This window comes from Carya illinoinensis, chromosome 2 (assembly GCF_018687715.1).
Source record: "Carya illinoinensis cultivar Pawnee chromosome 2, C.illinoinensisPawnee_v1, whole genome shotgun sequence".
Classification (NCBI taxonomy): Eukaryota; Viridiplantae; Streptophyta; class Magnoliopsida; order Fagales; family Juglandaceae; genus Carya; species Carya illinoinensis.
In genome coordinates, this window is record NC_056753.1 from 4,132,523 (window position 1) to 4,204,611 (window position 72,089).

Genomic DNA, 72,089 nt, shown 5'->3' on the forward strand with positions numbered 1-72,089 from the left:
ATACATTAATCGCAAAACAGCCGTCATGCTAAATAGGATTAGAGTCCAGAGAAACCAACGCAAACACCAAAAAGACTTCCTTAGTAGGATTTCCTATTCTCTGTCCTGGGAAGCAAAGTCAACACGACCAACCTACCACCTTTCTTGAAGGGGCTAATAGCGAAGACAAACCCAATTACCCACATACAAAACAAAGTCCAAAACGATGTTTGTACGAAACAAAACACAAAAATCAAGAAACCCAGAGAGCCGACACGAAATACAGAAAACTTGACTACCGTAAAGGACGTCAACGCAGAATGCGCTCATGACCAAAGACCAGCAGACAAGTCAAGCATGGACTACCTAAAAGTAAGAACAAGAACCAAAGCCAATAGGAAGAGAGGCAGCCGCAGGCATTGTTTGTACCTGAAGACGCAAAGAAGGCGGCGGTTGAGGGAGCCGGAGGAGAATCGAAGAGGTGGTTGGTGAGCAATCAGTGGCAAAGGGATTTAGGATTTAGGAAGGAAAGGTGGTGAGTGTGCAAGAGAGGGGAGGGAGAGAGAGAGAGATTATGTAACTGGGTTTGTGGCTCATGCATCTACCACCTTTTGTTTTTATGTCTCTCTTCTTCTCATTGTATGGAGAGGAGGGTGGTGGTGGGGGTGGTTTAATGGTGTGGAGAGAGGAACTTAATAGTTTTAGAGAGAGAGAGAAGATGAATGAGAGAGTAGGACAACGTATATTAAACGATGTTTGATATTTACCATAATGTACTTGTATTTTGGTTTGGTTTCCTTTGCTGCCCTTTCCAAGCTTCGGGGACTTCATCGTGAGAACATCGGCTTAGTTTAATTTCAGGGACAATTCCGAACTCTACTCCTAAAAAGTATCTAAGTTTCTAACAAAGCGACAGATTTTGGAGTATTTTTTAAAATTATACAGTAGATTTAGAATATATATATATTTATATCAATTTATAAGATCAATTTTTATAATTTTTTTTATTCATCTAGCATTTGAAGTATTTCATTTCATTTCATCTTATCATTGTAATTTTTTTAAATTTTCACATAAAATATAATAAATAATTCAAATTTTTTAAATTTTAAAATAATAATAATATTAAAAAATAGTATTCTAATAATATTTTATTCAACTTTCATCTCAATTCATTATTCAAACTGTATCTTAGGACCTGCTTAGTAAACCCATCTCATCTCAAAAATTCAAATAATTTTATTCTCAAACATCACTTAAATACAAACATTTTTTAATTTCAAGTTTTCAACATTTTCAACTAATCATTATAAATTTCCTAAACTTCTAAATAAAATACCAAAATTAATATAATCTTTTTAAATTTTGGAACAAAAATTATATTATGATAATATTTTAATTTTATAATAATTTTATTCGACTTTTTCTCTATTCTTTTTCAAAACTTAATAATACATCTTAACTCAAACTATTTTATTTTTATTTACAGGATTCTCATCTCATCTTATTTTCTAAATATCCACTTAAATTTGTTAAGATCTGACTTGCAAATATAATTTATTAGCTTAAAATATATATGGATAGAACTTCTACATAAAAGAGCCCTAATGACAACCTGTAATACAAAATTTCAAAGGGTAAACTCAAGTAGTCAGGGTCTCAGACTTGACATGGGAGGTTTAAATATTTAAATGTAGTGGTGGAGTAAGGAATTCATTTTTAGAAGTGCACGTAATCATTTAATTAAGGTGTGTACACTTATTCACCTCTATATATATATATAATGAAAAATTTTATACATCATTTTACTATTTTATTTTTATTTTTTTAAGTAAGATATGACATATTTATCAAAAATTTAATGACCTGATCACATGTGATCCAATTCTCTAAATGAAAAATTTATATTCGAAACTCTCCATTCCTTGTATAAAAAAAAAAAAGATATGACACATTTATCATTATATAATTATTTATTGTATGCTTCTTTATCATTTAATGATGATAAATATATTATATTTTATTTCGTATGATAAAAATAGAATGAAAGTGTAATATATAATATTACTCATATATTAATAGAGAAAATGATTTTTCTGCGTAAACTCTCATATATTTAGACTCCTATGAGACCTTGTTTTAAAATTGAAAAAATATAGTTACAAGTATAATTGCGCACTAATCTATGCACTAATTTGATGTGATTGGTCAAAAAGTAGATTTTATTAAAAATAATGTTAATTTAAATTTTAAGTATGAATGAATCAGTACTGATACATAGATTAGTACACAACTGTATTTATATATAGTAAAACTCTTTAAAATTTACGTGTCAACATGTACCCATAAAAATGACATAATTATCCGTGACACGAGTATTTTTCGTTTAAGAGCTTTTGCATCATTTTCATTAAAATGCATGTTTGGATTTGAGTTTGGAGGATTAAAAAGTGTATTTAATAGTCTAAAAGCTTTTAAAGAAAAAAACAATATATTTGATAGATTTATAAAAGTGCTTTTAAAGAGCTTAAGAAAACTGAAATTTCACTTTCTAAAAAATTACCAAATTGAAGTATTTGTTAAACAGTTCTACTGATAATGCTGCAGGCTAAACAAACCTTCATAACTAACTTTAAATGTGTTTTATATGCATGTTCAGCAGTGAAACAATAATTTTTTTAAGAGGCCAATTTTTCTACCGCGTGACATATTTATATAAAATAAAAAAAAATGAAAAATTATAAAAATATTATTATATATAAAATTAAATCTTGATAATTTACTACATATATTTGAAAATAAAATTTTAAAAACACAATTTAATATATATTTCATATTTTTTACGATAATATTTCATAAAATAATATTCATTCATTATTATTTCTATAATTTCATTTAGAATTTATTTTCTTTATTCATTCATCTTTCTTACTAATAAATAGAAACTGATCTGTGTATATATATCATTGGATTTTCATAAGAATTTAAACAACATATATAATAGTATGAACATGATCTCCTCTTACCTTTTTAATTTTTAAATACATTACATATTATCATTATAAAGTTAACAATAACAAGTACAAAGCTATTTTTGTTTATATAAATTTATACGAGTATGGTTCGAGTTTATATGAGTTATATCGTTTAATAATCGGTTATGGATTTATATATACAAAAAGCCTTATTTAATAGAAGAATAAGGTAGAATATGAGTTTGATCGTGCTACTCCTTTACTTGCCGAGTAATCTTATTTAATCATTTGCAAACTTATTAGCAAATATAACTAAATTCGATTACAAAGTTTGTGTTGGCTCGAAATAACAATAACAATAAGAGTAATAATAATAAAATGTTGTGGTTGGTATATAACTCTAACATGGTCCATTTACATAAAGAAAATGATATAGCCACTGAGAGTTCGATCCCGACATGGGTTTTGATATCTTTTTTTTATTTAATAATTAATGAAGTATTTTTTAATGATGTTATGATTTTTATTCTTTTTAAATATTTAAAATGATTAAAAAAATACATGAAAATAGAAGAAGAGGAATACGGATGGAACTCACCTACCATACTGTCCCTCATATGCAAGAAAGATCATGACCTAATAATGCCTAAGCAATATAAAGTTTTAAGCAAGACAAAAAACTACCTTAAATAAACAAACTCATCATTTGATAAATCTTTTGGTTTTAACTAGAAGCTATTTGAGGACAATATTGCCCTTTCACGAGCGCCACGAGACCTTCTGCAAATGTAATTATGTTTTGTTTGGAAAGGGTGAGGGACAGATTGGGAATTCCAGGAGTTGTGGAGGTTGAGACAAAAGGAGTGGATAAAATGACTTTCTAGTCATTAGTGTGAGTTGGTTGGTAGTAGCAAGCGATGGGGCACCGACGAAAGGGTGATTGGGTGGGGGGCGGCCTTTCATAATCCATATGGGCCAGCCCTAACCCTATTTAACACCCTTTCTCGGAAGGTATATTACATTCATAAATTTACCAATGAGTCCTATCTTCTTGACAAAATTAAAAGACTCTTGATCTTGTAATTTCACTCACTAAATTGATCGAAAGACATGACAAATGTCTAAGATATACTTTGAGTTTAACGTTTGATTTCAAATTTATCATAATAAAAATTGGTGTTTGGATTTTAAAATCACAATATATATACCTCTATTATAAAAGCGGTTATCCAACTATAAATAGTGATTTGTGTTTGATGACTACATTACATTTTTAACCTTGACCTTTATGATGGGTTAAGTTGTGCTTTGGGGGAAAGGTTGGTATCCCTATGATTCATGCATGTCTGCTTTGCTTTGCCTAATTATATCCTTGTCATTGACGCTGGTAGTAGACTTGAAATTGTGTGTTAGCCCTATCAGATGTGGAAAAACAAACTTGTGACTTTTGCTTAAAATATTCCTAGTTGTGCAATAGGATACGTGCCTTTGAGACCCTTTTTTTTTTAATTTTTTATCTTTTTGCTTATGTTGTGTTCAAGGACCTTAGTACCTTTACACTGTTTTTAACATTTTCTTCCAGATTCGTCTGTTCTACTATCCTCTTTCTAATGCTTCTCTTCTTCTTCTAATTTTTTTTTTCCATAAAATTCTCAAATCTCTCAACTATGAGATGCTTCATCTCTACAAGATCCCAAATTTTTCTTTGTGCTTGAAACACGAGCAAAGTCATTATCTACTTTTTCTCTTGTTTCTTTTTTCATTTTTTCACAAGTGTGAGTTTCTTGGTCCTCATGGACCGTGACAACACCACCTCTACAGCACAAAATACTACTAGCTCTAGCTACATCTCTTGCTTCTCAAACTTCAAAGATAGAGATAGTATTGGAAAAGCGACTTTGGCGATTAAAATGTTCTTAAAATCTCTATCATTAGGTTGTTGTAGTTTAGTCAATATGTGTGTTTAACAAGTGCTCACACTAGGGATACCACTGGCACTCTTCAAAGTGCTTGCCTTTGGGCATGCATTGTTGCTCTTCAAGGTGCTCACCTTGGTGAGCACTATTCTCTCGTTTGGTACAAGATGGTGTTGCTAACCCTAGGGCTAGCACTCTTTGCTCTTTAAAGTGCTTGCCTTTATGCTCATCTCAAAAGTGAGTTTCTTCTCTCCTGGGACAAGCACTCTCCCTTTCTACTTTGCTCTCCTAGGGGCGAGTTTCACACTCCTTTGGTGGTGCTCATTTTTGGGCAAGCATTGTTAATCTTCAAATTGCTCGCCCCAAGTTCTAAAGACTCTTCTCTTTCTTATTGCAAGATGATGTTGCTCACTTCGGGTATGAGTTATTCTCTCCATAGGCAAGCACTCCCTTTTTCCACTCTGCTTACACAGGGAGCAAGTTTCATACTCCTGCCATGCTCGCCTTTACATGAGCATTGTTGCTCTTCAGGGTGTTCATCCTAGTACAGAATGGTGTTGCTAGCCCTAGGGCAAGCATTATTTGCTTGATTCTAGTGCCAACACTTATATTCACTTAAGGTCAATCACTCTCCCTTTTTCACTCTGTCAGTCCAGGGGGTGAGGTTCACACTCCTCCGACAGTGCTCACCCCAGGTTGCAAGCACTCTTTGCTCGCCTGGTACCAACTATTGTTGCTCAACCTGAGGTGAGCACTCTTTGCTCATTTTGGGTGCCAATATTTATGCTAGCCTCAAGCAAGATATTTTTCTCTCTCATGAGTGAGCACTTTCTCTTTACTATTTGTTCGCCCATTAGGCAAGCTTCACACTTCTCTTGTAGTGCTCACCCTAGATTGAGCACACTTTGCTTGTAGAGGCGCGAGATGTTGTTGCTAGCCTCAATGCGAGCACCCTATGCACAATAATTCTTTAAAATACTTTTATATTTCTTTTTAGATTTTAGAATATTATGATTATTCCTATGTAATAATATATTGAAGAAAAATAGTAATCATATTCATCTTGTTTTGTGCAATAGTTTGTAAAAATAAGTAACAGTCGTTGGATTAATATCATTTCACAAAATGAAGTTCTTATTTTTAGGTTCAAATTTATGCGTTAATTCATTAATTGGTCTTTAAGTTATCATATCCACTATTTTATTTCTCGTGATAATGCATTTCAGATTGATCTATTTATGATGCATTTATTTTAATTTTTCATCTATAAGAAAATTATTATTATTATTTTGTACATGTCTAACAGGTCTTATAACAAGTGGAGCAATGCATGTTATATTATGATTTCAATATAATGAGTTATAAACATTTAATTTGTTATGCATTCCATAATTTTATATTTTTGTTTCTTTCATCCTGATAAATATAGCAATGCTCTCAATTGAGCATACGTGCCTTCCATGTACTTAGAGTCCTTGATAGTTGTTGGATGAAGGGGTGCCCATGTGGGTAGACCCCTTCCCTCCTGTGCGTTACAAGCAATGTAATGCATGGCATTAAGGCCTTGCGTTACATGGCTTGTAACGTCTAAACGGGTTTTAAGGCCATGCGTTACCACCACTTAAATGGCAAAGTAAAGGTTGGCCATAAAGGCCAGACATGTGGGTGGACTATTTATAGCCCCCTCATTTTGTTTTTAGTAATCATCTAGGAAAAAAAAAAAAAAAAAAAACCTCTTTTTGTTTTCTCTTGAAATAGTATTTAGGCTATGAATTTGTTGAATGTTACTCTAATTTACACTATATACTACACATCACCACTAAAAGGAGACGCTTGAGATTTTTGCTAAACCGGATAAACTTATGGAACAACTTAATAAGTTATGCTTGAGATATTTCCTCCGTGTTTTCTTACAATAGTCTATATATAAATATATATATATATATGTGAGATTCATTATGAAATAATTGTTGTAAGTATTTTTGTGTGCAATACTTAATTACATCTTAGTTCAAGAAAATAGAAACAAATAAACAGCAAGATTATCATATTATAGCAAAGAAAATGAAAGATAAACTTTTGTCTCTTGAATTACGAATTAATATAAAAAAATCAGTTGTTTCTATCCCATGATTAGTTGTGTGAAATATAGAGAGATATAATACTTAGATGAGTCTGACATAAAATTCACTTTGTGTAAGTTTGGGCGAGGTCATTGAACAAATTGAGATGTATAATTTTTTTAAATTCATTTATTTTTTTCAATAAGTTTGGACATCCCAAACTCAGGGAGGCCAGCGGAACTTCGCCCCCCTGCCACCTCGCCCCGCCCCTGCCTGGGTGGGCTAACAGTCTCATCAACCGAATGTGGGAGGTAAGGTACCTGCCTGCATCTGGGTAGACTTGCAGGGGCGAGGAGTAGGATAGGGTTGGGCCTCGTCATATTTTCTCTTGCCCCAAATATATATATATATATATATTTATAGAAAAATTATTTCATTTTGGGGATACCCAGATATCCAATAAGCCTGGGGGCTAGGCGGGTCAAGCCCAAAGCTTCTATATACATATAAAACAAATTGTTATCAAAAAAATAAAAAAAAAGTCATTTTGGTAACGAATTTTTTTTTTTTTTTTAAAAAACAAGTGCCGTAACGGTATCATTTGTGGTGGTGGCGGTGGTGGTGGTTGGTTGGGGGGGTTAAGTTTAGGACTTCCCCTTCTCCTCTAGTCAATTCTCTCTTCCCCCCTCTCTTTTTTCTCTCTGTGCTGTTGCCCTCTCTCATTCTCGTAGTCGTTGCGGCCTACGTCCTCTCTCTCTCTCTCTCTCTCTCTCTCTCTCTCTCTCTCTCTCTCTCTACATGTGAGAATCCAAAGACATTTAGTTTTTTTTTCTTAGAACCTCTAATACCTAAAACAACTTTGTTTTACTATAACACTAAAATCCTCTCCAACTCCTACTCTCCCATAACTCTTTCTCTCTCTGAAACTTGAATCTCGATCCTCTCTCTCTCTCTCAACCAAAATACCCTCACCATCGCACCCCCAACTATCGCACTCTCTCTCTACTTAGTACACTATGTAAGTATCCCCAATCCCTCTTGCGGATTGTGTCTTGATGTTTAGATTTTGAAGATGTGATTGATGAATAGATTTGGAGGATGAGATTGTGATTTTTGTGCTATGGAGATTTATGTATTTTTTCTTGAGTATAATTTGAATCCCTAAATTAATTTAGGGTTTCAGATTGAACCCCTAAATTAGTCTAGAGTTTTCTATCCGACACCCCTAAATAATCTAGGGGTTTCTATTGAAATCTCTAAACTAATTTAGAGGTTCAATCCGAAACCATATTAAAACCCCAAGACTAATGTAGGAGTTCAATACAAAACCCTAAATTAATTTAGGGGTTTCAATTTCCTAGACTCAAAGTTATCTTGCAAGTTTGTTAGATACAATTTTTAATATTGTAATATTGTTCATTTCAATTATTTGATAATTTGTAATATTTTATATTAATCTGTAATAGTTTTAGATTAATTTGTATATTTGTAATTGCTTAGAATACTTAGATTTTTATTTTTTATGCTTTTAACAAACTTTGTTAAACTTTATGTTATATGTAAATTGCAAAATTTAACTTTTAAATTTTTCTAGTCTTTTCTGTTTAAATTTGGGCCTAAAATAGCTTAAAAACAGGTTTCGAGTAATTTTTTGGCCCAAAAACATGTTCTGGCCCAGTGAGCCCTGGGCCCATTTGGGTCTGACAGAGGGCAGATGGACCAGGGGTCCAAATCCATGGATGCAAAGCAGTGTCGAATCCTAGGGGTAGGGTTTTGATGGTAGAGGGGAAACCCTACCCCCTACTAAGGAAAGGGTGGAGTGCAAGAAGAGATCTCGCTTGCCTCAAGGGTTGCAAGTAGCACCCCTATCTCGGACTTGTAACTCATATAAAACGTTTTTGAATTTATGAGACACTTTTGGATCCTTTGGCAATTGATGAGAAGGCTCTCTTAATTGAGCTAGTCGAGAGCTCAAGGTGAAGCAAGTTTTGTTAAGCATTAGGTTTGTTATATATATATATATCAAAACTTTAAAACACCATTTGCTTAATAATCTTGTGAGTCCTGAAAAACTTCACCAAGCAGATTTCTTAAACCTCTTATTATAGTTTTGAATTCTGTCTTGTTCCATAATCAGAATTTTCCATTTCGATGTAGTATTTGGTAAACTATATATCATCATTTCATTTCATTCCAAATTCTGACCCATTCTGGTTAATTCTGGCATTTTCAACTGAGTTTTGCATTTCATATTACATTCCATTCCAAATTATTTTAATAGCATATTTGTAACTTTTTTGAGCTTGGATGAGATTTTTGTAAATATCAAATTTAAATGACACTCATATCATTTTAAAATCTAAAAATTATTTATATAATTTTTTTTTTTTGTAACTTTAAATATGTCTCACCATTCTCTCTTTTTTTAAACCTAGTTAGTTTTAATAATTTCAAGACTCTATTATCTTCTTCTTCTTCTTCTTCTTTTACCCCAAGTTTGTAATTTTTTTTAATATTATCTTTTAAAACTATTATCTCTACTTCTTTTATATATTATTTGTACAGCTACGTTTAAATTGAGAATCCAATTTGGATTTAAACACATGTTATGTTATATGAATTACAAGAAACTTCAGCTCACCAAGTTTGACCCATTGGTTATTAAAAAAAGACAAGAAATTTATTGATAATGACTGTAATATTAAAAAAGTTTTCCATGACCTTAAGTGTTGAGAAAAAAGAAAAAGGTACCAACTTTATAACAGTGAGTCAATTAGGTCAATAAATATATATAAAAATCATAGCTTCTAACCACTCTCCATTTAAAATAGGTTTAAGAACTATTTTAATCCCAATGTTTTGCTCTTTACATAGATTAATTCTTGAACTTTAATTTTATATTTTATAGTCTCCAAACTTTAAACTTTGATAAAATAATCCCCTTCATTAAAAAATAGTTAATGATCCATTAAAATGCCGCACCATCACCAATAAGGGGATGTCGTGTGTCGTATAAAAAATAAGAAATTATCTAACTACTAAAAATTATAAAAAAAAAAAAAAAAGTGACACAGTATACAAAGAGTAACCTAGACTTGGGTCACGTCTAGGTTACCACATCTCCAACATGATCTAAAAAATAACTTTTCAGTTAGCAAAGAACACATTTAGAGTTGCAATGCTGAACCATTGGATCAACACATTGGTCCGTTACATAGGGCCCAAATTGATTCTAAATAGTGTTAAAAATATTTAATATGTCCTAAGTCTAAAACCAACAAAATCATTATAAACCACACATCCCAAACGATGTGGGAGGCAACATAATACTTGAAAGAGATAACGTGCATGTAATCATAGTTAACCAAAATTCCAAAACTCAGTCAGGAATTGGCCGAGCTCTCTATTATACAATATCATCCAAATTTCAAGAGGAGACCAAACAAAGCCTACAAAATGGTACATTGGAGGGGCGCTCTTAATGGGCAAGCCCCTTACCCTTTAGCTTGCCAGGCGTTTACCTGGAATTAGGGACAATGATAGCTGGCCTTTATGGCCGGCCAGCCGAATGTTACCAAGTGGGGATGATTTTTAAACTTGGGGTAACCATTTTTACCACTATTTTTTTTTTTTTTTGGTTTTTGTATTTTTCTCAAAAAGTATCAAGGGTGTGGGCGTTTTGAGTGCGACTCTAGACCATCTACTACCATACTCAACTACTGTGCAGAAACAAACTCAAAAAGATCAGAACTTGATTATAACGACCTGGCCTAATAATTTTCAGGTCGGGATATAGATAATTTTATTGGGCCTACATTAGATGTAATGGGCCATTTCAATTAGATGAGAGGCTATATTTTCATGAGATCCAACAGGCACATAACTCAAATTTCTACATGCACAATAAGCTTGTAAGCCAAGTCGCCTCCAACTTCACTTGAGGATGCATTCCCACCTTGGAGAGTCGGATAATATGCTCCCTAATGGTGTGGAATGTTGCAATATAAAGGATCCCTCCTTTAACGAGCACAAAACGAAATTAAAAAAAAGATTACATATTTGTTATTATGTGAAGTATGTTCTTGCAATTGCAGTCTTCATTTCAAATAGTACAGAATAATCAAAGAAATCAGTGGTGATAGCAAACTTGAGCAGCAGCTTTCAAATTGCCATGATTCTTGATTCCCAAGCCTTGCAATATGTGAATTCAACTTGAAAAGCCTGCAGCTAGTTTTGCCTTCAACTCTTTCCGCAGGATCTTTCCCGATGGTGACTTGGGAATGACATCGATGAAGAACACACGGTTTAATCTTTTATAAAACACCACCTGCATTGTTACCATCGGAATATAAAACTTCCATCCCCGAAAGTCAAGCTTTTAGAAAGATTTAAAACTTCAAAAAAAAAAAGAAAAGAAAAATCACCTGTTTAGACACGAATTGCTTGATTTCATCCTCTGTGATGGTAGAACCATTTAATCTTGCAACAAATGCAACAGGGACTTCTCCAGCCAGATCGTCCTTCATGCTGAAGATGGCAATTAACGTACGTTATTCATGATGTGTATATATACTTAGGAGCCGTTTGTCTTTAAAATTTATATATATATATATATATATGTACGAAAGTATGCATGTGTGCTTTGAATGAGTTAACTTACGGGACTACAGCAGCATCAGAGATGTTGGGATGGGTGAGTAGTAAGGCTTCAAGTTCAGCAGGGGCGACTTGAAACCCTTTGTATTTAATCAGTTCCTTCAACCGATCTACAATGAAGAGCTCATCATCATCATCAATTAAGCCAACATCGCCTGTATGTAACCAACCCTCTTTGTCTATGGTTCCTTTTGTAGCTTCTGGATCATTAATATAACCTGAATATCAACAAATTTGTCAAATATTAACAATACATCAAGTACTTTCAATAATCCGTTCCGTCTTAGTTTGATCGTTAAGATGTCGATCATTAAATAGGTAGCAACGTGACACAATCTTGAGTATCGAATCGTAAAGCATTTATAATAGAAGTTAATAGTCATAACATGACAATAAATGTACCTTTCATGATCTGGTCTCCCCTGATGCATATCTCTCCCGGTTGATTGCGGGGCAAAGAGGCACCAGTTTCTGGGTCGACGATCTTCATTTCAGCATTCCTCACAACAGTGCCACATGCTCCTGATTTCACATCAAATGGTTCTTTGGCAAATGCCAAACACATTGATAGTACTGGACCTGCCTCTGTCATTCCGTATCCCTGTATTTTAAGCAATTTTTCTTGAATCTGAGTCAGTTCTACGTTAAGTTAATGATCAAAAATACTTGTCTAGTGCTAAAGGAAATTTTTGTTTAATTTGTTGTATAATCTCCAATTATGGGCTAATTATACCATGCATCGACCCATCCGAATATTCTTTTATTTTTATTTTTTTCTAGATATAAATATATATATATATATATGGGTAAAATACACAAAACCCCCCTCCCCAATTATCATCTAATTTACAATCATCCCTCTTAATTATGAATTTGGACAAATCTTCTCCAAAAGTACCAAAAATTTCATTTCATTCCTTCCCTAAAAGTCTTACATATATAAATACCCTTGAAGAAATAAGAATTATAAATAATATTTTGTTTTTTGAAAAATAAATATTTAAAGTTTTTTTAATTGACTAAAAGATTTGGCCTTTCTCGAGAAATTTGAGGGGGGTAATTGACTTATCCACTTTTTATTTAAAGGGTTACGTCTTAGGATTATGTAAATCATTTTCTTATTTATTTTAATGATTTTTTTTTTTGTTTCCTTGTTAGGTTTGGATCAGCAGTAGTTCAATGAATGACACTTAGAACCGTCCAAGTTAGACCATCCAGTCAACAAGAGCATGGAATCTTAACTTCTCCATGCAGCCTCCATTATTGAAATCTCTACGGGACCGATGGTCATGTGTTGTGCACCGCCTATATTTTGTGGCGCGTGTTATTTTTTTTAATTAGAAAAATAATATTTATATTCGTGTATTAGTGTTGTATAATTATTTAAAAAAATAATAAATAAAGAATTTATATAAAAAAAATTAATTTTTTAATAATAAATTTTACTTTTTTTTTTTCAAAATAACTGTACTGTGCAGCTTGCGTACTCGTGCACTTAGCATTTCCCTTATTGAATTACTAGCTACCTAGTTGACTATATCGTCAAAGATTCTTCGCATCATCTCTGTTTTCTAAATTAAATTTCAAGGTTTCTAATGAGATTTAAATTACCAGATGCATTGATCACGTTTTAATTTGGAAGGCAAAAAGACATGGTTCTCAAATGATCAGAAAAAAACAACAAAGACCCCAAAAATAGGATAGAATGAGGAATTGGATTTGGATCCATACCTGACCAAATTTAGCATTGGGAAACTTGGCCTTCACAGTTTCTTCAATTTCCTTTCCCAGCGGCGCTCCTCCAGACTTGAGCATTCTTATGGAAGATAGATTGTACTTTTCGAGATCTGGGGACTTAGCTATGGCCAAAACAATCGGCGGGACAACGGGCATGATGCTCACCTTATGTTTCTGTATCAGCTCCAGCAATGAAACAATATCGAACCTGGGCATGATCAGTATAGCAGCACCAGCTCGCAACCCGCAGAGAAAGACCGAGTTCAGGGAGTAGATGTGAAACAATGGCAGCACGCATAGTATCACGTCCTCGCTGTGGAAGTAGAGGTTCGGATTCTCGCCGTCGACCTGTTGCGCCACGCTCGTCACCAGCCCTTTGTGCGTCAACATCACGCCTTTGGGTAACCCCGTCGTCCCCGACGAGTACGGCAGAGCCACCACGTCGTCTGGGCTGATGTCTACTTTCGGGATGCTGTTCTCGTCAGCCTGAGTTAACTCCGAGAAATGCAAGCAGTCCTTCTCCGGTGGCGAGTCGATGCACATGATCTTGACACCGTTTTCGTGAGCCAAGTCCTTCACCCTGTCGTAGTAACAAGCCTGAGTGATGATGAGCTTTGCGTTGGAAGATTTCGCTTGCTTTGAGATCTCTGCAGCTGTGAAAAAAGGGTTGGCAGCCGTGGTTATGGCTCCCAAATGGGACGCGCCGAGGAAAACGAACGCGAATTCCGGCGAGTTGGGCAACAAAAGCATGACAACATCTCCCTGCCGGATGCCGAGCTTGTTGAGGCCGGAAGCGACCTTGCGCGAGGTGAGATCAACATCATTGTACGTGAAAACCTCACCGGTCGAACCGTTGATCAAGCACGGGCGGGAACCGACCTCGGATATGTTCTCAAAGCAATAGGAGTGGAGAGGAAGATGTTTTGGGATGTAAATGTCGGGGAGTTTGGACCGGAAAATGAGTTCTCCTGGCTGCTCTGTTTGGATAGGAGCCATTAGAGCTGGCTGAAAACAAAAGAAATGGGAATTAAGAATCAAAGGAGAATGCTGGATCTTCTTGTTGGTGAGGGCCGGGGGATAGAGGCGAAGATAATGAGAGTATAAAGGTGATCAAAGAGGAGATAACAGTGGTGGTTGGTAGAGCGAGCTAAGGAGGAGGGAGTTGGTGGAGGAGGGAGATATGAGTATGAGACTATAAACGTAGTTGGGTTGGTGAAGGGTATTGGGTAGAGGGGAGTGGGGTCTATTCTAAAGTCTAAAGAAATGGCTGAGGGAGTGCTATTTTTCTAAGCACTCTTCTTTCTTTTACCTACCGTGACATGAACATGAGCTTAATCGATGGCTGCATGACGACGGCCTTCACCTACCACAGCGCACCCAAAAAAATATTTTATAGGGACAAGTGTTTTAAGCATGGTTTTAAATACCGTACCGTACCGGCCGGTACAGTCAGAATATTCCGTACCGGTCATTAGTCCGGTATAGATATTGCACCTGTTTTATACCGGTCTGAATACCGGTCGTACAGGCCGATATTTTGTACCAGTCGGTATTTCGGCCTTCTATTTTTTTTTTCTTTTTTAAACTACAAGTTTATTTTTTAATCCCCAATTTATACCAGACTATTTATAATTTATATATATATATGTATTTATGTATAAATTATTCATATATAAACTATTATTTTAGAATATAATTTATTTATTTATATTTATACATATAATTTATTTATATATCGACTATCCCGAAACGGTACACGAAACGGTACCGGTACCGAAATATTTCGTTTCAATACCTTGACCGATACGCCATCCGGTACGGTATTCAAAACATTGGTTTTAAGCCCACTTACACCAATGCATGCATGCATGAAAGCCCAACCCAAAATTGTCTAAGTCTTATTTTATTTTATTTATCTTTTATGTTCTGAACTGTTACTAACACAATAAATTTCAAGCCCAACCAATAATTTTACATACAATCATAAAATATATAAATACTGCATAATCATTTTGATAAAAAAAAATCTATTATTAAAAAATAAATTAATTTTTTCATATGGGTCATATGTTTTATTCATTTTTTTCAAAATGATTACGTGGTAGTTGCATAATTCACAATTACAAATATCTTTTCTCATATGTAAAACAATACACTCAAAAAGAAAATAATAAATATATATATATATTACAAATGAGTAATTTTACATACAACTGTGAAGTGTATAAACATAACGTCGTTTTAAAAAAGAATAAAATTTACTATTAAAAGATTAATTTTTTTTCGTGTAAGTTTTATATTTTATTCATTTTTTTAAAATAATTACTAATTACACAATTCACGATTGCAAATATTTTTTTTTATTACAATGTGCAAATACATGTCGTAAATTATAATGATGTTGTAGATGCCCTATTATAATTTTTTTTTTTAACGGATGTCCAAATTATTATGACTTTTGTGTGTGCACAAGTTTTAGTTCTTGTCAAACTCAACGAAGAAATTAAAAGAAAACATAGAGTTCACGTGGCATGGGCTAATTGGTCTGGTACGGATTCATTTACTTGTTTGGTAGTCTGTCCTAAATTTGATTCATTCTTTTTGGCAGTATAACCTTCAAGATAGTAAAGTTTGTTATTTACCCAAATTCAAAATATAAGTTACAATTTGTCTCATGTAACATCACTATTTTAATTTCATTTCAATCTTCATTTTAACATAAGGTCAGATCTTAGATTTTTCATCCTCAATCATATTTCTTAATATCAAATATTTTAAGTAGCTTCCTATGTTTATTCTTAAAATTAGCATATATAGTAATGCTACGTAGAGTGTACAAATTCTATGCAGTCGTTTTTAAAAAGAGTACGGTCTAATATTAAAAAATTATTATTTTTTATGTGGGTCTCGTATTTATTTATTTTTTTAAAATAATTACGCAGCACTTACACACTCACGATTGTAACTATTATTTCTCATATATATATATATATAATCTGGATAGTGATCATGCCTTTATATAACCAACAAAAAAATCCCAAATCATCTTACAACAATCAATGGTCATATCTAATATGATATCAAAGCCATGCATTCACGTCATACACCACCAAATTACTATTTTAATTTCGTTACACCAATCATTAATGGAGATTACAAATTTGCTGTTCTATTGATAAATTTGGCTAAGTTTTTTGTTTTGTAAAAAAAGTACAAATTTGTTATTATTGTAAGACATTACATGTATAGTGTCATTTTCCTTTCATGTCTCGTTTGTTCATTGAGATGTGATTAAATTTAAAAGTTGAATAAAATATTATTAGAATATAAATTTTTAATATTATTTTTATTTTAAAATTTTAAAATTTGAAAATTTTAAATTATTTATTATATTTTATATGAAAATTCAAAAAAATTATAATGATTATATGGTATAATTCTTTTTTTAAAACATTATATGAGATAAAATGAATTCTTCTCAATCTTTATAAATAATAAGAATGATGAATGAAATTTATAGGTTCTATAAAAAAATCGTTGCAAGAGAAATATTCCTTTGATTCAGTTCTTAAAAAGCTATCATCCCACATCTTCAAAGGGCACTTTTGCTCATTAGATTTTCTTTTTTCTTTTTCTTTTTCTGTACATCAAATAGAAAAGTTTAAAAGTTGAGGACTGATTTAGAAATAGAGCTTATCTTAAAATTTTTATATCATTTTATTTTATTTTTAAATATAAAAATTTCAAATTTATCATTATAATTTTTTAAATTAATGGTTACAATTTTCTAAAAGTTTTAAATAAAAAATAAAAAATCAATTAAAATTTTTTAAATCTTCAAACAAATATAATATTATAAAATTATATTATATCAATATTTTCAATTTATAATATTTTATATTTAACTTTTTATATTTATTTTTTAAAATTAAAAAATTATTCAACTTAAAATTAATTGTTTATTATAAATAAATTATTTTATTATTATTCGTAAATTTCTCGTATCATTTCGCTCGCCTTAAACTTCCTCGGGGGGTTCCAAATCGTCCAATAAGAGATGACATCTTCACAGCTAAGTCTTTTTCGTTATTTATTTATTTATTTTTATGGGTATGATCTTCTCCGCCAAGTCCTAGTAAATTAACGCCACTTCCATTTTATTAGATGAGACGGCCATTCTCTTTTGCGTAGAGAAGAATAGGGAGGGGTTGGTCATTGAAACAGAATCTGTGCTATGGCTCAAGAATCAGCTGCTGGTGATCTTATGTATGTGGATGACTTTTTCTTGTCCATGTTATTTGATGTAGAAGAAGAAAATGAGAGTTTGCCACTGTCGGATGAAAAGTACGCGGAAGAACTCCAGTTCCAAGAGGTTCTTATGGGGTCCCTGATCTCTTCCCAAAATGCAAACAAGGGAGCCTCTTCCTTTTCATTACCATTAATTCAAGAAACTTCTTCAACCCAAAATCCAGAGCCGGTGGAGGAAACAAAAGAAGCAGGACAATCATCAAGCTGCTTCTGTGAAATTTGTGCGGATAGGAAAGATGGTGAGGAGATGTTCAAAAACCATAGCTGTGTTCACTCCTTCTGTTCCGATTGCATTAGCAAACATGTTGCCACGAAGATCCAAGAGAGCGTGGCCGTTGTTTATTGCCCCGAAGTGGGTTGCGAGGCTGTCCTGACAATCGATGATTGCAGGCGAGTGCTTCCTAATGAAGTGCAGGAAAGGTGGGACAAGGTGCTGTGCGAAACACAGATTCTTCCTTTCCAGACTTTTTACTGTCCATTCAAGGATTGTTCAGCCGTGTTGGAGAATGATAACGAAGGAGAAGTCATTAGGGAGTCGGAGTGTCCATCCTGCCATAGATTGTTTTGTGCACAATGTTATGTTGCTTGGCATCCAGGGGTAGACTGCGAAGAGTACCAGAGGCTGAATGAGGATGAGAGGGGGGGGGACGATCTTATGGTGAGGGAGCTAGCAAGGGAAAGGAGATGGATGAGGTGCCCCCGTTGCAAATACTATGTGGAAAAGACTGAAGGTTGTCTACATATTACTTGCAGGTCAGTCTGCTAGATTATTAAGATTTCTTTACAATTTTTTTTAATCAAACACTTTCTACAATTCGAAAAGATACATGAATTACACAACATTAAATGCTATCCGTGGTCTCTGTGCAAAACAACATTAAATGACAACAGGGACGATGAAAGGTTCTTTATTTCACTGCACAAGCTTATACATTTGGTTGCCTGATTATATTGTAAAACAATACACGCTATAAAGGCAAGAAATAAAAAATAAAAAATTGTACACTTTGCCTTCAAATACTGACTTGAGATGTTCGGTGGTGTATTGAAACAAAGACCAAGTCATCCTCATCTGCATCGAACTCAAATTCAAAACCAGATAAAGATTTGGAAGATAACTCCAACAGCACAAGTTTATCTCCTCCATCTTCTTTATCAATATATGATGATAAGATTAGATAATATATATCTTTGTTTTTTGAATTTGATTGTTGTAACAAATCACATGTGTATTCATCTATAAATAATACACCACAGCTCCCAAAATGATTACGGGAAGCACATTTCAAAATCTCTTTATGGTATCAAGAGCCATTGATCCCTACTTGCTGCTTTGTCCTCCTCCACCCCTTCCTCCTCCTCAATGTCTCTCCCTTTAGCCTCTCCCGTTCATCCTACTCATCAGATCACCCTTAAAATGCATAGATTATTGTTTCTATTTGCTGGTGCATCATCCTTCTTGGGTTGCTTTGATTTGTGGGTCGTTGATTGGCTATCAAGGGATACAAATTCTGTCCCTGATACAGGGGATGCAGAGATATCTTCAATATAGACTAGCAGAAATTAGTTTATGTTAGTAGTATAATAGTTATGTAGATTATGTTATCTAAAACATAAATACGCTAACATACTTGAGAGGCAAAAAGCATGGGTTTCAATGAATTACAGAATGACATAGGCTTATAAAGAATTTAATTCAGGTAATACCCTAGATTCGATTATAACCAAGTTTTGTTAAGTGTGGACTAGAATTCTGGCTTTTTAGTCCAAATTCAAATTGGTCACAAGTTCAAGCGACCTGGAACCTAGCTTACTCCCAGTCTTCTTCACTACCTCTATCTTCTCTTTAAGCTGATATCATTGACAGTATAATGAGTCACATAGAATACATACATGTAAGATTCTGCTTATTATGGTTGCAGGTGTGCATTCCAGTTTTGCTATGGATGTGGAGAAAAATGGACTGGAGATCATGGTGGTTGCCAGAGAAATTAAATGACTAGAGAAAGCATAATGATTATGTTATTATAAAACAACTGTATTTTGCATACTGTTTCTATTTAGGAAAGGAATGTACGAAAATGTTTATTATGGTTTGTATCTATTAAGTGCACAAGCACTCTTTCATGATGCAGAAGAATGCTCAGTCGATTCAGGACTTGAGAAGCATCATTGAAGTTATCAGACATTCATGCCAGGGAAATATGAAATGTCACCTACTATTTGATTCAAGCTTGACTAAAATATGATATAAATTTTCAAATTTGCTTACATCGAATTATCATTAATATGGGGCCAAATATTTTGAATTATCAAAAACAGTTTAATATTCTAGATTTTGATGGCAGTTGCAGATCCAAATATTGTGGCCTTGATAAACGGGTGTTATCTTCAATACCTATACATCTCCTTTCATGTCTCCATACTCCTAAGGCTGTCTTGTCTAAGCTGCACTATATTTGTTCTGGTTGTTTGGTGTTGAAGTGACTGCTCATTCTGAAAGAAATTGATCCTTTGGTTTAAGATATGTAGATCTCTAGGATAGGGTGAGGGTATAAGAAATACATCATGCATGCTTTGTATTTCAAATTAGCTTGAAAAGTGATGGCATGTGACTCTCTGTTCTCAACTTATGAAAACTGTTAGTAAGCGTCTTACTTTATTCATGTAAGAAAGATCTTGGTTAATTTGTGAAGGAGATGAATTTTTGGTTTGAAAATTGGAGCCAAGAAGGCACTTGGCTGGTAAAGGTTTTCCCATCCAAAGTAGCTTGGAGAGTGCTGAAAGTCAAAGATGTATGCTTTTTATTTGGCTGGAATTTTCATACCTTCCGGAATGTTGATGATCTTGAGTTAATCCAGGAAGTCATTAAGTTCAACAATAAATTAAGACCTGGTTTTCATACCCCAAGTGCAGCATTCAGTTTTGCCCTTTCACTCTCATTTTGTGAGATAACTTGGTTTCTCCAAAGATTCATATTTTCTGTTGGAAAGCTTTGTTCAATGGGATTCCTGTTGATATGGCCACTCAGAGATGTGGGATCTCATTAGGCTGGAAACTCAGATGCTGTAATTTGAAGCCTTATACTGAATTCTCCTCCTCTCACCTTTTTGCCGAGAGTGAAGTTACTTCTAACAATACTCTTTAAAAAAAAATTAAACTACTCAAATATAAATATATTTGATGAACACCTCTTTTTTGCAACTGAACTGGAGCAATTGGCCAAAACTGAAATCAGCAGCAAATCAGCCCAAACAGCAGTGCGGCCCTGTTTGGTTAGCAAGATGAGATTATTTCATCTGGAGTTGTACGGTACAAAGGTTTTGCCTATCCAAACGGTGTATTTCATCTCTAAGTTTTGGAGACATTAAATAAATAGTAAGTAAAATAGGGCAAAATAGTATAAAATTGACAATAAACAGTACAAAACAGTAAATGAATAATGAAAAATTGATAGAAACAGTAAGTGAACAGTTCAAAATTTCAAGTGAATTGGGACTCTCCAAACTGTGGGACCCATATATTTTTTAAATCTTAAAAAATAAAAACTATACTATCTCATCTCACTATCTAAATACACACTTTTTTTATAAATTATTTTATCTCATCTTAATTAAAAAATCTCACTATTTATCAAAATATTTCATTTTATTTCATTTTATTTAAACTACATAATCAAACGAGACTATAACCATAAAATTTGTATGTCTTGATATTCGATATCCCATTTGAAAAAATATATATATATATATATATTATTAAAAAAATAATTTTTAATTTATTTTGGAGAATAATGCCCAAACTTACATGGTAAATATCATTTTTTTTTTAATTATTATTATTATTTTTTTAAAAAAAATTCAATTTATGTAATCCACCGTGTCTCACACGTGGTACCAAGGAGTCCTCGACTGGCAAGTCCTTACGGCCTTCCACTCTCCATCTCCAAAGCAAAGGTCAGCTTTGCTGTTACTTAATGGCGCTCTCCTTTCCATTTCCTTCCAGACCTCGTTTTCCCCTCCATTTCCGTTCGCTTCCTCCTACCAACAAATCCCCACCCCCTTCCTTTTTCCTCCACTGCTCAGAATCTTCATTTTCTGAGAATTCAGACGATGGTGAAAAAGACGGTCAAACCGAGGTGCCCAAGAGGCTCTCCAAGCAGTCCTCGTGGGAAGCCAAGGACTCGGAGGGGAAGGACTATCTCTACAGGCTCGGTAAAGAGGCTGATAACATGAATATCGCGGTCGGAGCTCGGGCTGGCGTCATCGATGACCTCTTCGCCGGCAATTTTCTTGGACGAGACTGTAATTTTTTCCCCTTCGGCTTCCTAATGTCCTGTTTGGTTCTTGTGAAAGTGCACGAAAGCAAAGAAAGAAATAAAGAAATGGGTTTTCAGATGTTTTAATTTCCTTGTTAGCTTCATTTAGCTATTTTAGTTATTTCTCTGTTGAACATATCTTTTTGCAGCGGATATTGTGTTCGATTACCGCCAGAAAGTGACGAGGTCGTTTCAGTACCTTCAAGGCGATTACTATATCGCTCCTCTCTTCATGGTAATTTTTGTTTCTTTTTGTTTATTATTATTATAATTATTTTTTGCTTTGTTTTTGATGAATTTTTGGGCATAATTTTCTATGTTTTTCTGTTTTATCCCGCCTTGGTTGTGGAGCACTTAGAATTATTGTCCGGTAATTTGATGTCTGGCTTGGTGCACCATGCAAAAGAAAAAGCTTTATAATATATAATGATATCCAGTCGTGCCTCAGCCATTCTAAAACACGAGACTAGTTTTAGTCCGCGCCTTTTGTGGAACTCGAGAAGGATGTGTTCCAGACTTGGTTTTATATAGCAAGAGGTTTGGCAGAATATAACGAAATTCTTTTCTTATTTGGGTCGATAAAGAAGTTTGTCAACAGAAATTTTGATGGAACATCACTCAATGGTTGGCTGGTTACTTTCTCGTACTTCATTTCGTGGACTTCATATGTGCTACATGACACTTTAACATTTGCTACATATCTACCTCATCTACATTACACTACATTGGAATAATAAGACTATCTAGTATCTACCAAGGAACCTAAAATAGAATAAAACCAAGAATTGCCATTTCCGATGCTTGCTTGAGAGCATGCAATTTCTGTGTTTAGGACTTGGTAATTGGAGAACTTTTTATTTGAAAACTTCGCTTCCTTTCTTTTGGTTCCGTAGAAAAGTTTATCAGCAAATCTTCAAGTGGTTGAGTGCTCTATAGATATCTTAATGTTATTTTATTTTTTATTTATTTTTATTTTTTCCATTCAGTCCAGTGTCTTATAAAAACAGTGGCACTGTCTTCATGGATTTTTTAGATTTCAATACTTCATGGGGTAGAAATCTAATTTGCTAATGAGCCAGGTGCTCATTGTTAAAGCTACATCTTCACACCCAGTACATGCAACGTCCACCACCAACGATGGTGCGTATGCAGCAGACCAACATGCAGCAGACCAGAACACGTCCGTAGTCCATGCACCCCATGCAGGCCTTGCACCCACCAAGCTGCCCGCAACCAACCATCCACTATAGCACTCACACTGCACTGTCATTGTACGTAGTCCGTAGTATTCTCTCTTGTCTTTGTCTTCCCATCCTTTACAGTGAGCTTTAGCCTCTATTTATATGTACATTGTTCAGACAAAGACAAGAGAGAATACTACGGACTACGTACAATGACAGTGCAGTGTGAGTGCTATAGTGGATGGTTGGTTGCGGGCAGCTTGGTGGGTGCAAGGCCTGCATGGGGTGCATGGACTACGGACGTGTTCTGGTCTGCTGCATGTTGGTCTGCTGCATACGCACCATCGTTGGTGGTGGACGTTGCATGTACTGGGTGTGAAGATGTAGCTTTAACACTCATGATCTTCACCATAATTTTTGCTGGGATGTTTTTTAACCCTCTTTTCTGTTTTGTGATTTCTGATAATATGCTATTATTTGTTAGTTAGATTTATAGATTACACTGCTTAGTCTGAAAAGTCAATTTATAAATGCTTATGCATGTTTTAGTATCCCCACGGTAATGAAAAATCAATTTATATATGACTATGCATGTTTTAGTACCCTCACGGTAAGTTATCTGCCAAAAATGTTATATTAGTTTGCCTATCTAGTACCTCTTGTTATTTTCTGACTTCCTCGATGATTGTTCCTTTGATGTGTCGATGTTTTTATTTATGCTGTTGAGTCCACTGAAATTTTTTCATTCTTCTTTTCTTTCTCTCAAGATATTTTGATTTGATGCTCTGCATCTTGCCAATTATGACTTGCATCATGTTTTTATGTTTCCCATATGCTTTTCTTCTACAGGATAAAGTTGGTAAGTTCTATGAAACTTGCAAGGGGTAAAAGAGCCATGATGAATTATGTTAAAGCATTTAGGAAATTTGGTTGCTTTTCATCTACAGGATAAAGTTGGTAAGTTCTATGAAACTTATAAAAAAGGAAAGTTCTATGAAACTTACAAAAGGTAGTTGAATAATGTTAAAGCAGTTAGTAACTTTGTTTAAAATGCCTAAACTCTAGTCATTTTCAAATTGCTGGATGTTCTTTTGCTTTTGGTATTGTAGGCAGCTTTCAATTTCAAAAGTGATAATAAATATTGCTTTCAATACCTTTTTAAATTGGGAAGGGTATTGAAAGCAATATTTCCTATCTGATATTTTGCCTTGTTTGTCCTTTTGTAGTTGACAAATATATATTACAGTTTGTGAGACATTATTTCAGATAGAATTCAACATTAGTAGCTTCTTCTATTCTGATTGAATTTTTCCTAGCATTGTTTTGAAGCTTTAATCTTCTTGGATGCGGTAATTTTAGTCATGGTTCAATTTTGTGATTGTCTTTATTTTCCTTTTTTAAATCTAAAAGGGGTATATTGTAACACCCATGTCCCACATAGGAATATAAATAACTCACATGGAGTGGTTAAGTTATAAAAGGTACTCGTGGGTGCTAGGTCTAAGATTAGTTACTTACTAGGTGAAACTACGTTTTATGAGTGATTATAGGGAAACTTCAAATTGAATAGGCTTTTTATGATTATAATGTACATGCAGATAGTGCATATGTGGCTAGTGCTTTACTTGGTTCATTACAATATATGTTCCAGTTTATTGCCCTATAATCTTCTCTATGAAGGCCTATATTGCATTTAGTTTTGGTTAGGAGGATAACATTAATATTGTTTTAATTGTCTAGGCATCGTACTCCTTATGGCCAAAAGTCACTGGTTAACAGATTTCCTATTTAGCCAGAATTTGTTCGTCCTTCACATCAGCAGTTAGTTGTCATGTCCTAGCTGAGATTTGGAGGATTAATCCACTTTGTATCATGTGGACAACTTGGGGAGGGGGGGTGGGTTCAGTAAGAACTTTGTATTATGTAACGATTGGTCATATTTTAATCTGACTGGAAAAAAATAAAAATAAAGAGTCTGGTGCATTTAGAAAGCCTTTTTTTTCCTTTTTTGATAAGTAAGAGATAAATATTATTGATTTGAATGAAATAGGCTATGGAAATAGGCATAGCCTGTGTACACATAAAGTATACATAAGAACACCTAAAAAACATTCTAAGAGCGATGACTTAATGACAGGAAATCATGAACGTTGTCCCCATTTAGTACAATAGCAGAAAACCAAAGCAGTAAAGTTTGGAGAAAAAAGTTCTTCAGCTCCGCCATAGAGCGTTCCTTATCTTCAAAGCACCGTGCATTCATTTCCAACCAAATACGCCACATGATACACAATGGGATCATTTTCCACACTGCTGCCACTTGATGACAGCCTTGCATCTTCCTCCAACAACCCAACAAATCCACCACCCTCGAAGGTATAACCCAAGCAACATCAACCCTTTGAAAGATCTCATCCCACAACTCCCTTGGTACGTCACAATGCAGTAAAAGGTGATCCACAGATTCACCATTCTTTTTACACAAATAACACCAATCCATCACTACACAACCCCTCTTTCTTAGATTGTCCGTTGTCAAGATCTTCACTTCTTGTGATGATTAGACCTCCACTTCAATCGATCACACTGTGCCATAGGAGTCCCCATGGAGTATAGGAGGCTGAAAAAATCTGATACAATAGATAATTCCTAGATAATTCCCAATCGTGAAAAGCCTTTTTTTTTTTTTTTTCCCTCTTGGCCATTTAAAAGCATTTCAAAATAATAAAACTTTTTCTTTTTACTTTTTCCATTCCAGATCATGATTGATATATAGATATGGAATTAATTCCTATACCTATAGAAAAAAGAGTACTTTTAGATTTATAGTACTATTGATGCTTTATTTATATACTTAATTTTGTCTTTGTCTTTGTTCTAGTCTGCCTAGTCTAGTCATGCTTTATGCTTTTTCTGAAATCCATTGACAAGATATTACGGGGGTAAAGCAAGAAAAAGACAAACATGATGATGGACAAATGTAAGAGAACAACGACGTGGACTTAGCTCTGCAAGCAAATAAATGCAAACAATCTTGAGACTGGCTAGAACCTGGCCGGAATACCGGAATACCGGAATCCAGTTGGAACAGACCGAAATGGCTGAAATTTAATTCGGGACAAAACACCCAACTAAGCTGTGCGGGTTACTCTTCCGGCATGGGAAATTCCGGCTGTTCTAGCTGGAATGGAATGGAAATAAAAATAGTGATTGAGTCACATCGAGTTCTCAAGTGAAAACTTTGTTACGTTTAGAACATGGAAGCAGTTGAGCTCATTTGAGTTAAGTTCAAATTTAAGCCTAGCCCAACATTTGAACATTCAACTCTAGGACTATTCACTCGGGTTCCGAACTGGGTATCCGGGCATGCCCGGCCTGGAACCCAGTTTTCAAAACCGGGCCGGGTTTATGCCCGGGTACACCCGGTTAAGAGCTGGGCCGGAACCCGGGTGAATCTGGGTTTTTTTTAAACCCAGAAATTTGAGTTCCGGGTTGTACCCAGTTTTTTTTTTTGGGTACAAAAACCTGTATTATTAAATTTCTTTTAAGAAGCATTTTGTTTTTATCTTAAAGCCTATATTCTATTAAAGTTTTTCAAGAAAAAATGTTGAAAAGCATAGTCTTTTATATATAAAACTAATTATTATTTTTAACTAAATGCACCTAAAAAAAAGAAATTTTAAAATCTATCATGTAAATGCATGCCCAAACAAAAAAAAGCAATCACTAAATACATATTATATCATTTGGTATTTATACATTACATTACAAAACACAATTACAATATATGAAATTACATATAAAAAATGGGTTACATAGAGCCATCAATACATATTGCATAATATGTCTGCTTCATGCAATCAATACATTCCTTCACAGCCATTGTTGGTCCAATCTAATCTTATCTGCAAGATGTATTCAAGAGACATATTAGAAAGTTGAATGTATAGGTGAAATGAAATGAAATGGATTTAAAAGAAAAGTTTCAAGAGACCAAACCAGATAGAAAGAAAAGTTTCAGAAGCTTATATTTATCCTGCCAAGAAACAAGGGGAATACTCAATTACTCAATTACTCAATTACATAAAGCTTCACAAGTAATGCACTTACTCTAGTTTTTTTCAGCATGAATGGGAAGGCTGACTCACAGCAGCCTCGGTTGAAGATAAAGCTATATAATCATCTAAAACAATATTGAGTAACAAAACACAGTAGAATAAAAAATTAAACACAGCAAACAAATAACCAAACATACATATAAACAGAATTGAGATCCTCTCCCAAGTCTACAATATATAATGACGTTTGAACATTGGGTCAGCTTTGCCTTTACTTTGTTGAATTCAATAATGATAAAAGAAGGCCATGCGATCGTGGCTCCAAAGTCCAAACCCAATATTTCAAAAGCAAAAAATAATACATTCACACGTCATATAGCCGTTGCAATCTTTTTAAAAATCTTCTAGTCCACGACCATAGCTATTTTATTTTCACTTCTATTATATAATCCTATATGATTGATTCATTAAATATAAACAACATAATCCAACGAGTGGAGAAATTAGGGGGGGGGGGGCTCATATCACTGCAATAAGGTATATGGGGAGCACTGTAATTCTAGGAAATGTGCAAGCTGTTGAGTTTGAATAGAGTTTACTTACTAACGCGAGTGGAGAGACATGCTCAGCCTAACACTGTAGACGCAATCAAACAAATTTGGAGGATTTCAATGAAAACAAAACAAAAGTAAACTCTTTTAGATTATAAATGTGGCTATGCACACCAATTACTTGATATTCAATCAGATGCCTCTCTTTCCTTGTTGAATTATTGGCTTGGGAATTTGATATTCCTGACAAGGGACCTCCACAACCAAAAGAATGGATATATGCTATTTTGCTTTAGTTCTTAACTTATTTCCAAGCATTCGAAGCTTTGATCATGGAAGGTTTTCAACATTGTCAAGCTCATTATTATGATTATAGAAAACTATTAAAATTGGCAATGCCCCCGTCTCATAAGAAATTGACAGATTAGGAGAATGGAGAAGGCTTCACATGCTACTAGAAACTCAATCCTTGAAGCAAAATACTCCTCAAATCAACAAAGTAATAGAGGAAAAAAAACCCTAAAAAAATGCTTCAAATATGAACTTGACCTTGAACATTGGCAAACACTCTTGTAGATGAGCCACCATAGAGAACAGAACCACATCTAACACAGAGAATAGAACCACCACAGTAACCCTATTTCTATCTGGGTTTGCCTTTTTTCTACTTATATATTGCAACTCAATCGACCAGTTTGCCCAAAAATCCCATTCGACAAGATCTACCAAATCTATCCAAGCACTGAGAGATCCAGTTCATCACATCTCTAGATCTACCACATTTACATTCATTGTTCACAGATCGGGAGAGAGGCTTACTGAAAGGTCATTGGCGATCGAGACAAACACGGTAGTGAAAAAGAGACGGCGGCCAAAATCCTAAGGTTTTGGCACTCGGGTAGAGGAAGCTTGTTAGGGTTGAAAATATGCAAATAAAAAAAGCACATAATGCACATAACAAAGCTAGGGTTCGTCGAGAGAGAGAGAAGGTTTCGATTTCTGCATCAGCACTAGAGTGAAGACTCTCAGACCGCGGGATCCCAAGCTCAAGCTCGAACGAAAGAGAGATTCGTGGTCGCTGGTGGGGAGTTGGGGAGTGAAGAATGAAGGAGAGTACGGGGGCGGCTAGGGTTTAGAGAGAGTGAGAGAGAGGACTTGGGATGTGGGAGATGGGAGACGAGGGTTTTAGAGAGAGCGAGAGGTTTTTTTAAATTTTATATACAAACCCGGTTAACCTTGTTATAAAATGGAACCCGGGTTTCATACCCGGGTCCGGACTGGATGTATCCGGTTTTTGCAAATGCGGGTTTCAGCCCGGATCCAAAAACCGCAATCGGAAACCCGGTTATCTGGGTTCCAGGCCGGGTGAAAATCGGCCTGGATGAACAGCCCTACACAACTCCAAAATCACTAAATATCACTCAACTCAGGACCTCTTTACATGTGAGATCCACAACCTTTTTAAACTCAACACGTCTTTACACGCGGGACCCACAACCTTTTTCAACTTCTCGTAAATGCATCTAAATTCATCTTAACATTCAAACACATCCAAACTCATCTTAGGTGGGCCCCACAAAACTCACTCCACCATCTCAACTCACTACTATTCATAAAGAACTCAACTCATCTCAGCTCAACTCAACATCCAAACGCAACCAAGTTTTGGCTATTTTTAGTTACATTTGATGTTAACCTTTCAATTGTTTGTATTGGTTTTTTCCTGCCTACTTATTACGTTTCTATGGTGGGCCTACAAAATTGTTTGATTTTATTAGGTGTCTCTTACTCATTATGCACCTTCAATTCATAGTTAATTAGATACGTTGAAATTCTTGTTCTTCTGAATATGTTCTGCTGTTGGTGCAGTAACCCACATTGCAAAGAACTACATGGCTGATCTTCTCAATACAAAGGTTCCTTTGATCCTTGGTAAGTATTTAACTACGAAATTTGTTTATTTTTTTGTGTGTCCTATTGCAAGTGCATTTTCTATATCATTTTGATTTCCTTTCAAAAATGCAATGACCAATAATTAGCCTCAATCATATTTATGCGAACTACTTTCAGTCTAATTATTATGCTATCATACATTTCTAATATTCAGTAGAATTCAAGGTATTTCTTAATGTTCTTCTGAATATCATAGTAACTTTCTGGTCAGGATAGTTCTTAATGTTCTGAATAATTATGACAAGTGTAGCTCTATTCTACACATGATACATTGATGATATTCATTTGGGATTTGCTAAGCACAAGAGAAAAAAAATTGGGAAGTTGCTTTTTTACACTCATGTAGTTTTTATTTAACTTTTTTTTTTTTTTTGGCTGAAACATGATGCAGGAATTTGGGGGGGGAAAGGACAAGGAAAATCATTTCAAACTGAACTTATATTCCAAGCCATGGGAATTGAACCTGTCATTTTGTCTGCTGGAGAGCTGGAATCTGAAAGAGCTGGTATGATTGGTTTCTAGCATGCCTTGATGAATCATGAGCCATAACCAAAGTTGTCAAAGGTTGGATGGGGTCGGGTGGGGTAGATTCTAGGTTTGATTCTTAAGAAACAAATACAGGTATAATTTGATGAAACTACTGTAGGGCAGGACCCTGTTAAGATCAGTTTGTCCATCTTCCATCATGTAATAATTGATTCTTTTAAAAATTCAAACTACTTAATATATAAAGATGGTCCTAAGTTAGAGATAAGGGTGCAAAAGTATAAAACAGTGCTTTCTTCCATGAAATAAATGGCATATTTTTTTTATATATACATTATCAATTGAGAACAAAGAAAGATATAGCTCACTTGACTCTACCAACTAATGTCAAATGTAAAAGACCGTTGTCTTGAGGAGATATATAACGATGGATGATGTCTTATAATCTATAGGATGGTGTCTTATCATAGTTTATCATTTTATATGAATCAGAATATCTTATATGTTGCATGCCCTCTTTTGAATTTTTCCCCGGGGGGGGGGGGGGGGGGGGGGAGTGGGGAGAGCAAGTCTTATTTGCCACAGTCTATGGTCATCATGCTTATGCTATTTTTGAAAATTACATTTCTGTTGCAATTTCTTACGATTCTTCCTTTTTCAAGTTACAAATATTGAGCTGTTCTTTTCTTTGAGATAATAACAGATATTTTTTCATCATTTTGTTTAATTTCAATCATAAAATTATGGTCTTTAAAATATAGTTTCAATTAACAGGAGAACCAGGAAAATTGATACGCGAGCGCTATAGAACAGCATCTCAAGTGGTCCAGAACCAAGTTAGAAGCTTTACCATTTTCACTGTTGATATATGTATGTCTAGAGTTATGAAGTTCAGTATTGTCTGATGTGATCTACTGTACAATATTTTCTTTGTTGTTTACTTTTCTTGTGATATTCAAATGATTCTACCTCGTTTATATGCTCTAATATTACTGGGTTTTGCCATGATAACCAACGACTTATTATGTTTATCAAGAATTATATAGAGTGGGAAAAGAGAGATAGATGGCTTACTATTACTAGTTGCAACCCATCTTGATTGATAAAAACGCTAGCATGACTCATCTCCAATCTGAGTGAGAATCTTTCTCGTGGAAATTCTTTTCTTGCTAGTATTTCAATGGGTTTTACGAAGGGGTTGTTGGTGGATTCTAAAGTATTTATTTTATCTAGAGAGGATGGTAGGTCCATTAGAATCTCGGAGAGGAGCAGGAAAGTTAGTAAGTTTATTTCTCTGAGTGGGCAGTTGGTGGAGTGGCTGATAGCGATGATAGAGGCTTGTACAGTTGATGGGAATAGCAAGGAGTTTTAAAAAATGATTGAGATAGCTCTCGAGCATTTGTGGCTCAGAGATGTTTGAAATATTATGGTCGGTTTGTGGTGGTTGCGGAATATGGGGGAGGGGGTAGAAGGGGCTTCATCATCGTTCTAGAGGGCGTATTTTTCTAGTGCCTTGCATGAAGCCTACAACTCAGACTACTCTGTTCTTAGGTCGGAAAACAGAGGTAAGGCTGTGGTTTTTGGTAACCATGGAAGAAACCGTATTGGAGGGAGGCGACGATCAGGGCCATGGAATCCTTCAAGTATGTTCTGGTGCATTTGACACGTGTTCCCGTAACTCAAAATCCCGTTGTTTGTTGGGGGACAGTTGGGCATAAAGTTGGGCGGGAGGTAGAGGGGAGTGCTGGCATGCATGCTGTTCTTAATGGTCTGCCGTGTGGGATGAACAGAGGCAAGCTGGTTCCTGAGTGTGGCATGCAGGGTGGAGAAGACGAAGAGTTGCTGGCATCACTGTGGAGGGAATTAATGGAGTTAAACAATAAGATGAATATCATTGTGCTGAAGTTGGATTTGGGGGGATTTAGTATGAAAGCCCAATCCTGTTCTAAGGCTGATGATAAGAAGGCCCCTGGGCTTTTATTTGGATGGCCCTAATAGAAAGGAGGGTGGGATTTTGCTTAAAAGGAAAGGAAAAGGTTGGGCCAGTTGTGAATAAGGCCCAACCCAGTTTAGAATGGCAGGCTAAGTCATCCTTGGGTCCATTGGGCCAAGGAACCTCGACTCAAATGGTGCTGTTGGCACCGGCGTCGCCTAAGCCTCTCCAAGTGGCGGATCTGTTGCAGAATTCATCACTGGTGTCGTCTGAGCCTCCACAAGTGGTGGATCTGCTACAGAATTTGTTGTCGGTGATGTCTGAGCCTCTCAAAGTGGCGGATCTGCTGCATAACTCCTTGTCGACATTGTCTGAGCCTCCACAAGTGGCGGATCTACTGCAGAACTCAGCGCCGGCATCGATTGAGTTTCCCCAAGGGGTGGATCTGCGACAGGACACGTTGTCGGCTCCTTCTGAGCTTCTAATGAATGCTCTGACTACTGTAGAGCATGCTGGTTGTGCTATGAATGTTGAGACGTCAGGGCTGTTGCTGTTAATGTCTTCTAGGGTGCTGCCGGTCCCTATTCTAGTGCCGGTATTTTCACAGAATATCTTGCCAGAGGTCTTTGGATATTATTTTGGTGTCCATTTGTCTATTTTGATTTCATTGGAGTTCATTTTGATCTGCCATTACAGATGGGTGTTGGTGGGGATGGCGAGTTGTGTTGTAAGAGTAGGGAAGAATGTCTTGAGCAGGTGGAGGTGTTAATGACGCAAGGAATGGTGGTTCAAGGGGGTTAAAGGAGATAAGGTGTCTAGAGGAGTTTCAGATTATTTTTGATAATGGGGATTATCCAGAATGTCGGGATCAGCAATGGAGGGAAGGCTTTGATCTGGTACCTTTACGCTCCTTAGCCCCTAATGCTAATTTGGTTCTTAAATCTTCATCATGGGTTATAAAAAAAAGTAAAAGAAATAAAAGACTGGCTGGGTATTTCTTGTGAAGGTTTTGAAGAGCAATTTTGGGCTTTGCTTATTGCTATTGAGTCGAACTGCTTTTCGGATACAAAATCAGCTTCAAAACGTGATAGGGAGTTAAGGAGATTAACATGTTCTGTCAATTATGACTCAAAGAAAGGAAGTGTTAGTCATGGTAGATCCAAGGGTAGGGGGACCAATGTGATTTTATGAAGCCAAAGTTCCTATCTTAGAATGTTCGAGGCTGAATGATCTTAACAAACGTTCTCATATCAAGAACTTGTTAAGAGTATGGAAGGCTGATATAGTTTGTTTGCAGGAAACTACGTTGTGTTGGGTGGATAGAAGTCTCATCATTAGTTTGTGGGGTTGTTCTTAAGTGGGGTGGGTGTAGATGACGATTTTCAATGGGCTTTTGCTGGTATTTATGACCCTACTGTGGAAAGTAGCAGAAGATTGTTGTGGGAAGAGCTTGTTGGTTTCATTAGTTGGTGGGATGTGCCATTGTGTGTTGGAGGGGATTTCATTGTCACTTGTTTTTCGAGTGAGAGATTGTTGGATTTCAGTTTTACCTTGGCAATGAGAGAGTACTCTGAATTCATTTTTGAGGTTGATTTACCTCTTATGGGGGGTGCCTTTGCGTGGTCTAATAATAGGACGTGGTCCCATTTGGATAGGTTTTAGGAATCTCCTTTGTGGGAATCTCATTTCCCTGAGGTGTACCAGAAGTGTCTGTCACTTCTGTTTGAGAATTTGTTCGGACCATATCCCTATTCTTTTGGATTGTGGTGATATTCATGGAAGTTGTAGATATTTTAAGTTTTAAAGCATGTGGCTGTTGGCTGATGGTTTCAAAGATATGGTGAAACAACGTTGGACTTCCTATCGTTTGGGTGGTACCCCAAGTTTCAGATTGGATGGTAAGTTAAAGGCTTTGAAAAAGGATTTGAAGGAATGGAATGAACAGTCTTTGGGAATGTGGATAGACAAAAGGAGTTCTTTTTGAGGAATTGCATGGGCTGGAGAGTCGGGTAGAGGGTAGTATTCTTTCGGAGGATGAGATTTTGTGGAAAAGGTTTATTGAGTGTGAATTAGAAAAGGTGATTTTGATGGAGGAGACTTCGTGGAGGCAGAAGTCAAGTGACCTATGGTTAAAAGAAGTGGATAAATGTACAAACTTTTTCACATGATGGAAAATTCTCATTGGAGAAACAATGTTTTTGAATCGATTGAGGTTGATGGTTGTAACGCCCCAATGGAAGGCCCAAACCACATGGCCTATACTCCAAAAGGACTAGTCAATGTTACAATTGGAGCCCCATTGGAACCTTATAAAGAGCAAGAACTTCTCATTCCCAAGCAATGTGGGATCCCATACACCACCTACCCTTAATCTTATCATATAGGGGTATCAAAATGGTGCTGTTTTTTTGGATTAGTCTGATATTAAGGAGCATATTTGTAGTCTTTGAGAATCTTTTTATGGAGCAGCATGATTGGAGGCCAGAACTGGATGGTTTAGAGTTTGATGCTATTGACCCTTTTGATGAGAACAAAGTTCTTGTTGTGGTAAGAGGGATGGTTAGAGACAAGGCTCTTGGTCCAGATGGTTTTACTATGGCTTTCTTTTAGGATTGTTGGGACATTGTGAGGGAGGATGTGATGGAAGTGTTTTATGAATTATTCTCTTTTGGTAAGTTTGAAAAGAGCCTAAACGCTACTTTTATTGCTTTTATCCCAAAAAGGGTGGGAGCTATTGATGAGAAGGACTTTTGCCCCATTAGTCTTGTTAATGGGGTCTATAAAATCATTTCTAAAGTGTTGGCCAATCATTTGAGTAATGTAATGGAGATGATTCTTTCGAAATCCTAGAATGCGTTTGTTAGGGGAGGCAAATTTTGGATTCCGTATTAATTGCAAATGAAGTTCTAGATGGTAGAATAAAATCGAGTGAGTCGGGTATTTTATGCAATCTTGACATGGAGAAGGCTTGTGATCATGTCAATTGGAATATTCTGTTTAATCTTATAGGGAAATGTGGTTTTGGGGGGAGATGGTGTGGTTGGATCAAACATTGGGTTTCGACTATTCATTTCTCTGTTTTAGTGAATGGTTTTCCTAGGTTTTTTTAATAGTTTCCATGGTTTGAGACAAGGGGACCCGTTGTCTCATTTTCTTTTTGTCATTGTGATGGATGCTCTTAGTCGTATGTTGGGGGCTGCAGTTGGCATTGGTTTGTTGTTAGGTTTTATGGTTGAAGGGCCTCAAGAAGGCCATGTGCGAAATTTGCGAGAGCTTCTGCTTTGTTTCGAGGCTGTGTCAGGCCTTAAGGTTAATTTGAGAAAGTCTGAGATGGTACCGGTGGGCCAGGTGAGAAATATGAGTAGGTTGACAAGTATTCTGGATTGTCGAGTTTCTTCTTTGTCAATTAGTTACCTTTGACTTCCCTTGGGGGCTACGTTCAAGGCCAGTACGGTTTGGGATGAGGTGTTGGAGAAGGTAGAGAGATGGTTGGCAGGTTGGAAGAGCTTGTATTTGTCAAAAGGGGGGAAAATCACCCTTATTCAAAGTGCGTTGTCTAACCTTCCTACTTATTTTTCGTCTTTATTTCCATTCCGATTGGTGTGGCAAATCAGTTGGAGAAGTTGTTTCAAAACTTTTTGATCTATAGGGGAGGAAGCTAAATTTCATTTGGTTAGTTGGGATAAGATTTGTACTCCTTTGTCATGCAGTGGGTTGGGGTTTTGGAAGTTGAGTATTTTTAACAAAGATTTCTTAGGAAAGTGGTTGTGAAGGTATCATCACGACTGTGATTCTTTGTGGAGAGCTGTGATTTTAAATATGGGAGTGCTTATGTTTGTTTTTTTTTTTTTTTTTTGGGGGGGGGGGGGGGGGGTGGATGGAGTTATAAGGAGGCAAGAGGTACTTATGGTGTGAGGGTGTGGAAAAATATTAGAAGAGGTTGGGATGCTTTTGTTAAACATGTTATTTTTGTGGTTGGGAACAGTTCTAGAATTCGTTTTTTTAGCATGATCCATGGTGTGGTGGTAGGGCTCTTTGTGCTGTTTTTCCAGATATTTTTCATATTTCTTAGAATCCAGATGCTCCTGTGGCTCCTCATTGGAATGTTCTATTCTCTAGAGCTGTGAATGATTGGGAAATGGGGGCTGTTTCTAAATTGTTTGGTTTATTGTATGCTACTCAGATTGTGCGGGATTTGAGAGATAAGATGGTCTCGATGCCTATTGGTAACAAGAAGTTTTCAGTTCATTCTTGGTATAAGACGCTGTCTAGGCCGAATGGGGTTCACTCTTTTCCTTGGAAGAGTAAGGTGCCTTCAAAGGTTGCGTTCTTTGGCTGGTCTGCTTCTTTAGGGAAGATTTTGACTTTGGATAATCTCAGGAAGCGTGGATTAATTGTATGGATTGGTGTTTCTTATGCAAGAAATCTGGTGACTCAGTGGATCATCTATTATTACATTGTGATGTGACTCGGTTGTTATGGTATGAAGTGTTCAATAGGTGTGGTTTGGCTTGGGTGATGCCTAGGAGGGTGGTGGACCTTTTTGCTTGCTGGAGAGGTTTAAGGGGTAATGTGCAAAATGCTGCTGTTTGGAATATGATCCCCTTATGCCTTGTGTGGTGTATTTGGATTGAGAGGAATGGTTGATGCTTTGAAGATAAGGAACGCTCGTTTGATGAATTTAGATGTTTTTTCTTTAAGGAAAAATCTGGTTGTAAGCGATTCTGCGCACCAATACGTGCATCCATCCAACGTAATTGGTCAGAAAATCAGACTTTAATGAAAATGGTGCCAATTTGAATTTTAAGTATGAAGACAGAAGTATTGGTACGCAGATTGGTACAGGAATTCGCTTTTATATAGCAAAATTCTTTCTTTAATCCTTGTTTCAGTGGGCCTCAACTATTGTATTTAATGGAACTAGTGTCCATGGTTTTCTTCTTTCTTTTTCTAGCTCCTGACTTGTAATAGGTTCAGTTTTTGTATACTTCCTGTGTACTTGGCTTTGCCTTGTTACTTGTCTCAATAAATTTTTATTCATAAAAATGAAGAAGAAGAAGAAGAAGAAGCTGGCATGCCTTCCATTTTCGATTACACTAGTTGTGCTTAATATCATAGTTACATTATTTGTTTTTTTTTGTCTTGTTAAAAATACTACCAGTATTAGTTTCCACTTTTACTATTTTACAAAAAATTGTTTTATAATCTCATGCAATTAATGGATATTCATGCATCAATGGGTATTCTTGTGGTTTGTTCTGATCTTCCCCCATTGAACATCATAATTTAGTTTCATTCTGCAGGGCAAGATGAGCTGCTTGATGATCAATGATATTGATGCTGGCATTGGTAGATTTGGTGAGCTACTATTTAACTGACCTAGAAAATCAGAATTAAATCAAATAGAAGAAAAAGAAAAGGAAATGATAATTGCTATTGTATTTAATGGGGCTAGTTTTCATGATTTTCTTGCATCCATCTCTAGCTCCTAACTTGTAACTTCGGGTTCTCTTTTGTATGCTTACTGTGTACATAGGCCACACCTATTTACTTGTTTCAATAAAATTTCATTCTACTTATATAATTTTTTTTACGAAAAAAGAAATGATAAACTGTAGTCTTTCTATCTTCTAGCTCCATGCTTTTCTTGACATCTGCTGTTAGTTTTGGAAAACTATTTCACTTAGTAAAAATATATTTCCATTCTGATCCAGGAAACACTCAAATGACTGTCAACAATCAAATTGTTGTTGGAACACTGATGAATCTGTCAGATAATCCTACGAGAGTGAGTGTTGGACAAGATTGGCGTGACTCAGATGTCACAAATAGAATTCCCATCATTTTTACAGGGAATGATTTTTCAACTCTTTATGCCCCCTTGATTCGTGATGGGAGGATGGAAAAGTTTTACTGGTATTGTGGTCACCCTTCTTTTCCCTCTGAAATAAGTATTTTCTTCTCATTTACTTGTTTTCCTTAAAGAATCGTGTTTTTCAAAATATTAGGAACAAAACTAATCAATTACTAGCATATCAACAACTCAAGAAAATCAAATTGGGAAGTAACTGGCAGATCAAACATCTTTTTTTCTTTTACTGGATAGATATATAATTTTTTTTTTTGGGGGGGGGGGGGGGGATCATTTATCAAAATAGAAGGAGATCTTATTCCAAATTGTCATATGAAAGCTGTGATGGAAGGCTTTATGGCTGTTATTCAATAGATTTTTGTGGTTAGAAAAGATATTGGGGATATGTCAAATTATCAAAATGTAATGCTTGATATGGTTGAAAGAAAAAGTGGCTGGAAAAAAAAAAAAACTTTTGGTTGAGGATTTTCCATGGCAGCAAATATTTGAGGGAAACTATGATTGTTATAATTAGGGTTTCCTAATGTAAAAAGTTAGAGAATTTATGGTGTCAAATAGGACATCTAATAAGGCATGGGAAAGACTAGAGTTTGGACATGGAACAAGGAAGAAAAATCAAGCCTTGGGCTGCTGCCCGGGGCTGTGAACAGTTTTTAATGGCAAATCTTCTAGTTCCAAGAACCTGAAAACTTCTAAGGTTTTCGGAACTTCTTTCTTATATTCTTGCCAAAAATAGCCCCTAGCCAATCTCTTAACCTGCTGCAAAAGTTAACCATCCTTGAGCTTCTATGCCCTTTAGATTTGCAGCAAAACCTTGCTGCTAACTTCAACCCAATTCAGACACCGTCAGGTATCTTCCTTGCTCATTTGAATTATGATAAGCTCATAAAACTTTGTTCAGCTCTTGAAGTTTCGCACAAGAGATTAGTTCTCCTGGTCAACCAAAATTTCTATAGACAATCCAACAACTTATAAAAAAATCTATGGACAATATAACAAATCCATCTTTCCCTATCACTATCGATTGCATGAAATCCTTCTTTCAATGATGCATAATTCATTCCCTTACAACTCTCCTCCAGGATCACATCAGATGTCTTTGCTTCAATCGGTAGAATTTTCCTGCCTCCCATATCCTCAGCACCAATCATGTTAGCACAAACCTTGTGATCTCTTTGACATTTGTTAAACCTTTTGTGGTGTGATTGCAAGGAAAATCTCGATGTGAGGCATGGGAACATTTATTTGTTGTCCTCTTTACTTTCTACCAAATTCACAATCCTTCTAACCCTAAATTTTATTTTTTTGATTGGCACCGAGTGTCCAGGAACCGCGTCCCAACTAATCCCTGGGGTGCACAGGCTTTCGGCAAGAAGTTTCCCACAAGTGCACCTCGGGTAATTTAAAGGGAGAATCCCTTAGTCCGATGGCCCCTAGAGATTGTTTGCACTCGAGGATTTGAGCCTTAGACCTGAAGGGAGCATACCTTCATGCCGAAGGCCTTTACCAATTGAGCCAACCCCTAGATTTTAAAACTGTAGCCAACCTTTACCTACTAAAAGGTCTTGACCTAGTGCCCTGAAAATCAAGAAAAGAATAGAACTTGCTGTGATGGAAAATCTTATGACTTTTTCTAATCTCTCATACTTTTCCCACTTTTGGCAGCTAAGACCTTTCGAGAAGCTTAACCAAAAGGCCCTATTTTCTGCTGTTTTACATGGCTGATGTTTTAAACTACTATTCATCTTGGGAATAATGTTGCCATGTCTTCAAACCTCTCTGAAATATTCTTCATGAAATAGGCAGCCTAACCGTGAAGATATTGTCAATATTGTGCATCAAATGTATAAGAAAGATGGCATTTCTAGGGATGATGTTATCAGAATAGTGGACAAATTTCCCAATCAAGGTAATTATTCTATCTGTCATGTCCTTTCAGAATAGTTCACCTTTTTGTAAATTTTATAGTTTATGGAAGTCGTTGGAATTCACAAGTAACCCTGTAACAGTAACTCTAGTTGAAGCTTAATTATTCTAGTCTTTTGCTTTCCACATTTTACATAGGTATTAAGGTTTCTATGTGTAGCTCTTTGATTGTCTGAATTATATGATATGATTGTATGTTCCCTTCATGTTGTTTTTATTATGCAAGTTATATCAAGAGAAAAAGGTTGATAAGGATATCCGATGGTGTTGTGCTTCTTCACATATTTAAATGTGCACTAATGAAATCAAGATGGCTTTGCCGTAAGGCCATCAGTATGATGCTCATTATGTAGTTGCTCCTAAATGTATGACCGTTTGAGTGAATTGAAAATTTAAAGATATAGAATACCACTGGCCTTTGTTTCATGTTGGACCATCAAGCTTATTTGTAACCTGAACCTTCTCTTTTAGGGAAGTTTTGTTTTGGTGCCTTGAGCTGGTCACTTCTCAGGGTATACTCAATCCACGAAAGCTTTGGTACTTCCTTGAAAGTGCTTGTGTATATACTCTTCAAGAGTTAGTTACAAACTCATAAGATCCCAATTTCACAATGTAGACGAGCTGGGGGAGAGATGGATGTCAACCTCCCCAACTTCCGGTTGAGATAACAATGTCCCTACTTTTATTGGCAAAAAAGAAATAAACTGATCACCTTAACTACATAAAACCTAGACTGCGGGGCGTCACTGTAACTTTGTAGTAGCTTTCTTCTTCAACATCTCATCTATCAGAACGTTTTATTCTATGCCCCTAGTTTCTCCATCTATTTCATCCATCCAACACCATGATCTCATTGATAGCATCCCTCTAGCTGAAAATGTAAATTCAAACAAATCATCCTCTGCAGTCCTATTCAATAATCACTAGCACTGGCAATCAGAGTTTTCATATTAAGTAGTCACTGATCATATCAACAGCCCTTGTGACACAAGCGGCTTCAATGGTGGAAATCATCCGCTTACCGGAAATGTATTTTTGACTTTAGTTTTAATCTAGCCTCTTTTTTTTTTTTTTTATTATTATTATTGGATAAGTAATAATAAGTTTTATCAAATCAAGTAAATAGGCATAGCCCACGCACAAGGAAGTATACTAGAGAAAACACCTATATACAAGCTAGGAACTAATAGAAGCTAAAAGAAAACCATAAAAATTATCCCCATTCAGAGCAAGAACATTTGCCTGAAGACATAAAGTTCAAAAGAAAAACTCTAATTTCCTTCCAACGAATGGTCCCTATCTTCAAAATCCGCCCATTCCTTTACAACCATAAACAGCAAATCAGGCATAAAGGAATCATCTTCCAAATAGCAGCAATACGATGACTACCCTTAATACCTTTCCAACAAGCCAAAAAATCCACCACCCTCTTAGGCATCACCCAAACAATACCCGTCCTACCAAAATCTCATCCCAAATTCTCTTAGCCACCTCACAATGAAGAAATAAATGGTCAACAAATTCACCACCATCTTTCTTACACATGAAGAACCAAACTAAAATGATAAGACCATGCTTTCTCAAGTTATCCATTGTCAAGATTTTCTCAAGAGACACCAACCAACAAAAAAAAAAGGGCCTTACATGGCACCTTGGATCTCCAAATGCACTTCCAAGGAAATTGACTAACAGAATGGCAAGTCAACACCTTTTAGAATGAACTAAATAGAGAATCTGAAATTTCCAGCATGATTCCACAGCAATCTATACTCCATTCCATGTACAATCATTATGTCATACAACCTTCTGAAAAAATCTGAAACGACACTCCCCAATCATGAACATCTCTAATAAAACTCACATGCCATTGAGTATTGTTTGAAAAGATTAAAGAATCAGCCACTACAACTTCTTGATCTCTTGCAATCCTAAAAAGAGAAGGAAAAACAATTTTTGAGAGCCATATCCCCACACCAAGTATCATGCCAAAAGCGAATTCTAGTTCCTTCACCCACCTTACATTTAACATGTCTAACAAAATCCCCCCAACCATTCCGAATAGATTTCCTCAAACCCACTCCATACACACCTCTTACTTCATTAGAACACCAACTCCCTCAAGCCCTCCCATATTTAACATCATTAATATTCCTCCATAATGCATCCCCCTCATGGTGATACTGCCATAACCATTTCCCAAGAAGAGCTTTGTTGAAAAGCCTCAAGTTTTGAACCCCCAATCCTCCACAAGAAACTGATGAACAAACTTTATCTTAATTTACCAAACAGAGCTTTCTTTCCTCCACAAAATTGCCCCACAAAAATTCTGAAAGATCCTCTCAATTCTACTATCCATCCCTATGGTCAAAGGAAAAAGAGATAGAAAATACGTTGGAAGATTAGAAAATCTACTCTTAATCAATGTAAGTCGTCCCCCTTTAGATGAATAAATCATTTTCCATCCAGCAAACTTCCTCTCGATCTTCTCAATCACACCATCCCAAATCGTCAAAAATTTATTGTGGAGCTCCCAAGGGAATACCAAGATATCTCATAGGTAAAGATGAGACCTTGCAATCCAAGATGTCGGCCAAATCCATAATGTCCAAAACAGAACCCACAAAACCATTTCTAACTTAGATAAAGTAACTCTAAGACTAGAAACAGCTTCAAAACATAACAAAACGGCTCTGTACATGAAGAATCCCTGTGAACCTCTTCCCCTCTATGACCCATAATTGCACAACTGTGAGTAACCATTGCTCTGTTATCATGAACTGAAACAGAGGACAGAATGCCCACCATTTGCTGCATTTTTTCCACGAAGCCAGCTCGTCCTCTCCCTTTCCTGCCTTCTAGTATAACAAGGGGGGAGTATTGGCCGGTCCGGACCGGCAAAACCGACCGGACTGGGAGTAGGTCCGGTCGGTCTCGGTCCAAATTTTGGTGGACCAAGTAGTTTTGGTCCGGTCCCGGTCCAGGGGTTTTTTACCCCGGACCGGACCGAATAAATAAGATATATTATATAAAATATCTTTTGTTATTTATATAATATTTATAATTGTATATAATTAATTATAATTTTTTTATAATTTTTATCTAACCTAATAGGTTAATATTTATAATACTAATATTAATATTTATACTAAGACTAAATTACTAATAGTCTAAATTAATACTAATACACTATTATATAGTTATACAGTATACTAAACATAAATTCATAATAACTAAATAAGTCTATAACTATATCTAATAGTATTAGTATTAGTATTAATTAACTTAATATCTAATATGCTAGTATTACTATATTAATAATAAGATTATAAGCGTATTAGACTATTAGTATTAGTTAACTTAATATCTAATATGCTAGTATTAGTAATAAGATTATAAGACTATAAGAGTATTACTCTTATTTAATAAATGAATATAGTATTACATAGAGTATTAGTAAATGTGTTGGGTTTGAAGACAATGAAGAGATATAGTAAATTAGTAATACTAGTTATTAGTTATTAGTTATTATCTATTAGTACTAGTGTTATTACATATTATTAGTTATTAGTTATAATATTAGTACTAGTGTATTATTAATTGTAATAAATAAGTTAATAACTATTACTAATTTACTATATACTAATAGACTAATAGTATTAGTATTAGTGTATTACTAATATATATAATATATATTAATATATATATATATAATAGCATACTATTAGTTATATATATATATTAAATTTTTGATAAGTGTATATATATATTAAATTAATATCATAATATAATTACATAAGTATTAAACATATTCCCTTGGATATAAAAAAAAAAAAATTGTCAATTGATATACTCTAACTCTCTAAGTTAATAATAAAGTAACAATTAACATCATCAATATAATTTTAATTAGTGATTTTTTTTAATGAGTTAATTAAATAATACACATTAAATAGTTTACTAATACTGATATTATTAATACTAATAATGTAGAAAATAGTTATACTAACTGACCGATTCAACATAACTAATATTACTAATATAATATAGCTATACTAAATTACTAATAGTCTAATACTAATACTATTATATAGTTGTACTAATCATAAATTTATAATAATTAAATCATTATAAGTCTATAACTATATATATTTAGTATCAATGTATTATTATACTCTTTAATGTATAACTATTAACTATAATATATAGTAATAGTAAATATCAATATATTAACATATTATAAGAGTTATGATATAAATTATAATATATCATATATGTATAAATTTATAATAGTATTAGTATAGTTAACTTGATATGTAATATGTTAGTATTAAATCACCATAACTACATAGAGTATTAGTAATATAGTATTTAATATAACTACATAGAGTATTAATAATAAGAGTGTTTTACTATTATTTAATATAGTATGATATAGAGTATTAATAAATGTATGGGGTTTGAAGAGATATAGTAATACTATTATTACATATAGTTATTAGTTATAGTAAATAAGTTAATAACTATTACTAATTTACTATATACTAATAGACTAATAGCATTAGCGTATTACTAATATATATATTAATATATATATAATAGTATACCATTTGTATATATATTAAATATATCACAATATAATTACATAAGTATTAAAAAAAATGTCATTGGATTAAAAAAAAAAAAAGTCAAGGGTGGACCGGACCGCCCTGGTCCTTATGGAGTTTGGTCTGGTCCAGGCTGGGAAAACCCTAGACCAAATAGGTCTGGTCCGGTACACAAAATCTCCCCAAACCGGACCGAACTCCCCCCTAAGTATAACTATGATGCCCTTCCCAGCAACAGTTCCATACTCAGCCAGTTTCACAAATCTACTATATGAGTTAGAGCATTGCTGAATCAAAAAAGCTCGTTCACCCTCCCTTTGTCTGATAAAACCCCACGATTCCAGTAAACCTTGAGCACTCGCCACCTCAGCCACCCAAATCACCATCCATCTACTGAGATAGAGAAAATTCGTCAACTTCCTCCTTTTTTCAGAAATACAAAAGAGATTTCTTTCCTGTGAAAAGCAAACAACCTTGCTTTGACCCATAATCTAGACACATATCATACTAAAAAATTCCAAGCCCCAAAATAGATGAGAAAAGCTAGAGGAAAGAACTAACGAATGAAACTATGGAGAGAAATGAAAATGAATGAAGAGAATGGAAATCAACTCCTCATTCTTCTCAACCTTCTCAATCGGGAGGGAGAGTCATCCCAAGTGGGACAAGAAAGATTATGGATTAAAATCTCTAATAATAATGAGATTTTAGTCCTTTAGATTTGTCCTTAAACTTGGACAAGCAAGAAAGAACCATCAGCTCTAAGCTGATATAACGGATGCTGGAGACTTAATAATAATAATAATAATAATAATAATGGATGCTGGCAAATGGATCAACTGTCCTTATAAAAATCCATTTGCCTACAGGTTTTTCACACTTGTCTGGTTGATCTTGATCAGGGGTATGGTTTCATATTGTCTTGGCAACACAAACACACACGTCTGTCTCTGTCTCTGTCTCTTTCCTCTTCTCTATTATGTGTGTATACTGAAATGAAGTATGTCCACATAAGCAGTATGAAGGGTAGCACATAGGTACAATTCGCTTTTTTTAATGTTTTAATGGTACAGCTTAAAAGACAAGATGAAAAATACAGATGTAGAGAAACGTGAGATAGAGATTTTAAGAGGAAAACGCGTCCAATTGAAGGAAGATCCATTGAAAATGTTTGACTAATCCTGCACTGGAATAATGTGTGCTGAAATTAATTTTTTAACATTTTCTATCTAGAAATAGCATCCTTTAAAATAAGTCTCAGATATATTGGCAGGACAAAAAGATACAAATTTGTATGCAATTGTTGTTGATGTTGTTTTTGTGTTTGGGCTATTTCATTTTGTGTTCCTTTTTTTCATCTTGCTGAAAGAGAGTTAAAATGTGTGGATTCGTTGTTGTAAGTATTATTATTGCTGTAGTTTACAAATTGGTGTTTTTGCTGTTGATTGGGCAGCTTTGGATTTTTATGGAGCTCTTAGGTCTCGAACATATGACCAGTCAATCTCAAAGGTATGTGATATCCTGGTGTGAATTGTGAAAGTCTTGAAAATATATTGCATTTTTATTTTTATTTTTTTGTTCTCTTGCACAAAGATTGTAAAATTCTAAAGGCTTTCCATCTACCGAATCCCATCCCATTGAACTCTATGAACGGGGAGCCATTTCCTATTGACATGTAGGTGTACATTTTTTATGTGACGACTCCAGTATTTTTATCATTGACATATAGATCCGAATTGTGGGGAGAAAATAAAGTCGAGAGGTTTTATGAAGAGAGAGGAGTTGAAGTGGAACTCTATGTAAATTTCTTTTTGGTCAGACCACCTGGCATGATTGTCCACAGTTATCTATGTACAACTTTTAGCTGCTTGAAGCAATTACCTTGCTTTGCTCGATGTCACCAAAATTTTTGCTTACTACAAAGTCCTGAAGTATGTGCCCTTTAATCAAACCTCTTCGGCAAGATAAAGTACCTATTTGGAATTAATCATTCTAAATTTCTGTCTGTTGTTGCACTAGATGTTGATGACCTTGTTGTGACAGAATGATAGGGAGGCAATATATTAACATAAAAAAGATTATCTCAGTAGGGTGTTCAATTGGGCTGTTATTTTGTCTCCTTGCCAACTAAATTTGGAAGTCGTGTTATGCTTGATAATCTTTTTTTCCCTTGTGAAGACGTACTAAAACAAGAACATATATGGATACATGCATCATTACAAGCACTTATACTCAAGTTTGTCTTTTGTCATCACCTAGTATACTTAATATTTTGTTTTCTTGCACTGACTTGGCCTCCTGAACAGGTTGGAACTTGTCATGTGAGATTATTTATGATTTTAATAAAGGAATTATTATTGTTCAGTTTTGAGTGAGAGAGAAGAGAGAAGTGGAGGGAGGGTGCACAAGGACGAAGTGTGAATGGCACTTTGATAAATTTGTTTTTGGCACATAGTTAGCTAGTTATTTTTCAAGACTTCCTCTAGTAAATAAGATACTGTTTCCCACTATAATATCAGAAGTGTTGCATATAGTAATGCCTCAAAATTGCACACTGGGTGGGAGAATTATGATGGCGTCATAATATGTCGAGTCTCATGTTGTTTTTAACTCAGTGGAATTGGGCTTTATAAACAGCTCCAATTGTAATGTTTACTAGTTCTTTTAAAATACTAGCGCAGATGTGAGTGGTTTTTTCTTTGGAGCATTTTCAAATTGTATTAGAGCTGACCTAGTAATACCATGTGGCAACGGGTCACAATATTGGGCAACAGGCCCTGTCGAGGATGCCAGTGATTTGAATGGGGGAGATTATAATACCCTAGATCCTACATATGACGGATGAACATTGAAAATTATATGAGTCTTTATTGGTTCTTCAGATCCATGCATTGGTTCTTTTCCAAGTGGAACTGGATTTTATAATGATTCCAAAGAATTTCGATTGCAATCTTGGTCAGTCGTTTTGGAGTTTTAAGTGTGGATGTGGCTAACATTTTTTTCTCGTTCATTCCATATAAATAATTAATTTAACCATATTAAGGCTTCCAAGTATTAATTTCCTAAATAGGCAAATATATTTTTCTTTTAAAATTGTTGCTAATACTTTATGCACATTTTTTATTCCAATGACTTTACATTTTTTAAGTGGATCGATGAGATTGGAGGCGTTGAAGAACTTGGGGACAAACTTCTCAAACGAAAAAAGAATGAAAAACAACCCACATTCACTCCCCCAAAGGTAAGCACGTCTCTACTATTTCTTTTCAAATTAGTTTTTCTATTGCCACCCTTACGTAATTGATCGGTTCTATTTGTTTAGATTATTGAGCAATGTAAATCGAATCCAAGCAATATTTAAAGTTTGCACAAGGGTTAATTGGGTTAATTGTAGCTAGTCATCCTAAACTATGCAGTTATTTGCAATGTGCCCATTAAATTACAAGTCTTTGCAGTCAGCACTCTAGGACTGAATTAATTTGTAATGTAAATCCCACTAGAAATTTAATAAATTAGTGTGAGGTGCGGTGGAGTGCAGACTAGAGAGTTTAAATTAATGTGCATAATTTGTTTGATTGACACACCCCAGCACCCCACCCATCCACTAATATGTGAGTTTTGGACATTGATTTGGACTGTAGAGAGAGTGGACATGGCAACCTACCATCAAACTGGAGTGTTGATTCTAAAAATTTGTAGTTTTTTTTTTTGGCCCCAGCCGGTGGGGCGGGGGACATTGCAAATAACTCGTAAGGTTGGATAACCATAATTAATCCTTTCCTGCCTCGTTTCCTGATGTGGTTGTATTGGTTGATATATAATGCACTGACATTCAAATGTAAGGCTTTCGAAAATAGTTGGAAATTTTCTGGGATGTTATTTGTTCTCTGGTACATGGAAACCAGATCTTGCGAATGCCCTGCTGAAGTTACGAGTAAATGTGGAAAACAAATCCAAAAGTATGTAAGAATTACGAAATGGATACTGATTCTCAAATGATCTTTGGATGTTAACCAAAATGTCTACAATAATTGCTTGAAATGGGTCTATGACTGGTTTGGTGAACTGTGTGACTGAGCTTTCATCTTCAAGATATTGTCAATGAGTAAATGATCATAAAGTGAAGTTTTTTAGAGTTTAGAAACTACTGGAGGTAACCAGAGCCACATTACTCATCCCCTTTTCTGGTATTTGTCTTGTTTGTTTTTCTGTTATTGGTATTTATGTTGTTTTCTTTTTGGCCTCAAATGTCTTTTGATTGATCTGAAATTTGTATTAAGTTGGATGACATCAATGTGATTGTGCTGCATGTGGCTGTATAGCAAACGATAGAGGCTTTACTGGAATCAGGGTATTCTCTCCTCAAAGAACAGCAGCTTGTCATGGATACTAAACTCTCGAAAGCATACATGAAGAACATTGATGACTAGAAAGTGAGGCTTTGTTGAATTTTCACTAACGTCACAGCTTCCGTGTGTTCAATGCTATTTACTATGTGTTTGTATAAATGGAACTGTTATTCATCTCGGGAGCGCTGTTGAGTTCTTTAATCTGCTATTGCATATTTATTTGTTTCCCCATTAGCCAAGCCCATATGTCTAGACAAATTAATGACCTGCCTAGGGGTGAGCAAAAATTCAAAAATCTGACTTTGGCTCTGCTTTGACTTGTTTGAGTCGGATCGGATTTTTTTTAGTCGGAGTAACTGGTTGTGGCCAATTCCAATTCCGATTTTGCCCTTCAACTCCAATATTTATAAGAAGGCATATGTATTTTTCTATATATTAATCACATATATTAGTATAGGTATATAGTTAGTTAATTCAATAATATGCTAGTATGAACTAATTATTATAAAATAATTTACTTATACTATAATATAAATACATTAAATTGACTAATGATAATTTAGTTTATGTAAACATCATACTATGACTACCATATAATACAAATCTATAATAACATATAATATTAATATATGAACACTAATCTATAAATTTGTAATAACATGTAATACTATTGTATAATAACATGAGTATGATAACATGTAACATGTAATATTAATGTATAATAACATATAATACAAAGTCTAGTATATAATTAAGTTAGAAATAAATTAGAAACTAATACAATAACATGTAATACTTTAGTATAATAATATGTAGTTAAACACTATAATACAAATCTATAATAGGAATGAGTTAGACATTAGTATAAAATATTATATTTTATAATGAGTTAATAACATGTAATATTATAGTATAATAAACATGTAATTAGAGACTAGTTAAATAGTAATTGTTAATAGAGTTCCTCTTTGGAACAGCCCATTTGCTAAGAGCAGAATAACAACCCCCAATTATAAATACACACATAAGATAGTGGCCTAAATTTACACTACACATGCAGACATCTAATTAAAACCCATAACAAAGAGAAAAGAGAGAGAAATCTACTTGGGAAATTGAAACCCGAAGCCCTTGAATTGCCCCTACCCCTTCCCCGTATCAGAGCTCCATGAACGACGGCAACCATGAGAAACGTTGGGCCACAATTCCCCATCTATGTTGGCCCACCAATTCACAAAATCGTTTGATGCTTCGAGGTTCAATATATAAATCCCAGGAAATGACACCTGCATCTATTATTTTGAGGATTAAAGCTCTCCAGGAAAATGCAGTTAAAACATTGAGTGTCTTGGTTTCACATGGAGATGAATAAACAAAACTTAGTTAGAAACAAAGAAGCTTGTAAACAAACTTTAAAACAAGAAACTAGCCTCACCTTTATTGAGGCATAGATGGCATCACAGCTTGCAAGAATTACATCATCTACCAATTCCTTGCATATGCAGAAAGTTTCTTCACCAATTTCTTTGATAGCTACACCATCTGCAAAAGCTCCAACCTAGTCCAACATCACTCTTTATTCATGATGTAAAGACACTACTACTGCATTTGTGTTATAGGGCTTCACCTCGATAATCTTTACCTGTGTAAACAGTATCCTTGATGGATTACGTTATAGATTAAGAAACACATCAAGTACATGGCTAGGGGGTCGAGCTCCATCCTACACCTGACTTGGGGGGTTGAGTTGTTGTCGGGGATGAGAATGGGTCGAGATCTCAATTTGGGTTGGAATAGAGTGGAAGACGAAGAGGGCACGAGAGGGCTGTGATGAGTTTTAGATCAGGTGGGGGCAAATGAACAAGATGTAAAATTAAAAAAAAAAAAAAAAAAAAAACTTACGTGGAGGGTTGTTATTGGAGGGCTGTTAATTGACTAAGAATAGTCGGACTGGCTTAAAGGTTTTCTCTTGTTAATAATAAATCATAACAATTAAACTTAGTTTTAGGTTTTCTAACTTGTAGTGGATGATTTAGATTTGTAATTTTGGTTATTTATTTTTAATTTGAATGAATGATTTATTTTTGGAATTTTGGTTAGGTTTTTAATGATAACTTTAATTATCTAAGAGTACAAAGAGTTTTTTTTTTTGGGGGGGGGGGGGGGGGGGGGTGTGGCAGGTATTATTTGCTATTGTTTTTGTAAATCCACCCCTCATTCCCTTATCTCCACTTCATGCTGTTTTGAAGCCCTCTTTTTGGTATTGTAGAAGAGACAAAGGAGCAAATAAATAAAAAGATAGATTGCATTCCCTTTCCCCCCACAACAATTGGAGGAGAATATGGGTTTACACTCCTAGAGCCAGAGGGATACCCCTTTCTTTCCTAACTTTCACCATTTTAGGGTTTGAAAAAGACAGTAGCAAGTGCTACAACAATTGACTATGACTAGTCAGTGACACTCCAAAATGGGACAGAAATATGTGGAATGGAATGGAAAAGCACACGCATCAATAAAAATGATAGGATGTTGATACCCCAAATTATTATTATGGGAAATGCTTGGGAGCCCTCCGGTAGCTCTTGCTAGGGGCTACCACTGGCTTTAATTTTTTTTACTTAATGATTAAGCAAGTGTTTTTTAATACTTGTGATTTAAAAAATATATTTAAAAATGTAAAAAAAATATAAGTAAAAAAAAAAATACACATAAAACAACTAGCAGTAGCTCCCAGCGGCAGCTCCAGTGCCATCCTATTGTTGTTTTTGTTATTATTATTATTATTAGACTAAATCACTAAAAGCATCATAACTCAAGTTTTTGTATGTATAACAATATAGATAATTTGTGTAATCTTGGTGCTATTTTTGCAACTTGTAATATCCCCCAACTGAGCTTGCGAGGGTGGTTAGATTATTTCTCTTAAGGTATAAGAATAAGTATGACTTGAAATTTCTTTGAGCCCAGTAGCGCTCTTTTGCTGTTTTTCAATTTTGTTTTGGGGTTATTACTTCACTCACATGCTTCGAACTCCTTGCGGCATTGCCAATTAAGCAAAATGGATCTTGTTCTATCGTCGATTAGAGATTTCTCAACCATAGCTAATCCAAATCAAAAGAATATGACTTAGCAATATCATGTGGCCACTTACAGTGAAATGTCTTATAATGTTCACATAATCAGGCATTTGAAGGGTGAGATCATATAGCTTTGTGGATATCTATGTTATATCAAACAAATGCAATCTAAAAGAATAAGCAACTAAGGATGATTCCATCACTTTGTTCAGTCCTTTTCCTGTCTTCACTATGAATTAACTGACAATTAAGCATATATAATTTCCTCAAAGCCTAAAACTTGTCTTGATTGCAATGATGGATTTTGGAACGTGTATCTTTATCGAATAATGCTAGGTGCAGTCTTGAATTGTGTAATTATTGTGCATTCCTTTAGAAAAAGAGTGGAGCCTATCATTAAAAAATTAATTATTTCATGTGTGTACTACATTTACTTATTTTTTTTATAAAAAAATTTATGGTGCTTGTGCATTTTATGATTATAAATATCATTTCTCATCTTTATCAAGATATGAAGAGAAAAAATGTATATATTTTCCCTTCAAAAATCACTTAAAATATATTTTATCGGTCTAATAATCATAAATTAAAGAGTAATATTTTTTCCATTAATAATAATAATTATTATTATTAAATGAAATGGGTCTGATATATAGTAGAGAGTTCTGAGATATGATAATCATGATCTATATGGGTATTTTATATAAACATCAAAATCAAGATTGTAATGGATGGGAAAATGGGCCACGTAGGATCTTAAAAAAAATAAAAAATGAATATAATTACATTATCATGTCCTTACAGTTATATTGCTTTGTTGGGACTAATCAATTAGGTGGAGGCGGCGAGGCTTCCACACTTAAAATTATAACATGTTCAAAATTAAAGCACCTAACCCACCGAATCCTTAGACCCGTTTACATCCAAAGTCCTTTCCAACGATTCTCATCTACCAAACATAAGATTTTTGTAACTTTTTGTTCTGACTATTCAATTATGGAATCTTAAATAAAATAAAATAAATAAATAATTTATCAAATTATAAAATTACTTTTATTAAAAAATAGATATGATGGATTACATGAAATTACGTCAATTTATAAATTCACTTTTATGTAATCCCTTCTCTTCAAATAAAATTGTCTGACTATCTTTCTCTGTGTTTTGTCTTTTGTTTTTCAAGAGAGACCAACCTGTTACATAAAACAATTTACTGAGTTCCAAACAACAGTAGTAGATGTTTTGTATTTTTCATTAAAAAAAAAAATCTCTAACTTCTTAGTCAATATGAATTATTTCGAGTTTTTTAGATAGTTTTTTTTTTTTTTTTGAAAAATTTATATGAAGTGAAAGATTTTCACATAATCTTAAAAAACAAACAAACAAAGAAAGAAAGCAGCCATATTCGAATACAATTTCCTGCTAACAAAGTTTTTTAGAACGGTGACCGTGTGAACAATATTGTAAACAGTAAAAAAATTATCTTTTAGATGTGTAGCCTATAAAACACTGTCGGTGAGTGTAGCATCACTTCCAAAGCTTAAGGTGAACTTTCACAATAGAAACTTTGAATCTCAAGACAACAATACAATAACTTATGGCATCAAAGGTCGTATTTAAGAATCATTCATTTTCTTCTTCTATTTTTCAAAAAACAAAAAAAAAATCACTGGTTCTGTTTTTTCAGACACAAAATTACCATCCTCGCAAGGATATCTTCACTGCAAAAATATGCCATTTTGGGTCCATATTTTTTACAACAACCATTTAATTTTATTGCAAATAGATGCATTTTCGCCACAAATACTTATAGTTGATGCGAATTTCCTAGGAAATCATATTCATGACTTCATTGTCATTAAAGTATATGATAATGTACTTTAAAGTATATTATCATATACTTTAAAGGAAGAAGGAAACAAATCTAAGTGGAAGAAACCGGGAGAAAATGTTATAAAAATAAATTGAGATGCTTATTTGGATGTGAATAAGAGGGTGATGGGGATTGAAATTATATGTAGAGATGAGGAAGGTGAAGTTTTGGTGGCTGTCAGTGATAGAAAGAAAATGTTTAACAAACCAGACATAGCAGAATGTTATGCACTTTGGAAAGCATTGGAAATCTTCAAAGGTTTTTATGCAAGGACCTTAATTTTCAGAGGATTATTTTTAAAGGTGATGCGAAAACGATTATCATGGCTGTAGATAGTGAAGAAGAGGTGTTGACTTGTTATGGACCTTTGATAAATGACATAAGACAGGTGTTTAGAAATAGACTTGAATGGAATATATAATTTGTTTATAGAAAAAATAATACAGTTGCTCATTTGTTAGCTAAGAAAGCTTTACTTTTGGGGGGGTGAAAAAATTTGGGTTGAAGAAGTCCCGAACTTCATTGTTCAAAGTGTGTCAAGAGACAAAGTTTGTAATGACTGATTTGTTTTTAATGAAATACATAGGTTTCTTTTCAAAAAAAAAAAAAAAAAAGAGAGAACGAAAATGAAAATAATATAAAAATTCTATTTTAAAGTATATGATAATATTTGTGTTAAATAATAATAGTCATATAGTTTTTTTTTTTCCTTTCTTTCAAATAGTTTTTAAATATCTTTAATCATTAAAGAAAAATTAATATATTCAGTAATAGTCACTTTCTAGTTATTAAAATATATATGAGTGATTACATTTGATAAACATATTTAAGAATCACACTATATTTTCTTTAATTTAAATAGAATTGTAAATAAAGTTGTGCTTCTATCATAATTATTTAGATAAAATTAGTCTACGTATTACTTTTGTTTAAGATTGCGTTTGGATATTGAGCTGAGCTGAGCGAAATGGAGCTAAGATGAGTTCTCTATGAATAGTAGTAAGTTAAATTGGTAGAGTGAATTATTTGAAACTTATCTAAAATGAATTTAGATATATTTAAATATTAAGACGAGTTTAGTATTATTTATGAGAAGTTAAAAAAAATTATGAATTTCACATATAAAGAGATATTAAATTAAAAAAGATCATATGTCTCATGTATAAAAATATTTTAAATTAAGATAAATTTAATAATTTAAAATTTAAATATTTAAATATTAAATTTAATTTAAAATTAAATTAAATTAAATTATATTCAATTAAATCCAACAACGAAACGTGTCCTAAATGATTAGATAATGCACGTTTTATTACTGCAACGAGGAAAAGACAAAAACTTTGGAGGCTGGCCAGCAGGCATCCCTATTCCCTACCCTGCTTCTGCGTGACTTCGTCTATATTAATATATATTATCCCACGTCTTTTTTCTTACCATATCCGTTGCCGCCGACGCCAATATTCCTTCTGGCTTCTACTCCCATAGATTTCAGATTAAATTATATATCATATATGATATTTCTTATTAAAAAAAGGGAAGATTTGTTAAAATCATAACATACAAGAAGTTTCCTCAGAGGAATTCAAACAGTCAAACCGACGCGTTTCAACGTACAAGTCAATGATTTAAAATTAACCACCAAAAGTAGAACCAGGCAACGCTAAAAGCTAGACGACATCATGAGAATTTCCAGAAGCCATGTATATATAAAAGATTTGATCAAAGAGGCTTTTGCACCACGTGTTGTTTGTTTATGAGTTTTTTGACTATGAATTTCTTCTTCCTCTTTTTAATAAGAAATGGGTCATGCATTTGGGACGTCAGACATATCATTCCCTCAATTGTACACTACTTTGTGAGGTTATACACAACTGGTCGATCTAGTTTGTAATTCAAATGTATACGTAATATATTTCATCACTATCTTCCACATAGGATTTTCTAAATTTTGACCTTTTTTTAAACAATTGAGATGATAGGTCCAATGATCGAATCCTATTTGATTAAGGTACGAGGCTCCAAGACCCATCAACCAATCGCATGATTATTAGAAATGTGACGGATTTACCGTCTCAAGATAAAATGAGCAGGATCGCCAAAACATATGAATACAGAATTCAAACATTATCAGAGTTAATATGAATTTAATGATAAAATGGATCATAATATGAAAAAATAATAACTTCTAACAAATAGTTGCCTTACACTGGCGCGGCCTTAATGGCCTACATTCCAAAAAAAGAAGGAAGGAAGCCAAATCGAAGGACATGCCTTATCATATGGAGGCAACTATCCCATATAAATATATACCAAGGTATGCATCAAAGACACTTGAATTGAACATATGAAGATACGATTTATTATTATTGACTTAGACATCGGATATTATAAAAAGAGTTATACGCGTATAGTTCTTATGTTATTTATGGTCAATAGTAGTGAAGAACTAGGTAGTGTTATGATCAGTAGTGGGGTTATTGGATGGACAAAAGGGATGAATCAAGGCATGTGTATCTTAAAAAAATAAAAAAGGAAAGAAGGTTTGGAATAAAGGGAAGAGAACAGGAAAAGTCACGTGGGAAATTATAATCAAAAGAAAGAAAGAGCAGGTAAGAAATGAATGAATGAAGATGAAAAAGTGAAGGCACCGTCAGGAAGCAAGGGACACTTGGCACTGGTCAGAGAGACAAAAAATTATAATTAAAGAGACGACAAATCTGGTGGGCATGGCACCTCTAATATTACTCATCTTTGACCTCACCAGCTAGCTCATGCATGCATGCACTCCCAAGAACCAACCTCTCTCTCTCTCTCTCTCTCTCTCTCTCTCTCTCTCTCTCACGCAGCCCAAGAATAGTATAAGATCAGATAGATGAGAAGGTAAAGGGTACGTAGTACTATAAGTAGGTAAGGTAGGAATTAACAAGTGGATAGAGATCAAAGTGGAGAGATCGATCGAGAAGAGGTCTGGCCGGGTTCAGAGCTAGCTATAGCGGACCGAATACTTGGAGGTAGAGGTACTGGTGGGAATTATAGGAGAAGGAAGCTGCCCAGGATCGAGATCAAACTGAGAGAGAAGTTGATGGATTTGTGGCACAAGTTTCTTTTCCCTCATCATCATCCAGTCAAGCCTCCCAAAACTGGTCTGTCTCTCTCCCTCTCTCTATATCTCTTCCTTGATTTCTTTCATCATCATCTTCTTCTTCTTCTTCTACCTCCTTTTCTTTTTGGATATCGTGTTTTCTGGAAAGAAAAAACAGAACTATATATTATAAGTTTGTCTTTAAGAACTTCAAATAACTAGGATTTGCTGAAAACCAGTACTTTTTCTGAGTACAAGGAAATGAGATCCCACTGATTAAGCAAAAATTCAGTACTAGAAGACAATGACAAAATGGTTTTCCGTACGAATCGAAATCTTCAAATCAAATAGCATACTAACATTATTCCTTTACTAATACAATATATATACATTTATAAGTGGGAAAATTGATGTGACGTAATCGATAGATGAGATCTAACATCTTTTTCGGTGCTGACTTTACTTTAAGCCAAAGCCAATTGAGTAGTGGCCGCCTGCTAAGAAAAGAAAAGAGAGAGAAAAAAAAAAAAGCTCTCAATTTCTTCAAGCTGCTATATCTCTGTTTCCCCTTTCTCTTCTTTAAGCTGTGGCCTTTTCTTTGACCAGGTGCTGGGCATTTGAAACTTCACAGTGATGTACAAAGCTGTGAATATCAGGATGTCCATGTGATGTGGGAAATGCTGAGGAAATCAGAATCAGGGCCAAGAGGTCGCCATCCCAAGCGCAAGCAAAGGCCCTTTTGGAGGCTCTTTCTGCGGTCTAACAATCATAATGCTGCCTCATCCTTGTCTGCAGATCAACCTTAAAACAGCATTCACGTATATTTAATGCTCTAAGAATAATACGCTGTTGATGTCCTACGCTGCTAGATGAAATGGCATCGTCTTTTATGAAAAAATTGCCGACATTGCATTGTACATAATTTTTGCAAGTTTCCCCAAATCAGCATAAGGGCTTTTGCCTAGGAATTATCAGCAGAAATGCCCTGTGATTATCATGAGACCAATACTATATAGTAAAGTCTCCCAAAGACTAGAAGTTTTACATGTACTTGTCACAAATATAATTCCTAGCTAGCATATAGATTGGCTTAATATGAACATATACACTGCCGAAAAGCGATATTTGTTACGGATCAATTTTTTTTCAAATTGTTCACGTCCAAATTTAAAGGTTTTTAGTGGGAGAAAGATACACCCTTTAAGTTCGGACAACAACTTGAGAGAATGTTTTTTGAGTAATGTTAGGTACAAGTTTTAAATAGAAGAGTCACTTGAAAGCCTTTTGTTAAAAAGTAAGTCCTACTAATAAAAAATAGGTTTTTTTTAGGTATGGTCCACTTTTACAATGGCTTGTATGAGACTTATCTATTTAGAAATTGTACCAATCATGGTTGTTACTGTAATAAGACCGGGTCTTACACTTTGCATAGAGATTGAGATGCCAAACCCGACGCCGAAGCTAATGAACTACTTCTACAATAAGCAAGGAATCAAACAACTTGAGCTTTAGATTCTGAGAATCCCTTTCACCAATCAAACAATGTTCTTTCTTTCTTTCTTTCTTTTCTTCTCTCTCTCTCTCTTTTTTTTTTTTTTTTTTTGTCCTTTTTTAGTAGGAAAAGGTAGCTTTATTCAATCAAAAACAATATTACATCGTAGAATTAGACTACACAATCTGTGAAATACAATCTAAAATTGAATTCCACCAAATTGTCAATTCTACTAGACTCCATGCCTGTTTAGCCATTTTATGTGCAACCTCATTAGCCATACGACCTGTATGTTGAATTGAATATCATATCTTCTGCATCAACTCCTTCACATTAGAGATCAAATTCCCTAGCAAAGATATAGACTGGCCAGCAGCAAGTAATTCATTGACAATTAGAAGGGAATCACTTTCCACCATTAGATCATGTAGCCCCAAAGGAAAGCATAATTGTAACCCTCTCAAGATTGCCAATAGTTCAGTCTCCATTGGGTCATTCACCTCAAATTCTTTCTTACTCACAGCCATTAACACCTTACCTCTTTCATCTCTCAAAATAATCCCCACTCCTGCTCCGCTGATCATGAAATATAGCCTCATCGATGTTCAAATTCAAAGTACCTGTAGGGGGAGGCAACCAACAACACTTTGAGATTTTAAACTGTTTTGATCCATTATGAGCCTTATTGTGTTCTTCATATAAAGACAAAGCATAATCAACCACTTGATCAGGTTGTAAGTTCTTCCCTTCATGTGATTTTTGATTTCTTCTATACCATATTCCCTACACTACAAGGAAAAACCTTTCCAACTCACATTTACTCCCTTTGTTAAGAACTTAAGAACTTTCTATGCTAGGCTCACAAAGTCCTCTTGGCTAAGAGGTTGACAGATAGCTAAACTGTTGTCTCCAACATGATCTAACAGAGGGACAATAAAAGAGAGAATAGTTGACACATTTAGCTTCCTCACTACATAACGGATAGTAATCTTCCATAAGAACCTTTCTATGCTTTAAATTTTGCAGAGTAGGGATCCCATTTCTGCAAGCTTTCCATGCAAATACTTTCACTCTACTTGGTATCTGTAGCTTCCCTAGCTTTTTCCACAAAGTCTTCTACTCCTCTATATTTGAACATTCCCTTTCATTCTTTAAATTCATAAAAGCATAAAAGAATCTGTAAGCACTTCTAACACTGGAATTTTCATTTTTCTCATGTTCCTAGATGAGTTTGTCTTCTCTACTTCCTGGACCAATTAGTATCTCCAACACTTCAGCTGCTTTTCTTGGTGGTCAAACCTTTCTCACTTGTTCTACTTTCCTCTAGCCTGTGTTTTCATCGATGAGGCTTACCACTTTGTCATTTTCCTGATAGTTGGACTGATTTAGATCCCTTGGAATGAGTCTATGTTCAGGCAGCCAAAAATCTGTCCAGATGTTAATAAATTTACCATTTCCTACCCTCCATCTACAACATTTCATAAGATACTTCTTTGCCTCTCATATTCCCCTCCACACATATGAGGGAACTGTGCTCAGTTTTGATTCCCAGAAGCTAGTATTGGGAAATACTTGGCTTTATAAATTTTGTGCATCAGAGAAGCATTATCAAACTTCATCATACTTATTTGTGTAAACCCATCAAACGGACTAATCACAAACACGTTCGAACGAATTAATCACAAACAAGTGACTATCAAAAAACCAAGGTCGACCCTCTTCAACCCTCTATTTATCCGCATGAGTGGCAGATGTAACGATATACACATTTGAGCCCACTTCCTGGAAAGTTGCTGGCTTACTTAGTTTCTAGATTTTTGCCATTGTTGTTTCAACTATATTCTTGCTTATCAAACGATTAGCACAAATTTTTCCTATCAAACATCTTTCACCCTTCCGTTGCACCTCCGTTGTTGCTTCTCCTTCTAACACAATTGCTAAATCTTCCTCTTTCGTCAAGACTCAGGTTTAGTTGTCCCAACACCCTGTGAATTGTTTACACCATCTCCGTTTTTTCTAGAGAGAAAAATGAGAGGAGACTATTGTTGTACTGCAATCAGCCATTTTAGGAAGATTACCAATCAAACAATGTTGTGTGAGCCACATCAATAGTGATCAGAATATAAGTCACTCTATATCAAAAGAAACACAATGAGACAGCACCGCATGTAATTGAAGTACAATTAACATAGAGAGACTACCACTTTCCAATTATTATCAATTTGTAGTCTTTAATCTCACTACAGTTAATTTCTTGTTATTTTTGAAATTCATATATCAAATTTGTGAAAGTTGAAAACTATAGCCTTGATTTGTAATAATATGAAAACTCAACTAATGATTTTGCAGTTAACGTTTTTTAAAATTGGTTTGGTTATCAAGATAAGTCTCATCTCATATCATATAATCATTATAACTTTCCAAATTCTCATACAAAATATAATAAACAATTTCATTTTTTCAAATCTCAAAATAAAACTAATAGTAAAAAATTATATTTTAATAATATTTTATTCAACTTTCAACTTTTATCTTATCTTTTCTCAAATCATCTGTGTAACCCAATGAGACCTAAGTTTTGAGTTCTTTTTATTTAAATTAAGTTTACGAGTATAAGGAAAACAAAAGCATATTTCATATAAAGAATAATCTTTTATATGATATGGTTTGCTTATAGAAGTATATATGGAGAAGAATTAAAAAAATAATCATTTTTTATTCTATGCAACCTCGATTAATGAGACCAAACCTTAAAGAAATTTTCTCTAAAATTTTTAACTTCGAAGCAAGCAACAGTGAAGAAGATGGTCAAGATTTACACTTTTACATAATATTCTAAAAATGCTACTATCATAAAAATATTTTATAAAAATAAACTTACAAGTTGACGTGACTTCATATGATACTTTAGATTTACTTTACAATAAAAGTAATTTTATATTCTGATATATTACATCAAGTTATGCCAGTTTGTGAATTTATTTTTGACCAAAAAATTTCTCTATTTATATTAGTTTTTTTTTTTTTTAATTCTATATCTTTAAAAGAATAAGCTACTCTATTATGGTTTTAATTCAAGCTTTAATCTCTTCTAAATCTTATATGTTTTCTATATTTTATATTCAGTTGAGCTACCACGTCAGCAGTGTGTTGGGTGTAAAAAATAAGATTTATAAATAGATTTTCTTATATAAATATATATATATTAAACTAAATGAAGCATAATTAAATGATGTAGGTTGGGGAATGAGTCGAATGACGGGTTCAAAATAAAATAGACGACCGTTGAAGGGAAGGAAACTTCACCGAAGCCCTAAAGCACCCCTCCCTGCTTTCCTATTGCTTCTACAATTCCGTATTCCTTGCGAGAAGAACATACAACACGAAACGAAGAGGAGGAGGCAGAGGACACGGCCTAACTGGTTCGTTACCCTAAAGGCTCTCTGCTTTCTAATCTTCTCTTGCGTACTTTTCGTTAATCCTAAGACTCTTGGGAATATTAAGCAAAAGTTCGCAAAGCCAGAAAGAAAAGAAGAAGAAGATGAAGAGAAAGGCAGAGGAGAGTAATTGTTGTCATGGAGGAAGTTGGGTGAGAGGGCCACTGATCGGTAAAGGAAGTTTTGGGTCCGTGTTTCTTGCCACTTCAAAGAAACCGAGATCACGGTTTGCTTGTTTCCCGTCCTCCATGGCTGTGAAATCAGCAGAGGTATCCGTTTCATGTTCGCTTCAGAAGGAGAAAGAGGTTCTCGACAACGTTAGAGGCTGCCCATATATCATTGGCTGCTTTGGGGAAGAGACTACTACCCAAGAAAACGGTGAGATGGTTTACAATTTGTTATTGGAGTATGCTTCTGGAGGAACCCTAGCAGATTCAATCGAGAAATCCGATGGTTGTTGGTTGCCCGAATCCGATGTTAAGCGCTATACAAGGTCGATTCTCAAAGGGCTTAGTCACATTCATGACTGCGGTTACGTACACTGCGATATAAAGCCCGAGAATGTTCTACTCGTGCCCAATGCTACTGCTGGTGGCGGTAATTTTGTGGCAAAGATTGGGGATTTGGGGTTAGCGAAGAGATCTTCCGCACAGAGAAAGAAGAGGAAGTTGGACTTGAATCTTTACTTGAGAGGCACGCCACTGTATATATCACCTGAAACGGTGATGGAGAGTGTGCAGGAGCCTCCATCCGACATCTGGGCTCTGGGGTGTGTCGTTTGTAAGATGCTTACTGGGAAATCCCCTTGGGATGGGGCGGAAGAGATGAACACGGAGAATCTTTTACGTTTGATTGGTGATGAGCATGAATTGCCTAAAATTCCAACTGGGATTTCTGAGGAAGCAAGGGATTTCTTGAAGGCGTGTCTTGTGAGGAAACCCATGTATAGATTCACGGCTGAGATGTTGATGGATCATCAGTTTCTGGCCGGTGTGGGCGAACATGATCATGACGTGAAGGATGAAGAATCGCTGGCTGTTCAGGATGAAAAACTAGTGTCTACTGCTCCGACTGATTCTGAGCTTACTGATTCATCTGTTTCGGGTGATTGGCTCTTGTTGTCCGATGACTCTTCGTACTGCAGTTCTTGGCCCGAAGAAGACGAAGACTTGGAAGTGGAAGTGCAATGCCATGGAAGATCCGATAAAAATGAGTCTTTTGCAAGTTCTTTGAACTGCCTCGCTTCAACCGTACCTATTGGAGCAGCAATGGCTGAACAAATAGTTGTGTGAAGTTTTCAAATTGTACATTGTTACAGTTCCTTCATCTGCTATTTGTAGTCAGCTACCTATTCATTATACCTTGATTTGGAATGTAACAAATTCCAAAAACTTCACATTGCAAAATTTTGTAACTAGGAATAGATAACTGTGAGAAAAGTCACCGTTATATGGGTTCTGGATTTATTTGGATAAAAGATATGTTGCGTTTGCAAGGATTCATTGTCATCAAATGAACAGTATTTTCCCTTTGAAACCCTATCATGTTTCTGGTTCTAGACTTGCCATAGATAAAAAGGAGAGTAAATTCTGACTTTGAAGAAAAATATGAACTATAAGTGCTTTATACAGAAGCTCCCAGTTGATACAAATCAATAGGGGGAGTCGATATTCTCCATGGATTTTGGAAAATTGCTTCCAGAAATTTTGTAAATGAAGGAAGCAGGATTACCTTACCTTAATTTATTGTTGAGTATCCGTAAAGAATGCATAAATCCATGATCGGAAATTTCAGGAATCAAGAAATAAACCAGGATAATTTCTTTTCTCGGAGAAATGAGAAATCCATCCAAGAAAAGAGGAAACAAGGTACAGACAGACGAGTACACCAGTCAAGAAGACAACTGAAGCGACAAATAAGGAACTCAAATTCCAACCTCAAGCATCCTCATTGGAATATGTAAACATTAAAAATCAACTTCAAATAATTAATAGATGCTAAAAAGACAATGATACATGACTAACTATTTTACCATTTATCTACAACTTCATATTTAAAAATTATATTTTTTATTTTAAGTCAAAATGATTGTCCTATCAACAGTTTAAAGTACAATAAAAAAATAATTATTTAATACACAATTGTAAACTAATTGTAATATAGTTGGAATTATATCATTTTCCTTAGTGAAATTCTAGCAAAAGCTACTAAATCCAAATCTAAAATCAAATTGGATAAGTACCCTTCACACATCAAATATTTATTTTATTATTTTTTTAACTCTCTTTTTTCTCTCCATCTATTTCCACAATATTCACGTGAATTTCTTTAAATTAAATAGTAAAATAGGATAAAATACAATTAATTAATAATTAAAATATAATAAAATAAAATAAAATAATAAATTAATATTTTTTAAATTATTAATTACTCATTACTATATAATAAATAAATAGATAATCTAATATGGAGATTTGATGTGAATAACTAAAGTCAAATTTATCTTATATTATTTTATTATTATATAATAAAAAAATAGTTATTCCAATGTAGAGATTTATGTAAATGAAATAATTAAAATTTAAATTCATCTTATATTTATCAAAATTGTTCTTTACATATGTATAATCTATTAACAATGCTTTACACCTGTGACGCCTCCAAATTCCGTTTGGGATCGGACGAACATTTGAAACGTTAAGACATGCAACACAATGTTACTTGCCCCCATTCATGACATATAAGATGCAATGTTCCTAATATGCATCTAACATTATGCAATATTCGCAGCGGATAATTTTTTTCTTTAGCAATACTATGCACCAAATTGAAAATATCCAAAATGCTTAAAACATACTTCATACATAAAGACCCATTGAATAGATCACAACACTAGTCCAAAATGGTTATGATCCAAAAAGTACTAGAGATGCAACTCCATTGTACAAGTAGTAATTTACGTTAACTACTATATTAACATTGACGTCGCACCGTCGCTTAGTCAACTGTGTCTAGTTGATCAGCTTCTGAATCTCCTTCAGGTCCTGTAACAAGATCTACCATTCGGGGGGAATGGTAGTTGAAACTACCAAAGTGAGATTTGATTACAAATCTCAGTAAATTAACAAAAAACATCCACACAAACTAATGATGCATGGATGACAGTAAAAGCATAAATGCATAATCAAATTATAAGTAATTAAAGCATAACTTGGCGTACAACATAGCATAATTGACATAACTTAAATTGAAACATGAACTGAACTTGACTTGACATGAACTTGATCTGAAACTTGACTTAACATGAAAAATACATACTCCACAGTTGTTGTGGTCCCATGTATTCTACGTGTAAATACATACTCTACAATTGTTGTGACCCCATGTATTCTACACAAACTTGACTTAACATTAAAAATACATACTCCACAGTTGTTGTGGCCCTATGTATTCTATGTGTAAATACATACTCCACAGTTGTTGTGGCCCCATGTATTCTACGGAAACTTGACTTAACATGAAAAATACATACTCCACAGTTGTTGTGGTCACATGTGTTCTACGTGTAAATACATACTCAACAGTTGTTGTGGCCCCATGTATTCTACGGAAACTTGACTTAACATGAAAAATACATACTCCATAGTTGTTGTGGCTCCATGTATTTTACGTGTAAATACATACTCCACAGTTGTTGTGGTCCCATGTATTCTATGAAAACTTATTCTTTAACTGCTTAAATACATACTCCACAGTTGTTGTGGCCCCATGTATTCTACGTGTCACAATTGCTGTGTCTCACGTAGTGTATACGTCACAATTGCTGTGACCCCATACATAAGTAATCAAGATGAAACGTGACTGGAATACGAAATGACTGAAGCCCTGACGTAACATAACGTGACTTGAACATAACTTGAAATACATGACCAACTTGAGATAGAAACATTTCATAACATGGCATAACATATAATAGACAACATATTTAACATGACATACTTGCAACAGTAAATATTACATGACTTGACATACATGTAATAGATGGTATACTTAGCATGACGTACTTGTAAGGTACAGTAATACATGACAGAATATATTATGTAACAGATAAAAATTGATGACAGAATAAATTCTGTATAATAGACAATTACGTAATAACTTGACATGGTATGACATATATGATAACACACATACATACACTGTAGTTTCTTTACTTAGCACACATATACAGTAGACTGCTAGTAAGTTAAAAGCTAACTTACCTCGATCTCTGTGTTTCTTATAAAACTTTAAGCGCGATCACGAGGAACTGTAATTAGTGATTCTAAAAATTAGCACTAAATCACTAATAAATTGAAATATATAAAATACTAACTTAAAGAGTAAAATTTCCATTTTACTCTCTACATGTAGGAAAATGACCGTTTTACCCATAACTTAAGAATTTTGCATATTAACTCCAAAAGTCACCAAAATTTACATGCCTCATGTAAATTTTATCCTCAACTCAAATATCAATTTAGAAAAATTTAAAACTAATCACAACTATTAAAACTCCATAGGGCCGAAATTCCCAAATGCTATTTCTATTGATTTTTGTTTCCAACTTGTTTTGATCAACCTTTTGATTTGTGACTTATAAATATGTGATCTTTAAACCAAACCATCACATGGTTTAAAAAGATGTCCTAAAACATATATAAGCTTCTAATTCAAGATCACATGGTTAAAAATTAACCAAAACATAAATTTAGCCAAGAACATCCACGCTTTGACTTATTTGAATATCTTTTACATAAAATTTCATATCTTTGAAACTAACATCAAATATCTTCAAAATAATAATATAACATGTATATAAGATGCTTAGGATCCTCCAATAAAATTATCAAAGTTGTTGGAATAGGTTTAGACCACCAAAGAGTTAAACTTTCTCAAAACAGAAACTGTTTTTCCTCTTCCAGTTTTTAAGTTTCTAAATCTAAGAAAATATTTCATCAAAACCTTTAATCATGCAAAAATACTCAACCAATAGTCATATATACATGTTAACAATACTCCATAAAAATTTCGGACCAATATCTATCCATTAGCTTGGTCAAAAACTCCAAACTATAATATATTCTCCAGTTTATCTTCCGGAATGACCTTTCTATAGTTTATATAATATTTGACTAACCAAATGATTTTCAAATGGGACAAATAAGATATCCACATAAACTAGACTAAAAAAGGAACAACTTATATGAAGGAGACTTTATGATAAAATACTTAGAAAAGATTTGAAATGGGCATGAAAAAGAACTCCTAAAAGCTGTCCGAGAGAGAGTGTTTGATATTCTTTTAATGGAAAGTATAAATGAAAATAATTTCGTGAGGAGAGGTGGCTGGAGATACTTATGGATGAGATATGGAATAGATGTGACTTGAGTGAGAGTTAAGTATAGGACTCTCTTACCTGAAGTGAGAGTTAAGTGTAGGACTCTCTTACCCGGAGTGAGAGTGGAGTGTACGACTCTCTTACCTAATAATATCTACAAAAATCAATTCAAGATATTTTTACCCAATAATATCCACGAAATTAGCTTAAAATATTTTTATCTAATAATATCCACAAAATTAGCTTAATATATTTTTATCCAATAATATCTACAGTTTTGAACAGACGTTTTGTCTGAAAATATGAAAAAATGTTATTGCGCCATAAGACCTTAAATAACCCTCCGAGTCTAATGGCATAAACCATAATACATTTTGACACTTCTAACTATCTCCAATAATCAAAAACACACTTCTGATACCATAGTAAATAATAACACTAACTATGTAGTTAGACAAAAACCTATACGATTAATGTATTCGTGAAAACTTATGGGGTCTTCACGAGGTTCGTAAAGTTAATAGAAATTTCACAATTGAATTTCTAGCGGGCTGTTATAACACCCCCTCTCTCTCTATATATATATATATAAATAAGATGCAACCCAATTAAGAAATAAATTTAATCAAAGCTCAAAGATGGTGGTGTCCTGAATCAATACCCATTTATGACATTCTGAAAGCTGTTCCTACTCTGCTCTCTGCAATGTTGGAATTAAAAGATGGATTCCTCTTCTCTAGATTTATTTTCATGGTGTCTAGCATTCATTCAATTCATAGGTGATAGATGTGAGCATTCCTAGTCAACTCTTTCTTTTTTTATTTTTTTATTTTATTTTTTTGTCCAATTTAGTTCCGGGTTCCCAAAGATCCAATGTTTCCATTCGTATAGAAATGTTGTTGCAATTGCTCTACCCATAAAAGTACTTACAAACTAAGTAGTTTGAAATGATATATATCTCAGTTATTTTTATTATAAAGTAAATTTAATGTGTTATATAAATCAAGTTTTTATGGAACCTATTTATGATTATAATAATACTCTATAGAGAAACCACACTTTTAGAAAGAAACGAGAGTAATTTCTGCCTTCCATGCTTTCTCTATGGCATGCAAATTAACTTAAGCATATTGTATTAGTAATGCCTATTTATGTAAAATATGTAATAAGTTTGCCTTTTTCATTAAAAAATATGATTTAATAGATGAAAATAATGTCATATCCGTAACCCATGAAAGACAACTAAAGTCTAAGGTACGTTTGGGTGTTGAGATAGTTTCAACTTTTTTATTTCATTATATTTTAATATTTAAACATTAAATATATACTTTTTAATAACAGATTTTTAAATTTTAAATTTTTTTATTTAATTATTATAATTTTTTTAAATTTTTAAATAAAATATAATAATAATTTAATTTTTTTTAAATTTTAAAATAAAAATAATATTGAGAAATTTATTCAAACAATTTTTAAGACTATAATTCGTGCTTCCCAGTCGCGGCAATGAAGCTCACTGTGAAGACTTTGGAAGGCAGCCATTTCGAAATCACTGTTCAGTCCTCCGACACCGCGAGTTGTGCTTTCACTATTTCCTTCTTCATTTTTTTTCGTCTTGGATTTTAGTTCCAGAATTATGAGTGCTTTTATTATAGTATTTCTGTTTAGTTTAGAAATGGGAATAAAGGAATGAAAAATGTGGCTGAGGCATTGAATTATATGTTATGGCAACCGAATAAATGAGCAGTAGATGTTTCGCATTTTCTTGTGATTCCATTGGTTTCTCGACAAACAAAGAGATTATGCTCAAATTCGGTAAGCATTCTGGTGCTTATTTATTTTTTATTGGAAGGTTATGGCTGTCAAGAAAAACATTGAAGATTTACAAGGAAAAAGTAATTACCCATGTGGACAGCAGCTGTTAATTCACAATGGGAATGTCTTGAAAGACGAAACCACCCTGGCAGAGAATAAGGTTTCCGAGGATGGTTTTCTTGTTGTCATGCTTGGCAAGGTATGTTTTCCCCGTTTCTGTAATTTTCTTGATATTTTTTGTATTTTTACTTCTTTTGGGACTCTATCATGTTTTGCTACTATATGCTGCTTAATTATACCTGAAGTTCCAGCAAACTATTTCAAATTCTAAAGTTTATTTCAGTTTCCTTCTTGTGTGTCTTAGCTCTTAATGATGTGTGATATTATGTATTTCATCATCATAAAACTATATAATGATTTCTGAAGTGATACATTATTTGGCAACCATAAATCGTGTTTGAGCACTTGTGATTGAAAATTCACAGCTGTGTTTTGCATTGCAGTAGCATTTCTGATGCGATTATACCTGTATAAAAAAAAGTTATTTTCTGCATTCGTGGTACACACCCATGACCAGAAGTCTCAAATAGCTATTGCTTAGAATGTGAAGGACCAACATTGTGTTTCTCCGATATTGTATCAGATGCCAAACAGCTTTGAATGTTTTGTTTTCGTTTCCTGTACTGGTGTTGGCATCTCTGTTTTCTCCTCTTCCTAGTTTGTGAGGATTAGTATTTTTGTTCCGGAGATGAGCATATGTTGATAATTCCAGGACTTGAGCACTCTTATTTAGTTTATTTGGTGTTGTCTGGCATTAACTACAAAAAGGAAGCGATTCCACATCCCTTTTCATTACTCCTGCAAATGTGTTTCATAAGCATCTCTTTAAAATGTATGTTTTGGGTAATTAATGAAGGAAAAATTACTTATAAAAAAATGTATGTTTTTTGTTTGTTGTTGGTTAATGGATGTTCTATTCTGTTATCATGGCAATTAAGATTCCAATTTGTATTTTTCTCTATAGCCAAGTCTTCTAAAGGTTTTGAAAAGATTATTGTCTTTAATCACCTAATTTATCTACATAAGATCAGATACTGAATATATTTTTATTCTTCATGTACCTGAAACTCATTTTATTTCCATATTTTCAGAGTAAAACCTTAGGCACAGTGGGGGTGTCATCCACTCAGGTATTCTTGCTCATTATTATACTTCTGGTTTCTTGTGTTTTCTGTATAAGCTGCTTATTTACCTCTGCATGTTAGCCTTCTCCTACAAATCCACCTACAACTGCACTTGTCTCAAATTCTACTCCTGCAGCTGAAGTTCCTGTACAGCCACCATGAGTTTCCATGACAGTCGTTTTTCAGTTCTTGCTTTTGGATCAGATCAATTAATCTTCTTTGAGTTGCAGGGTCTCAAAGAGCACCTCATTTGCTTCAGACACGACAACATCTTGGTACCACTCCATCTCTATGAATTTATCTTACTCCTTTGAGAGAACTTCTGGTGATGCAGTTGGTGAACCAAGGTGTCATGATAGTCAAGACATGAAAAAAAGCCATTGATCAATTACCTTAAAGAGGGAGAGGAGATATAAGATGTTGTTCTTTTACTTATATTAAAAAAGGAAAGATAAGATGTTCTTTGAATCACAGAGTATAACTGTAACACCCCAATGGAAGACCCAAATCACATGGCTTATACTTCAAAAGAACTAGTCAATGATACAATTGGAACCCCATTAGAATCTTATAGAGAGCAAGAGCTTCTCATTCCCAACCAATGTGGGATCTCATAAAACACCGACCCTTATCCTTATCATATGGGGGTATCACAATCTCCACTCCTTTAAATTCGCGACGTCCTCGTCAGGCTAGTCCATCGTAGGTGGCATGGCTCAAGTCCCATATTTATGGTTGAGATATGCTTTGATACCATTTGTAACGCTCCAATGGAAGATTCAAACCACATGATTTATACTCCAAAAAGACTAATTAATGATACAATTAGAGCCCTATTGGAACCTTATAAAGAGCAAGAACTTTTCCTTCCCAAGCAATGTGGGATCTCATACACCACCCACCCTTATCCTTATCATATGGGAATATCACAATAACCTCAATGAAAGATTCAGATTGATTTCTTTTGATCTTTTTAAGGACTTGTAGAGGAGCAAATTGACTTAAACAAAATGACTTCAAGTCTCTCTTTATCTCCCTCCCTCTTTCTCTCTGTTTTTCTCGTGTTTGTTACTACCTGATGATGTGTGAACTGTTTAACATGTTAATGGTCTTTATGAAAAAAAAAATGAGATACTTAGATATATGTAAAGCATTACTTCTCTGTGTGATTGAGGATACTAGTCTAAGAATGGAATGTAAGAAGAGTTCTCCCTCTTGCTCTCTCTCTCTCTCTGGTGTGGATGCGGGGTTAAAGGTTATAATTGGATCTTCCAGTGTGAGAAACAATATTTTGGAAGAACATTGTTTTGCTAAAGTCCAAAACTTGATTGTAGGAGGCAGTTTGATGGTGTGCCTATCTGGACATAACCTGACTCACTAGTATTAATGAAGAGGCTCCTTGTGTATGGTAGTGGTTCATACTCATTGCCCAGAGGTGGCATTGTGCTTGACTCATTCTGAGTCTTTTGTGGCTTTTGGTGGTAAGAAAAATGTGCTCTGGCTCATATGTATTCAAGTATCGTAAATGATGGACAAGGGTGTCCATGGTTCTCTTGTTGAGATTGTTGTATGTATATTTGTTTAAGATGGTGATATTTCATTTACTACAATTGCAGGAATTAACAATGCACAACATGGTATGATCAGAAATTTGTGTTTCTTCATGGGGCTTGTGCGTTATTCATATACTTTTACCAAGTGATTTCTCGATCTCATGAAATATTATGGGCATGCTATAGTTCATGCATAGTCCTGCTATTGGTCTTTAATCTGAATCTGCCACGAATGCATTGCTGACTACTACAACGCATCTCTTTGCTATTAATTTTATAGAATTCTGAACATGAAATTTATATAGATTAATTCACAAACTAATAACAGTTCCTG

The 72,089-nt window shown here is 34.5% G+C and overlaps 5 protein-coding genes and 1 pseudogene across 8 annotated transcripts in view; 4 read left to right on the plus strand and 2 right to left on the minus strand.

Annotated features, from left to right (window-relative positions):
• The window catches only part of LOC122297732 (ethylene-responsive transcription factor-like protein At4g13040), a 17,017-nt gene extending 16,319 nt beyond the window's left edge, over window positions 1–698 (minus strand). The window contains exon 1 of one of the 3 annotated variants that reach the window (XM_043107876.1): window positions 409–698. The gene's annotated coding sequence lies outside the window, so the exon portion shown is untranslated. Of the gene's footprint in view, window positions 1–4; window positions 202–408 lie in introns of those variants that run through there. The other 2 variants (XM_043107892.1, XM_043107885.1) reach the window with 2 other exon arrangements.
• A 10,091-nt stretch (window positions 699–10,789) lies between these two features.
• LOC122297749 (4-coumarate--CoA ligase 1-like) lies at window positions 10,790–14,571 on the minus strand. Its single transcript, XM_043107901.1, has 5 exons — window positions 13,321–14,571; window positions 11,992–12,190; window positions 11,594–11,807; window positions 11,358–11,460; window positions 10,790–11,260 (listed from the first exon to the last, which is right to left on the minus strand). Exons 1-5 carry the CDS (start codon window positions 14,320–14,322, stop codon window positions 11,141–11,143), a joined length of 1,638 nt encoding a protein of 545 aa, XP_042963835.1. The 5' UTR covers window positions 14,323–14,571; the 3' UTR covers window positions 10,790–11,140.
• A 2,822-nt stretch (window positions 14,572–17,393) lies between these two features.
• On the plus strand, window positions 17,394–19,866 carry LOC122297756 (probable E3 ubiquitin-protein ligase RNF217). The gene is made up of 2 exons (XM_043107912.1): window positions 17,394–18,387; window positions 19,557–19,866. Exons 1-2 carry the CDS (start codon window positions 17,561–17,563, stop codon window positions 19,627–19,629), a joined length of 900 nt encoding a protein of 299 aa, XP_042963846.1. The 5' UTR covers window positions 17,394–17,560; the 3' UTR covers window positions 19,630–19,866.
• A 1,670-nt stretch (window positions 19,867–21,536) lies between these two features.
• LOC122297758 (ribulose bisphosphate carboxylase/oxygenase activase, chloroplastic) lies at window positions 21,537–49,171 on the plus strand. Of its 2 annotated transcripts, XM_043107925.1 has the most exons (12): window positions 21,537–21,938; window positions 22,102–22,187; window positions 23,983–23,992; window positions 29,609–29,671; window positions 30,084–30,197; window positions 30,953–31,014; window positions 37,415–37,469; window positions 37,826–38,027; window positions 39,786–39,892; window positions 45,967–46,022; window positions 47,662–47,754; window positions 48,836–49,171. In XM_043107925.1, the coding sequence occupies exons 1-12, from the start codon at window positions 21,611–21,613 to the stop codon at window positions 48,941–48,943; spliced, it is 1,284 nt and encodes a 427-aa protein (XP_042963859.1). In that variant the 5' UTR covers window positions 21,537–21,610; the 3' UTR covers window positions 48,944–49,171. The 2 variants fall into 2 exon arrangements, with proteins under 2 accessions (XP_042963859.1, XP_042963870.1); XM_043107936.1 differs by lacking the exons at window positions 45,967–46,022; window positions 47,662–47,754.
• Window positions 49,172–61,644: 12,473 nt separating this feature from the next.
• LOC122297762 (mitogen-activated protein kinase kinase kinase 20-like) lies at window positions 61,645–63,364 on the plus strand. The gene has a single exon (XM_043107952.1). It carries the CDS (start codon window positions 61,928–61,930, stop codon window positions 63,113–63,115), a length of 1,188 nt encoding a protein of 395 aa, XP_042963886.1. The 5' UTR covers window positions 61,645–61,927; the 3' UTR covers window positions 63,116–63,364.
• Window positions 63,365–68,691: 5,327 nt separating this feature from the next.
• LOC122297763 overlaps window positions 68,692–72,089 on the plus strand; it is a 6,440-nt pseudogene continuing 3,042 nt past the window's right edge.

Coding starts and splice junctions, on each gene's coding strand:
- LOC122297762 (XM_043107952.1), top strand. CDS start 61,928: ATGAAGAGAAAGGCAGAGGAGAGTAATTGTTGTCATGGAGGAAGTTGG.
- LOC122297756 (XM_043107912.1), top strand. CDS start 17,561: ATGGCTCAAGAATCAGCTGCTGGTGATCTTATGTATGTGGATGACTTT. Junction 18,388..19,556: donor TGTCTACATATTACTTGCAG/GTCAGTCTGCTA, acceptor TTATGGTTGCAG/GTGTGCATTCCAGTTTTGCT.
- LOC122297758 (XM_043107925.1), top strand. CDS start 21,611: ATGGCGCTCTCCTTTCCATTTCCTTCCAGACCTCGTTTTCCCCTCCAT. Junction 21,939..22,101: donor CAATTTTCTTGGACGAGACT/GTAATTTTTTCC, acceptor ATCTTTTTGCAG/CGGATATTGTGTTCGATTAC. Junction 37,470..37,825: donor TGCTGGCATTGGTAGATTTG/GTGAGCTACTAT, acceptor ATTCTGATCCAG/GAAACACTCAAATGACTGTC.
- LOC122297749 (XM_043107901.1), bottom strand. CDS start 14,322: ATGGCTCCTATCCAAACAGAGCAGCCAGGAGAACTCATTTTCCGGTCC. Junction 12,191..13,320: donor CCAATGCTAAATTTGGTCAG/GTATGGATCCAA, acceptor CTTAAAATACAG/GGATACGGAATGACAGAGGC. Junction 11,261..11,357: donor AGCAATTCGTGTCTAAACAG/GTGATTTTTCTT, acceptor GTAACAATGCAG/GTGGTGTTTTATAAAAGATT.